This window comes from Urtica dioica, chromosome 4 (genome assembly GCF_054948205.1).
Source record: "Urtica dioica subsp. dioica isolate 48M chromosome 4, U.dioica_male_clone48M_v1_H2, whole genome shotgun sequence".
NCBI classification, from domain to species: Eukaryota; Viridiplantae; Streptophyta; class Magnoliopsida; order Rosales; family Urticaceae; genus Urtica; species Urtica dioica.
In genome coordinates, this window is record NC_142759.1 from 22,377,575 (window position 1) to 22,449,663 (window position 72,089).

The window sequence follows — 72,089 nt, forward strand, 5'->3', positions numbered from 1 at the left end:
CTGTGTATATATTAAACCGAGTTCCAACCAAGGCTGTTTTAAAAACGCCATTTGAGTTATTCAAAGGTTGGAAACCCAGTTTGCGACATATACGCGTTTGGGGATGCCCGTCTGAAGTGAGAATTTATAATCCACAAGAAAAGAAACTAGACCCTAGGACTATAAGTGGGTATTTCATTGGATATGCCGAGAAGTCTAAAGGTTATAGATTCTACTGTCCATCTCACAATACTAGGATTGTGGAATCAAGAAACGCAAAATTTCTTGAGAATGACTTGATTAGTGGGAGTGACCAATTGCATGACTCAGTGTCTGCATTAGATAACAATGAAGCTGAACCTTCTAGTTCAAGTGATAGACTGATTATCGTACACACCCCTCAAACTCAATCGTGTGTAAGACAACCAGTTATTGAGATTCCACAAGTTAATAATGCTGACCCTTTAGATCAAGTTGCTGATCAAGATCATGTTGAACAACCAATCGAACATCCGATTGTACAACAAGATCCTCAAGAGAATAATGAAGCAACATTAAGAAGATCTACTAGAGTTAGAAGATCAGCAATTCCTAGTGATTATGAAGTGTATCTACAAGAGACGGACTACAACATTGGAGCCGAGAATGATCCTGAAACGTTTTCACAAGCTGTAAATTCTAAAGAATCTAACTTATGACACAAAGCAATGATTGAGGAGATGAACTCTATGGCAATTAATCAAGTCTGGGATCTCGTCGAGTTGCGTGATGGTTTAAAAGCCATTGGATGCAAATGGGTCTTCAAAACAAAGAAAGACTTACAAGGCAACATCGAAAGACATAAGGCAAGACTTGTAGCCAAAGGGTTTACTCAAAGAGAATGAATCGATTACACGGATACATTTTCTCCTGTTTCAAAGAAAGATTCCCTTCGCACAATTATGGCATTAGTAGCCCATTTTGATTTTGAGTTACATCAAATGGATGTGAAAACAGCCTTTCTTAACGGAGATCTAGAGGAAGAGGTTTACATGAAACAACCTGAAGGATTCTCTTCTAGTGATGGTGAGCATTTAGTCTGCAAGCTTAATAAATCCATTTACGGTTTGAAACAAGCCTCCCGCCAATGGTATTTAAAGTTTCATGATGTCATCACTTCATTTGGCTTTGAAGAGAACGTCATGGATCAATGTATATACCAAAAGGTTAGTGGGAGTAAGATATGTTTTCTTGTTTTATATGTAGATGATATTCTGCTAGCGACTAATGATAATGGAATGCTGTATGAGGTGAAACAATTATCGTACGTTATAATTATAATGCACATTATAATTTGTATGAATTTTATCGTACATTAAAATTATAACGTATCGTATCTCATCGTATTATACTGTACGGCACATTATAATTATAACGTACGATAATATACGATGTCGTACGATAGTGTACGATATATTACAATGAGATACGATACATTATAATTTTAATGTACGATAAAATTCATACAAATGAAATTGCGTTATAATGTACGATAATATACGATAGTGTACGATAATGTATGATGCTATACGATAAAATTCATACTTTTTTTTTTGCATTTTAAGCGAAAAAGTAAAATTCACGTGAAACTTTGTCATTCCAGGTCATCATAGCTCTTCGGATTCCCTCGTATCTCGTCGAATTTAGTTATATCACGTCAGAATCGAGCGTGAAAGACTGAATGAGAGATTGAGAAGATAGAAACTGAAAGTGAAATGAGTTTATTTGTTCAAAATGGTATTTGTGTCCGAAATTGAGACAAAAGTCCATTTTTGGATATTTTTAAAATCTGAGGTCTAATCTCGATATTTTGTTAACTTTTAGATCCATAAAATGAAACAAAAAATCTACTAGAATAAAGTAAACAAACTAAATTGATAACAATAGTTTAGACTAAAATTAAAATAAACTCAATATAAACAAAATTCAACTCAAACTCATCCGAATCAACTCAAAATCAACCAAAATAGACTATGATCAAGTAGAAATACAGGAGAAAATAAAACTCAAAACCCACAATTTTTTAAGAAATCCTGAATCTGACGAGATATGAAATCCTTACCTCGCAGTAAGCCTGAAAAAGAAGCGCATCGGGGAAGAAAAATACTTGATGGTGACAAAAAGTTCGTTGTAAGTGCAAAATTAGCTATTTTTACGCTGATCCGCGATTAATAAGCAGACCACATCTACCGATTAGGTATAGTCATGCGGTAAGAAAATTTGATCCCTTTGTTTATAGGGAGTTTGAGTATAATAGTCAATTTGAAACATAAAAATTGTCAAAATAGCCAACGTTAGATTTATTTTGTACAATAACCAATAAACCACATAAACCCACTTGAAGAGACAATAATACCCTTCATTTCAAATGAAGGGTTACCAAATATAAATTAGTTAACAAACATAAATAAATAGATGAAAAATATTACAATAAATAACTCTTTCATTAATAAATTAAAAAAAATTTAAGAAGATATTACGAGATCTTCACCGTTGATCTTCCCCTCCGGTCTTCAACGCCAAGTCAACTTGCGCAATTTTCTGCCGATCTTCACCACCAATCCGTCTCGAACCGCCAATTCTCTAACCGGAGACATAGAGTCGCCAATTCTCCTAAAAAATTGAAATTAATACGAATAAACATAATTAACATGCATTAATTCCGAATTAACATGAAATAATTCTGAAGTAACCTGAATTACTTACGAAATAAACATAAATAAACCGAATTAACATGCATTAACACAAATTAACACGGATTAACGCAAATAAATGTTTGATATTCCATTCCTCTTTGTCTCCCGCTTTAGTAATCATCAACACAAATTTACTAACATTAAAGTAGATAAATGTTGTAATGATGGAAATTTTGTTCCTCTTTTTCGCTTTAGGTGGTTTTATTGATCGGGTCTAGGGTCTAGCGATCGATGTAGAAAAATCGAACACCTCGACTTCACCGAAAAAGCAATTCCATGTCACAGAGAGAGAGAGAGAGGGAGACTTACTGTTCTTAATTGGATTTGAATTTGTGTTTGAAGACGAGCGATGACGAGTCATACACAAGCATGAACTCGACAATGGCGGCTCAAATCTGACTTCGTGGTCGATGACGAGCGACGTCGAGTCGTGTATCTGACTTCGCGGTTGAGCACGAGCGACGCCAAGTCATCCATGAGCATGAGCTCAGCGATGGTAGAGGAGTCGGTGAATAGGAAGCCGAGGATGAGGGAAGCGTCGACTCTAGGGAGTCCTCGAGATTCTCGGATGGCGGGAGGTGGATTCACCACCACCGACTCACTCTTCATCTTCTTCTCGTCCGTTGCCGCCGAGACTAGCGATTTGGTTCCGGACACTGGCAGCAAAGGATTATGGATCCTTCTGTCCAACGCTCCACTCTGAATCATTTATTCGATTTATTCTACGAAATTTAAAAAATATATTCTTTACAAATCCCCTCTTTTTTTTATTCATGTTGACAAAAATAATGGCTTGTTTTCATCATTTTCCTTTCCAAAATAATGACATATAATAACTATATCACCTACACCACCAATAACAAATGAAGACAAAAAAAAAGAGATAAATATTTTCAATATATTTGGCTACTTCACAAAATCTGTTGATATTAATCCCTGAAATCATGCAATATATTTGGATAATCATATGTTTATTCATATGATTTTTTCTTCAAATAAAACGTGTTTGCATCAGGGGTATTTCCGACATAAAAATATTGGTTGAAACGTCACGTCAGCGAAATTGGTTATTTATCAAAAATAAATATAAACGTTGGCTAATATGCAATCTCAACGTTTTAACTTGGCTAGTCCATCTAATTATTCTTGTTTATATACTAGGCTGGTACATCAATTTTCAATTCTGAAATTTATTCTTTAGTTGAAAAGTATTTTGTGAAGTGCCCAACAGCAACATGCCTAAAATTAGCTTTTTGTATGCAAAACTTGTAATGCATGGATTTTAAATATTAGACTTGGCAAGTTAAAATTAGCCATTTTGCTTACCCTTTTCTTAGCTTTTGATAAGTACTTTTTTTTGCTCATGCGTGTTAAACAGTGGAGTTATAGGCTGCGTTTGGTTGAGATTAAAAAGCTCTGTTTTTGTTTTAGAATAAACTAAACTGTTTATCTAGTGTTTGGCAAAACTATTTTTACAAAAAACTTTAAAAACGATTTTAGATTTTGTACATGAGTTGGAAAAGCTACGATTCCTAGCTTTTAGAAAAAGTGTTTTTAAGTTTACTATACAAATTACTGTAATATCCTCATAAAGGATACATAAGAGAGTTTTTTTTTTAGAACATGTTTATTTTAGTCTTTTTACTATAATATATTTATTTTACCAAACGCTAAATCAGCTTTTGTTACCAGCAACAACTGTTTTATAAACAGTTTATAAACACCTGTCAGTTAAAAAAACAGTTTTAAAAGCACTTTTTAAAAAAAAAACAAAGCTATGTCAAACGATGTCATAAATTGACTTAACATAAATTAATCGTCTTTCAGGGTCCCGATAAAAGTAGACTATTAGAAGCAAGGTTAGAGTTATCGTTTACCGTTACCATGAGATTTATGGGTATATCATCTACTCTAATAGTTTACCATGGATTTTCCGGGAAAGAAACCGATAGATTTTCATAATATAAAAAATTATTTGATTTTCTCTTGATAATATAAAATAAGAAGCTACTTTTATTTTTAATTTATTTTATTTATAATTTTATTTAGGATTGCAGTAAACCGTAGTTTTCTTTTGATTTTCATGATGTTTTTAATTGGGTCGGACCGTTTTTTGCATCATGGGATTCTTTACAGGTATCAATGTGGTAAACTCCAATTTTTTTGGTATTTCACAGTTTTATATGTTTCTGACTTAGAAGTAATTCTTCAGAGGGTGGTCGGTGGACCACCATTGATTGATTTTTTTCATAATTTATAATAGCATACTACACGAGCAAAATTGAATGTACATTTTTGTCTTCTATGTATAGGAACTAACACATTGTTGATCTATATCCAATTATGGTGATAATAATAATGCTATCTGAAAATTATACATTTTCAAAAGTCATGCGATGTTCGTAATCTCAAATTTCTTAACCCATTTTATAGTAGAAACTCTTCACATCGTTTAATAAAAACCTTTATCCGATTATTGTTATTAAATTGATTCTTAGAGAGTTTTTTTGTAATTGAAATCCGAGAGGGGTTTTTTTTTTTTTTTGTTTAACAATACATACTTAATCATACATGTATAATATGTAATAAACTATGTAATATTCGCACTTCGACGGATCAATCACTGATAATTTCTTTGTTTGATTCACTTGTATATAGAAGAGTTTTCATCATTAAACATTAGATAGGGATGCAATTAAATTGGAATGGTCAATTTTTTCATGTCTATCAATCTGACTTGATAGATAATTTTTTATTTTTAAAATTCAAACCAATCCAATTGTAAAAAAAAAAAAAATACCAATCAAAGAAAGTACCGAGTTAGTTTAGGGATATTTTTTTGAATTATTAAGTCATATTAAACCATGAGCAGTGTAGCAAAATAGCCAAAATGAAACTATGAAATTTGTTTTTAGTTTACGTTTTACAATTTTTAATGATATAGCCAAATGGCTTATGTGACAATAATTAAGGTCTTATTTGCCTTTATTAACAAATTCATCACATTCTCTCTCTTATTTTTTTCAAATAATATTTTTTGCATCAAAACTTAAAAAATTTGTATCTTTCTCATATGAACTCGAAATTGAGTGATTCCAAATCCCACGGATTCGTGACGCCGAGATCTTCAAAAATAGATTCATTGTGTTTAATGAAAAATCATGTTTAATACCATAGATGTAGAAAAATCACGTTACTACCTTAAATATAGAAATAACTGAATTTTATAAAATAAATAAATGGAAACATTATGATGCATTGAACATAATTTTTCATCAAACATAATGGGTCTATTTTTGAAGATCTCGACGCCACGAATTTGTAGGATCTGAAATCACTCAATTTCGAGTTCGTATGAGAAATATACGAATTTTTGATGCAAACAAAATTATTTGAAAAAAATTAGAGAGAGAAAGTGACGAATTTGTTAATAAATCAGGGCAAATCAGACCTTAATTATTGCCACATAAGCCATTTGGCTATATCCCTAAAAATTGTCAAAAGTAACTTAGATAAAAAATAACATATTTAAAGTGGCCTAATTAGTTACAAATCTCTTAAACCATATAATATATAATAAACTATGTAAAACCAAGGAAAAAAATGCTGGCGAATTTCCCGAATTTTCGCCGGGAAATTCGTTTTTGGTGGGTCAACGGCCGACGATTGGCTAAGGTGTCGTTTCGTCGTTTTATGCCGAGCGAATTTTCGGGAAACGGCGTGTCGTTTCGGCGACTTTCGTTTTTAAAATTGGCTTGAGTATTGAAGAAGAAGAAGAAGAAATGAAGATGGTGGTGGTGGCGTGGTTTATGAAGATGACTGAAGAAGAAAGAGAAAACTTGGACTTGGTTTTCTTTACTCTTTTTTTTTTTGTATGTAAAGTGTAAACGTCAATATCAAAACTGACACATTGCATTTAATGAAAACTTGCCAATTACATAATGAATGACATATCAAATATTACCATTTGAAATTGTGTCAACTCAGAAAAAAATTGTGCCAAATATTGCCGATTGCACTGTAATTACCGTATTTAAGAAAAAAATATAAAAATATTAATACTATTAAAGATCATAAGATATTGTGCAAAATAACTTACGACAATACGAAAACATGTTTCCGTTCTTATTGAAATCCAAAATAACTTTACAACAATATGAAAACATGTTTCCGTCACTTTTACAATTAAACCCATGAAAATTATTATAGGTATTAAATCCAAAATATTATTATATATATGATTTTGTATTATCTTTTTAATATATTAGTAAACATTATTTCCGTTCGATTTTCCATCGAAAACGGCATTTGAAAACGACATTTTATTTGTCATTTTCTACATTTTTTCCGTTCGTTTTTTCGTCGACATGTCGATTTTCCATGAGTCAAGAAGCTCGAAACGGCATTTTTTTTTTTCTTGTGTAAAACAGATAATTTATGATGAGTTACTTGGATTGATATATTTATTGTAAAGTTAATATTGAATAAAAAATGTGTGGGCCCGGATGGTTGATCGGGTGTGCGACTAAATGAAGTGCGAGTCCGCTCCAATTGTCATGCCCCCCACCAGCCCACGTCATAACTTCTCACGTTAGTCTTCCTCTCACACGTGCGCCGATTGTCTCTTTCTCTTACTTCAACTATACGTGGATGATAAACGGAACGTGAAAAATAAACGGTTACAAAAAAACTCATTTGCTGATGCGACACGTGTCTCTTAATGTCACGTTTTTGTCACATTGACGGTTATTTTACCAGATCCGTTATCCATAGCGCTCGATGACGTGGTGTTTGTTTTTAGTGGGAATGTTTGCGCGCTACTCTTTTTTTTATTATTATTTTATTATTACTGAAATGGCCTGAATGCCCCTTGATGTTTTCATTTGGATCAAAAGTGGGGTCTCACTTTATGTTTTTTTGGACTTTTAGTCGAATATGTAATAAGGATGTTTTTTAGCTACCAAATAAAATGTTTCACCTTTGGATAAATGAATTACTTATAAGTTATTATTAATACCACTTTAAATTAAAGCTTATTTGCAATTTCAATGAGTTTGAATTGTTGACCATTAATTAAAGGAAAGCTAAACACGAGTTCATACTAAATTAGCAAAGAAAAAAGTGATTATTTTATTGATTAATATTATGATTTATTTTTAGCATTGACTCATCAATTGACATGCCAATTTTTTCCCTCGTATTATAAGGTATTCTTGTTAGCTAAGCTCTCAACATACTACTAATAAATAAAAATGGGCTTAAATGGAATTTGCTTTTAACAAAGGCTTTTATGAAAAGTAATCAAATTAGAATGAGTTATTCCCCACGTAACAGTGGCAGAGTGGTAAATTGAGTAGCGCATGTGGGCAAAGACTATCCACTCCTCTGTCACTTTTTCTTAACCCTTCTAATTTCTATATTAATCCCGAACTTTAGTCTTCCATTTCTCCTCTCTCACACTCTGTTCTTACGGGCGGTTCTCCGGCGAACTCGACCCAGTCCGAACTCACCGATTCACGTACTCGCTAACCCGATCAACAATGGATGTGAATCGCGTTCATACATAAATATCAATACTGATATACTTATATAGTTTCGCGTCTTGCTGGAGAGAGCTAGAGAGATGACGTCAGGGGCTAGGCTTCCGACGTGGAAGGAGAGAGAGAACAACAAGAGGAGAGAGAGGCGACGGAGAGCCATAGCGGCGAAGATCTTCTCCGGCCTGAGAATGTACGGAAACTTCAAGCTCCCGAAGCACTGCGACAACAACGAAGTCCTCAAAGCCCTCTGCAACGACGCCGGTTGGTCCGTCGAACCCGATGGCACTACTTATCGCAAGGTAAATATACAACTAGTCCAATTAAATCAGACTATTATATACATACACATAACACATAACTATTTGGTTTTTTATTAGAAAATTTGTTTTTCTTTTCGTTTATACCGTGTGTGTGTGTGTTTATAAATGCGTTTTGCGAGATTTTATTGATTGCCGGGATCGGCGCATGTTAGCTGAGAGCGGTTGTTTACTGCTAACGTGTGCCGGCGCGGGCAGTGCGCACGTTAGTCTTGTCTGCTTTGTTGGAGCTGTTTTTTGTTTGTTTGTTTTTTTTTTTTTTTTTGCTTTTCGGCTCTCTCTTTAAGTGTAGGCACACTTTAGATCTAGTGAGAGGTGAGATAGAGAATTGAGGACTTGCTCTCGCTCTATGGGATTTTGCTCTATTTTTGGATTCGTTAGCAATGGCTTTTACGCGTGATAGTGAAAAAGCGCCAGATTCTCCTCTATGCGTTTCTTCTTTAACTCAGTCGTAATAACCACGTCGATCTCGAAGGACGAAAATGTCCTTCGAAATAACTAGATTGGGTTCGGGATTTTCGAGGACGGATGAGGGTACTTTGGAAATTCGTGCTCTTCTTGTTGTTCTCTTTTCAGTGCCACAGATTTAGTATTAGCTGGTTGGTGAGGCCTTTTACTTTCTTCGTTCAAAGTGGCAGAGCCTTTCTCGAGATCAATGCCAAGTCGCATTTGTTACAACGTCTTCTTTCGTATAGTTCCTCAATAATATGCCTATAGATTATGCGTCATATGATTCATGAGAGGCCAATCATCCGTTTTGGGCACCTAAAATTGTACTACTTTGTCACCAAATTTTCAGATTTTATAAATTTTATACTCAAAAGTTTTAAACTCGTCCATAAATAACTTTAAATTCTTCTAGTTCATCCATAACATAAGCGAAATAAAAGGAAAGTTTCATAATTGTCACGGAATGAAAGGATCGAAATTAGAAGTTTTTTTTGTTTTAAGTTTTAGAGACTATAGTAAGAAATTAAGTTTTAGTAATAAATTAATAAAATTAGAAGTTAAAATTTTAAATAATAGAAATATAAATTTATAGAAAATTAAATTTAAACTTGTCCCGACAGTATACATACATATATCTCAAATTAGTTAATTTTTAATGAATTTACCGCTTGCTCCTAAAAGTGTAACGAGTTTTTTCTTTACTGAGTTGTTGAATTTTTTAAAAGAACTTGAACGTTATAATGAGTTTGGCCAAAATTTCTATAAAACAACAGTGTAAAGGTGTTTCGGTATCAATTATAATCATTGTTTTATTTTATTTATTAATTTATAATTTCAATGCAATCAATACATAAGTTAATTTGATTAGAGTAACTTTTAGTTCAATCTTAGCTTATTTACTTTGCTTTCACTACGGGTTCATGTTATTTTTATAATTATTCATATTACTTTTGTCTATTTTTTAATTTTGATAATTACTATAAATGAAAAATTTGTTGCAACTAACCATTTTTTTAAATTCTTTTAATATTTTAGCCAAAGTTTCATTTTATTATGAAACTAACTTACCAAACCAAAATAAATTAAATTAACTAAAATACGTAATTTAATTTACTTCGGTCTAATTAGTTATTTTCTTAATAAAATTTATTTTCAAAAAGAGGGTGGACTATTGATCAACTGTCATAATTGTCCCCTATCTAAATAGCCTAGTGAAATTAATAATTTATATAAAAAAAAAGAAGCTTAAGATTGGTTAAAATTAATATAAAAAATAGGGTTCATTAGGTATATAGTTATATTCATAGCTTCACATTGATATATTGCCAACGTTTCGTAAATCTTAGATAAATAGTCACGCCCATGTATTTACACGTGTAAATTGACATGAATATCTCACCCTTTTATTTCAGTAAAATGGAAAATCAGGAATGACACGTTATCTTTATGGTTATTTACTTAAAATTTATGAAACGTTAACTATATAGTAATTTCAAACGTTTTAGTTGACTAATTACCTAATTTTTTTTAAAAAAATATTTATTACGTTGGCAATTTATGTTAGAATTTAATAATTAGATGGAATAATTTGCACGAACTAGTCGAATAGAAGTGAACCGGAAGTTATACACTTTGATCAAGTAGCAACACATATATAGCCTTGGAGGTGGGCATTGTTGATGATGTGTTGATGTACAGGCAGGCACGAAGCAGGTATAACTGAGGGGGGTTATAGCCCCCCTCAATTTTTTTTTTTTTTTGCACTTTTTACCTATTTTTCATTTTATTTTTACAATTTTTTACCCATGAAATTTACAAATTAGCCCCCTTGAATTTTTTTTTTATAAATTAGATCCCCTAAAGTGAAATCCTGACTTCGTCCCTGTGTACAGGGATGCAAGCCTCCGGAGCGAATGGAGTCGGCGGCAACGAGCCCATGCGGGTCGTACAACCCGAGCCCGTGCGGGTCGTACAACCCGAGCCCGTGCGGGTCATACAACCCGAGCCCGGGGTCTTCTTCGTTCCCGAGCCCGGCCTCGTCCTCTCACTGCAACTCCCTCATCCCGTGGCTGAAGAACCTCTCGTCGTCGTCCCACCAACTGGGCGGGTCGATCAGCGCTCCGGTGACGCCTCCGCTGAGCTCCCCCACGGCCCGCACGCCCTGGAACATGCTGTCCACCCCGCCCAGCCCCGGGCGCCAGGCTGTCGACCGCGAGTGGTTCTCCGGGGTCCGCCTCCCCCAGTGCGGGCCCACCTCCCCCACCTTCAGCCTCGTCTCCGCCAACCCCTTTGGCGGGCCCCGCCCCATGACGTGGACCCCGGGGCAGAGCGGGGCGTGCTCCCCCGCGCTCCCCTCCGGCTCCGACGTCCCCATGGCCGAGGCCATCGGGGACGACTTCGCCTTCGGGAGCCACGTGTCGCCTTCGGGGCTCGTCAAGCCCTGGGAAGGCGAGAGGATTCACGAGGAGTGCGGATCCGACGACCTCGAGCTCACTCTCGGCAGTGCCACCTCCAGAAGCAGGTAATCACCACCGTCCATCGCTGTCAAAATAAATCCGGGTTTACATGACTCGGATCATCAACGTGTGATCGCGATTGGTTGAGGTATAGTTAGTTGAGGCAGACCTTTGTTTTGATTGTGTAACTGTACTTGAGAGTCGAATGAAAGGGCTGTTTTGTCACAGCATGTATGGATTTAGTTGCATTTCATTTCTATTTGTATCTGCCAGTAACAAAGACATGACCGAATCCGAATGTGAAGAGAGCCAATGTGGACTATAAGCTTTTGTTGCAAACAAATTGGTTTGGCTTTAACAATGATTTCTTCTTGACTATTTTTTCATTCGATTTTTTTTTTTTACTTTAATGAATGGTGGGCATGAGAATATACTCGAAGAAAATGGAAAAAGGAAAAAGGAAAAAGGAAAAAGGAAAAAGGAAAAAGGAAAAAAAAAAAGGAAATGAAATGAAAGAAGAAGCACTTAGGAGACATACTAAATTGTGGTGGACCCGATTTTTAATATTATTTTCTTTCCATTTTTTTTATCATAGTTTTCTTTCCATCTTTTGACCTACTCTCCTAACCATTTTCGGTGCCCTTATTTGTCTGGTTGAGAGATTGAAACCCGTTTTTGCCCCTCTCTTTTTTGTAGATGTGCTAAAAGTTAAAATTGTTAGTCCGTTATTGCTGGGCTTTTATCATTTGTACTTATCGAATGAGTTGACAGTCACACAAATGTAGAGGATATAGCAAATCTCTAATTCGAATTGCATTAGTGAAATTTGAACAACCACAAGTGTTTTAAAAGAAGCTTTTATTTTTTTTTTATTTTATAACAGATATAGATATATCTTAGTAATAGCACTTGACCACTTGCCCGATCATGCTATTTGAGTAGTAACAATGGATTTGACATAGTACTATTAGTAGTTTAATATTTTTGAATAAAATAAAAATAAACCAAAGTATGGTTTTAGACACTTGTAACCATTTGAACAAATACAAATTTATCATAATAATTACTCTCTCTCTCTCTCTCTCTGATTTTTATCAGAAAAAAAACCCTTCACCTATCAATTTATCGTCATCATTGCCGCCACCAATCCACAACCCTCGTACAGTCATCCTATGTTAGAGCCATGAACAGCTACTCGCCGGAGCCCAAGAAGTCGTCGAGGCTCGGCCGGCGACGGGAGTCCATGTTTCGTTGCCACGACAAGCTTCACCGCTCCCACCGAAAAAGCTCCGCCACCTGTCTCCATCTCCTTCTCCGATCGCTCCAGCGCTTCACGAACGCCGGGCCTCATCCTCAATGTTGTATTATGATCGACCACAATTCATTAAAGAATTATATATTCAAGTCTTTCTTGAGTCTATCATGTCTCTTGGTTGAGAAAACCATATATGCTATAGGGACGGAGCCAGTTTTCCTCTACGAGTTTTCATCCTTTGGAAGTGTTGCATAATAACTTCATTGTCAAGACTATCAAATAATTTTTTTTCAATGTATACAATTAAAACATCATTCAACACCTCGTCTCCAAGTCTGTTGCGTAGCCTGTTCTTCACAAAATTCATCGCAGAAAATCTTCTTTCAACTCCGGCAGTAGCCACGGGTAAAATCAAGGCTCATGTCAAAAGTCGGTAAACCAGAGGATATACACTGATTGTTTGATGTCGGAATCATGGTTAGCAAGAACCTGTAGTAGCTCAATAAAATTACCTCGATTGTTTGAATTCTCAGATTCATCATCACCGCGAAATGGAAGCCCTTGTCTTAACAGAAATTGAACACAATCAACCAAAGCTTCCAATCTCCGTCGATATTCATTGTGAATATTTTCAGTTTGCCTAGCAAACATTCCTTCAAGATGTTGCTTTTCAGTCTTCAAGGCTTCATACTTTATCCACGCTTGATTGTGAGAACTTGATGGACCTCCAACGTGTTCTTGAATTTTTTTCTTTTTTTTCGAAATTTTGAAACCCTTTTCCAACAAATGCATCACCACCCGCTTGGCCTCCAACATTTGGCTTGAATAAGTAGCAACAAAGACAAAATATAGCATTGTTATCTTTACTATATTCTATCCAATTAGAGTATTCATCAAAGCAAGCCACACTGTACCGTCTTGACTGTTTCCCAAAATTCAACAAAGGAAACGAATGGTCTCGAGGCTGACAAGGGCCTATTTTAGTGTATGCTCGACGAACTTGATCACGTATATTAGGATGATACTAAAAAATCAGAGTACGCAATCCGGGATCAGTTTGCAATTCGGCCGGATTGAAATCCACTTTACTAGATTTATTCTCTCTGACATTAGGTATAGAAGAGTCTTCAGCCTTGCGCTTGAAATACTTCAACAAACTTGTCTCAACTACTACATAAAAAAATTATAAAGTATAGCTGAGTAACACAATCAATTAAAAAAAATTAATACAAAAAAATTTCAAAGAAACAATAAATTTGATGTGGAGACATAAATGAATGTCAGCAGAAATGGACAAAAATAAATGATAAATTAATACCCATTTGATACTTTTAAAGAAAATGATACACAATGACTCAAACATATAATAAATTAAGTCCATACCTTTATCTCCAACATTTTTTTGTTGGCTGCTGTCCATTTTTTCTAATGCCTCCAGATGCAGAGAAAGAGAAGAGAAATCCTTCTGAAAACTTGTTAAACTCGTTGTTCATATGTTGTATTGTAATTGGGCTTTATTTGTTTTTTTTTCATTTTATACTTCTAAAAATTAAAGCCCAAATTAAAAAATGAGGTAAATGGGCTTTATTAGTTTTTTTTTTTCAATTTATACTTCTGGAAATTAAAGCCCAACAATCCATATTATGATGGTGGAGAACAATCAGGTGTGACATAAAATCTTGTGTTTTATACTATGCTTTTAAAACTGTTTCTTTTATATTTTTTTGTCTGGGATGTTCATGACAGTCTCCTCCGAAAAGCCGTCTGTGTTAATTGGTTGACCTATAGAGTATTCTGAAACTACAAGCACTCACCAACATAGCCTCTATGATATTAATACGATTGAGTGGGATGACGAATGATCTTAGTAATTAAGATCCATCTTCATAAGGAAATTTTAGGGCTTTTGTAAATGTGATAACAAATTGATTAATTTGTTTGACATCAATATCGTGAATATCAATGTTTGTAGATAATGTTATGAAATTCTATAAACATAGTTATGAAATCGTATTATCTACCCAAAAAGATTGGTTTTAGAAACTTCATTGAATGGTGTACACTCACATTCATATTTATGAAAGAGATCAATTTCATTCAAGTCATTTATTTGGAATGTCACGATATTTTATTTGCCATTTTTGAACTTAAAAGAGTGATGACATATTTGTCTACAATTTCTTTAATTGTACACATGTCTACAATTTCTTTAATTGTACACATGTCTACAATTTATGTAATTGTAGACATGCATGTCTACAATTTCTGTAACTGTAGACATATATATGTCTACAATTTCTGTATTTATAGATATGTATGTCTAGAATATTTGTAATAGTAGACATGTGTGTTTATTGTAGACATGTCTACAATTCTTTAATTGTATACATATATGTCTACAATTTTTGTAATTATAGACATGTATGTGTACAAAATTCTATAAGTGTAGATATGTATGTCTATAAATTTATGAAATTATAGGCATGTATGTCTACAATTTCTTTAGCCTTAATTCGTCATTTTCAAATCCCTCATTTTTTCTTCCTCGAAATTAATCACCGAAAATACAGAGGAAAATTTTCTTTAGCCTTAGATGTTTTTTTTTCTTTAGCGTTAGATTTTTTTAGCTCGTATCAATCGTATGTCTACAATTTCGATAATTATAGACATGTATATCTACAATTTATGCAATTGTAGGCATGTATGTCTACAATTTTGATAATTGTAGGTATGTATGTCTATAAATTATCTGTAATTGTAAACATTTATGTCTTCAATATTTGTAATATACTATGAAGAAAATGTATTTATGGTAACGAGTACATGCTTCATATAAATTTATACACCACAAATCATCAAAATCAACATGATTGAACAAAAAAAGAGGCACCGATATAACACCGCGAGTCAACAAATTTATATACATTTATAAGTTATCATTCAAAATTTCTTACTCAAAATAACACAAATTTCTTACTCAAAATCAAGATGAATACGAAACATTAATCAAACAGATGTGTCTTTTTCACTTTATCTCTAACTCATACCAACCAACATTACGATTGAAAGAAAATCTCTTCTCATGAAACAAAATAATGTCTCTTCTTAACAAAGCTGCAAGGAGCTTAAAGAAAAAAAAAAGTTGATTCACTGCAAATGATAAAGAAGTATTATTATATTTTTAGCGAAAAAAAAGAGTATTATTTATTTTATAAGCATATTGATTGTCCTAGTTATGACTTGAAGTTGGACCAGATGTGGGTAAAAATGCTCAATTAAAGTTAAATTGGTAATTATTTATGGGAAAAAAATTGATATTGCTTAATTTTTTTTATTATTGTTAGGAATATTGTCCACTGGAGATAATAAAATAAACATAAATGAATACTGAATTCGATAAGAAGTTTACTTTATTAGCATTTATGATTTGTAGGTTGTTTTTTAAAGAGAATCAATAAAAACTATCATCCATAGCATCCATATTAAACTAAATTACATGTTGTGCATCTAAGCTCGGGCGGTGAGCTAAAATGTGGTCGATGATTGATACATGCCTGGATAGTTGTATATAAAATCATATATGTGGAACACAAGTGAAGGTTGATCACTTGGTGGGAGCATTCTACACTTTTTGTAAGTGTATGGTCTGGACAGACTTTGATCGTTGATGTGTCATTTAAGTACCGTTATGATACACTAATCAGAGTAACTATGATGGTCACAGTGAAATTTAATCTAAATCCTGAAATGATCACGGACTTCTAGGTTATATTCCTGGGTTCTTTGACTCATTCGTTAATGACTACTATCATGCCAAAATACTTATGTCTTTGGAATTCAGGATATGATCTGAGCGGAAAGTGGTTCACAGATACGAAATCCAGCCTTCTTGAAAGAAGGTCGATGTCCACTCACCTAATGGTTGATTCCAGAACCGATTGATTGTGCACACTTTCGTAGTAAATAAATACGAAAGAATTTTTCGCTGAGGAAGCAATAGTGCGTAGGGCTCATATGTATCAAGAAGGGTATAACATAATAATTGACCTTTCTCGATACGAGTTGTACCTGGAGGATTGAGATCATGTACAGACTATATCAGTGAACACTCTTGCGATGTGTAAAATATAATTCTAGTGATAAGAAGAGTGCAGTCTTGGATTATTTTGTGAAGTATCTCCAAGATTGACGAATCGATTAAATTAGAGAAAAGACTGGTTCGTCTATTTAATCGGATTTGTAGGAGTTTCTATTACTAGGTCCATAGTCTCCAATTCGGCTCTGATACAGATGGATAAGAACTCTCTAGTAATAATGAATATTAATCATTATTACAATCTCACGGCTGTAAAAGGTATTAGCAGCATTCATTCATAAATTAGTCTATTTATTGAATTAAACCATTTATTTTGGAATTAATTATTTATTGTTGGATCAAGTAAATAATTAATTTAATTTTAAGTTGGGCCTTGTGCACACTGTAAAATTCGAAATTCCTAGGCCCATTACCAGTCTAAGTGGGCGCCTACTATGAGTTTAAATACCCAATATTCTCTCTTTAATTAATTGCTAGATTTATGTAAAAGAAATCAGGGAACTAAATAAATAAGAGATATGATAATAATTGTTAAGATATTTTCTCTCCATTAAATAAGGAAATAAGATATTGCCATTTATTCTCTCTCATTAATATATTCATAATATCCAGGAGAATAATAATGGTAGAGATATTCTCTCCATTAAATAAGGAAATAAAATATTTTCCTCATTATTCTCAAATATCTAGATTCCTTAAATATATGAGAAAAATAAGTAAATATAATATCCTAGGTTCTGATATGATAGATGAGAGAAAAAGTAAGATTTGTAATCAAGATCCAATGGTTCATGTTTAACTACAAAATAGGAAATAATATAAGAGAATAAGGAAACTCTAATGGTTTCTTAGAATATATCCATTCTGCCACCATAAATAGGGGTCAAGGAGAACATCACGAAGCAGAATGAATCGTACCTCTTTGAGCTCATTTCTTATTTTAAAAGTGTTGTAATAGTGGAAATTAGAGTTAATTACTCATGTACTTTGACGTTTAATAAGATTAACCATGCTAATAAATATATTAACCATGACAATTGTTGATACATGAAAATTATATACACGATTATGAAATAAATGGATTGATTTTGGTGGAAATCAATCCAATTGAGGGAAATATTTTTAGATTTGGAGTGGAGTTCTTTACTATTCTTATAGCTGTAATTATACAGATCTAGGAAGGACAAAATTGGAACATGCAAATAGTTTTCCTCTATAAATAGAAGGAAAACTCCACCATTTGCAACAACAACAAAAAAACGACAGCAACCAGAGAAAAACAAGAGAGAGGATAAGAACAAGTCTCGATCTTGAAAACATAAACATAGAGTTCCGATAAAACCCTTTCTAGAAAAAATCGGTTTCCTCCCTCTTGTCGACAAATATTATCCTTTTATCTCAGATTAAAAACCAAATTATTGTCTTAGCTTGACCCACTAAGAACAAAAAGGATAATATTTGTAGACAAGAGGGAGGAAACCGATTCTTTCTAGAAATGGTTTTATCGGAACTCTATGTTTATGTATCCAAGATCGAGACTTGTTCTTATCCTCTTTCTTGCTCTGACTACTGTCGTTTTTTCGTTGTTGTTGCAAATGGTGGAGTTTTCCTTCAATTTATCGAGGAAAACTATTTGCGAGTTCCAATTTTGCCCTTCCTAGATCTGTATAATTACAACTATAAGAATGGTAAAGCACTCCACTCCAAATCTAAAAATATTTCCCTCAATTGGATTGATTTCCACCAAAATCAGTCCATTTATTTCATAATCGTGTATATAATTTTCATGTATCAACAATTGTCCCCTTTTGTGTTGAAAAATCAATATTTTATAAATTTAGATTTTAAAACACAAAGTGTTAGTTATTTTATTATTTCTAGACAATTTTTTGTTATTATTTTTCTGTAAGCATTTAATTGGTCATATTTGTACCATTATGTCAAGTCCAAAAATTTAGGTCAAGACTATGTGTTTGACAAATTTTGTAGCGAGATGTCGAGCCTAAAAATTTAGGTCAATATTGTGTGTTTGGTAATGTGTTTTTGGCCAAAGAGAATTATTGAAAATTTGTGGATGATATGAGCCCATGAAAAATTGTGTGCATGACTCTGAATTATGATGTATATTGTCGCTCGTTTTCGGACAACGATTTAGAAGCCTCAAGCGGTTAGACCCAAGGCCGAACCAAGTGGTCTCGCTTTGGCTTGAGCGTGTCGGACTCGATATCTCGAGTCTCCCCTTAGCTATCAATGGTCCTTGAGTTCGCCGGCGTACCTGCAAAGGATAAGAGAACCGTGAACTAGGAAGGGAAAACAGAGGGGGGTGCCTCTGTTTACCTCTCCGACGCTCAACATTAGTGGGATTGAGGTGAAATATATAGGTTTTAGAGGGTGACAGGCCAAAGATGAGCGAAACGAGTGAAGTATGAGTTCGACAGCGTTTCAGTACTCAATTTCGGATTACCTTTCGGGGGAGGACGAACCTCCATATTTATAGGCGACCAAGGGGTGTGTTGGGGACCCCTTGGCCGAGTGAGTTTTTTGGTCGGCCATTGACCGGCTGAAGGTTTGGGCCGGCCATTGGCTGGTTGAACTTGGTCCGGCCATTGGCCGGCCATACTTGGTCCGGCCATTGGCCGGCTTAACTTGGGCCGGCCATTGGCAGCTGAACTTGGGCCGGTCATTGGTCGGCTGAAGGTTTGGGCCGACCATTGGCCGGCTAAACTTGGTCCGGCCATTGGCCGGCTGAACTTCGACCGGCCATTGGCCGGCTGAAGGTTTGGGCCGGCCATCGGCCGGCTGAAGGTTTAGGCCGGCTGAACTTGGTCCGGCCATTGGCCGGCTGAAGGTTTGGGCCAGCCATTGGCCGACTGAACTTGGTCCGGCCATTGGCCGACTGAACTTGGTCCGGCCATTGGCCGGCTGAACTTGGGCCGGCCATTGGCAGCTGAACTTGGGCCGGCCATTGGCAGCTGAACTTGGGCCGGCCATTGGCTGGCTGACGGTTTGGGTCGGCCATCGATCGGCTGAACTTGGGCCGGCCGGGAGGCTGCTGGCGAGGAGTCGTGCTGACGGGACGTGGCCGACTGGGAGTCTTCCGGACTGGACTGGGGTCGGCCGGGAGGCTGCCAGCCAGGAGTCGACCTGACGGGCCTTGGTCGGCCGGGAGTCTGTCGGACGGGACTTGGGCCGGCCGGGAAGCTGCCAGCCAGGAGTCGACCTGACGGTCCTTGGCCGGCCGGGAGTCTGCCGGATGGGACTTGGGCCGGCCGGGAGGCTGCCGGCCATGAGTTGACCTTACGGACCGTGGCCGGCTGGGAGTCTGCCGGACGGGACTTGGGCCGGCCGAGAGGCTGCCAGCCGTGAGTTGGCTGGACGGGCCCTGGCCGGCCGGGAGTCAGCCGGACGGGACTTGCGCCGGCCGGGAGGCTGCCGATCGGGAGTTGGCTGGACGGGCCCTGGCCAGCCGGGAGTCAGCCGGACGGGACTCAACATGCCGGGAGGCATTGCACGGTCCTTGGCCGACCGGGTGCCGGTTGAACGGGCCTTGGCCGGCTAGGAGGCGGCGGTGCGGTTTCGCCCTTGTCGGTCGTCGGCGGGCCGACAACAATGTATATAATTGTAAACATCATATAATATTGTATGTGTGAGGCATTATTGGCCTTTTAAGAAAATTTGATCCCAATGATTAATCAGGTGAATGTTTGTGAATGACCATATATTATCTTCTTGTATGAAGATAATTTTTGTTAGCCACTAATTTGTGTAGTATAGGCCCATGTGTGTATCAACATATGTTTAGTATTGTTGATATAATTGAAAGCTCGTATATGGATTAAACTCAATTGTATACCTATTCCAAAGGCAACAAAACATTTCAAATGTATGTGTATGTGGGTCTCACATGACCTTAGTTGTATATAGGGGTCACATAGGAGATTTCTTGAACGAGAACGTAGTTCCACTGCCTTTGTGAAGTTATTTGTATATGTATATGTATATAGTTGGACATATAACAAAGAGCTTACGTAATGGAGTGGGATCGTTGCAGTAGCTCTCCCACCGTCTTAAGGGCTCTCCAAAATACTCAGGTATTATATGTGTGTATATATATGCACTTGGAATCTTCCTATTCACTCTATTTTCTTTGATCATCAAGAACGTCACAGGTTAGTATACATATGTTGAAGATTACAACATTTAATCCCTGGATTCCTTATTTTTTGGGTTTTATATTTAGCAATCGGGCTGTAAATATTTTTTCCAACTTTTGGAACTCAGCCGTGACCATGCCTCTGTTTTTTTTGGGCATCGCCTATTATGTGTTTGTGTTAATGTTTGATCGTTGTATTCAGTGTACAATCCATAACAATTTAGGTCATGATGGCGTCCCCTATGAGCGGTGATCGTTTGTCCGAGTCTGGGATGCCGTCCACAGAGCATCGCCGACCTGTGTCCGATCTCCCGTCGGATCTGCTAGGGTACATCAATTCCCTGACCGTTGCCCTTGAACGTGTTGAGGCGGATTCCTCGAACTATAACTATTCGCTGATGCCACGAGGACTTGCACGAGCTTCATCATCGTTTGAATGAGTTGATGGTAGCCAACGCAGTTCTACGAGACGAGCTTCCGAAGTCTCATTCCGTTGTAGCTCGTAGGGAAGACGAACTCCGCTGTTTGGAAGAAAAATATATGCGCTCCGTCAAGGCGTTGAAGTCGGAGGTTCAGTATTGGGTCGCTAAATACCTCGATGTGTCGGTTCCTCATGCTTCCATCAGCGCATCAGTGTCCCCGTTTGCCACGATGTTCTCTCCAATTTTGACGTCGGTGGCTCGTCGACGATGGATGCTCCAAAGACCTTAGCCTTGTTGATAGTTTGGCTTAGTTTCCCATGTATTTTGATGATGTATATACTACACCAGCCACATGGTTTTTTTTAAAACTACCAGCCACATGGTGCGTCAAGTGTTAGGATGACCTTTTGATGAGTTAGGATGGGTTGTACTACGGGTTTTCCGAACCCTGTCTTTTGTTTGTTTTTTACGTGCATCCTAGGTTGACGCCTTGTCATCCATTAACTGTTGTAAAACATGGGAAATTGAATATGAAGTGTACTTTTTTTTATCATGAGAAATGGGACTTGTCCTTTTTTTTATATCTGTCAGCTTAGAGCAGGTCGACCTGCGTTATCTAGAAGGAGGGATTTTTTTTAAGACTTGAAAGATTTAATGGCTCGTTGTCATTACACAGCTTCGCAGAAAAAAATGTTATATTGAATCTTGTGCTATGAAAAATCATTTGCGATATTAATGAGTATTGTTTGTATGGAAAATAGGTGGATGAATTCTCAGGGCCGATGGGGGCAGCATCTATGTTTTGTGTGTGTGCCACTCTTTTTCATCTTTTTTTTTGCGAGTGACATTGAAAAGCAAGAGCTGCGTATATTTTTGGAGAAAAAGAAAAAAAACAAAGTAGGTGTTTTCAATCAGTTTTTTAGCTAAAGATGAAAAAAATGGGATCAACATTTGCTTATTCATTCATTTTCGAGCAAAAGATGAGAAAATGGGATCAGCCTTTGCTTGTTCATCCAGAGAAAGCTGTCGAGATTGGCACTCTTTTTTTTTTTTTTTTTTTTTTTTTTTTTCTTTTTTAGGGTGTTTATGGATTATCTTTTTGTACGTTTTTGGGGTGTATATATATATCTGTATATATATATGTATTTGTATATATGTATATTATTATGTTGCAGGCCACGCTCCTCCGTATTTTAGTAACTATATATGTACATACAGCCTGTTGTTTTGAGTCACCAACCAAAATGTCGTCATCGTCGCACGTTAATGCGGGGCCATTGTTGCCTGAGGGTTGTGGTGAAGGACAAGATATGACTGTAGCTGCACCTCTGGCTAAGCGCCTACGAATTCGGGGCAGCTCGAGCGGTACGAAGCCGGGGGAGCAATTGAAATCTTTAGAGGATGAACTGAGCGTGATTAAGCTTAGCTTCATCAGAAAGATCAGCAAGTTAAGCAGAGGGATGCCTTGATTAAGAGACATCAGTCAGAGATAAGGCGACTCATGTCTGCTATTGAAGGTTTGAGAAAAAACGCCGATAATTGGAAGACACTTTCCCTTCACAGTGATGCGTGGCGCGAGAAATACTTATCGTTGGAGATGAGTTTATGTTTGTCTCCTCGCCCGTCTCTAGATTGATGTTCGAAAAATGGTCGCATTGCCTCTCCCTTATATTTTAAATAATTGTCTATGGGAGACAATTTTGTAGGTCAAGACTATGTGTTTGACAAATTTTGTAGCGAGATGTCAAGCCTAAAAATTTAGGTCAAGACTGTGTGTTTGGTAATGTGTTTTTGGCCAAAGAGAATTATTGAAAATTTGTGGTCGATATGAGCCCATGAAAAATTGTGTGCATGACTCCGAATTATGATGTATATAATTGTAAACATCATATAATATTGTATGTGTGAGGCATTATTGGCCTTTTAAGAAAATTTGATCCCAATGATTAATCAGGTGAATGTTTGTGAATGACCATATATTATCTTCTTGTATGAAGATAATTTTTGTTAGTCACTAATTTGTGTAGTATAGGCCCATGTGTGTATCAACAACAGTTAATAAGATTAACCATGATAGTTAATGATATTAACCATAAGCATAAATAACAACGGATATAGATGCAAATATTGAAATGAATCATTGACTCCACTAGTTCTACTGGCCAGATACGAAACGACGACATCGTCACATACAAGTATTCGCGGAACTTTCAACGACGTACGTTGCAATTCGGCAAGAAGTGCATGGCCATCGTTGGATCTTGGTCGCATACAAACCTGATTGATCCTTCAATGAGATTCCTTCAGCTAGATATCTAGGGTTTCCCCCATCAATTGTCAATGGTGAAGTATGCTCATTGTGAACTTGTGTGTCTGAGATTCTAGGTTTTCATCATCTTTTTCTTCTTTGACACATTAACCTCCGCACATACCGAATCTTCAACCTGTGTCTTCACGATGCTCTCGAATTTTTAGATGAAGAAGCATTCTAATCGTGCATAAAAGCATATTTATTAGTATTGTAAGATTTTTTTGGGATAAAGATATTTTGGGGAGTTTAATTTATTTTTTTGTAAAAAATAAATAAATATAGTGGTATTTACTATAGAACATATTTTTAGAGAAAATATATCCAATTTATATTAAACTGATACGAAATATCCAATATTTTTGAAGAAGGTGAAAAATATGTTAATGGCAAAGATCGGAGACGCTTCTCAGGATCGAGAGGGGCTCGACAATGCGATCCTTTATCGCCTTTCCTCTTCATCTTGGTTGCGGATGCTTTGTCAAGACGCATCACGCGCGGAGTAGTGGAAGGAAATTTCCACGCTCTGTCTTTGGGCGCCCTTTCAATCTCCCATCTTCAATTTGCAGACGACACGCTCATCTTCGGGGAGTTTGATGACCGGAATTGGACGAATATGATCGACATCATTTCCAGATTCTGCGACGAATCCGGGCTTAAAATAATTATTGAGAAAAGCAGCCTTATTGGGATCAACAGTGATCCAGCCGATTGTTCGCGCTTGGCTGCCATTCTCGGTTGTCAAAAGGAATCGTGGCCGATATCCTACCTTGGTATGCCTTTAGGCAATAATCCGAGAAGCAAAACTTTTTGGGACCCGTCATTTCGAAGTTCACTAAAAGGTTAGCCGGGTGGAAAATGGGGTTCCTCTCGAAAGGAGGCAAGATGACCTTGATCCAGTCGGTGCTATCTGCTCTCCCAACATATTTTATGTCGGTGTTCAAAATGCCTATAGGGGTGGCAGACGACTTAGAGAAGATTATGAGAAACTTTTTCTGGGAAGGCTTTGAAGGCCGGAAAGGCAGCCCCGGAGGCGCTTGGGAAGTGTGTTGTAGGCCTAAGGAAAAGGGCGGTTTGGGTCTAGGAGGCTTGAGAGAGAAAAACGTGGCGCTACTCGCAAAATGGCTATGGCGTTTTCCTCTTGAGCCTAGGGCTCTTTGGCACAAGGTGATAGTCGCCATTTACGGCTACCACGACAATGGGTGGGACCCTGGGCACGCTACAGGACGCACACTTCGCAGCCTGTGGAAATCAATCATGGCGGTCCAAGAGGATTTTCTCAAGCATTGCAAGTGGATAGTGGGCAACGGATCAAGAATCCGGTTTTGGGAGGATTCATGGTTAGAAGGAACGAGTATGAAAGAGAGGTTCCCCGGACTATACCGACTCTGTCCATCGAAAGGATTCCCTATTGCGAGTTTGGCTTCCCTTTCCTTGCTTTTGTTTGATGCCGTAGTTTGGAACTTCAATTTTCCAAGGAACTTAACAAACCGTGAGGTGTTGGAATTGGCTACATTATTGGACATGCTCGAAGAAGCGCCCTTGTGGGCAGGTTTGGAGGATCGAAGGGCGTGGTTGGACGATTCGGAGGAATTCTCGGTGAAGAGCATGGCCGCAGCCATCTCTCCGGTGGCTACTGCTCCCTCAGCGACGTTTTTCAACGCCATTTGGAGGTCGGCAGCTCCGAAAAAGTGAAGATTTTTGGATGGAGGATTGCTATCAATCGAGTCAACACGGCTGATCGCATCCAAATGCAAAACCCACTGCGGGTTTTGTCTCCCAGCTGCTGTATGGTGTGCAAACGCGCTGCTGAGGACGATCAACATTTATTTGTTGACTGTCCCGCAGCGACGAGTTGGTGGAGTTGGTTCTTCGGTAAAGTCGGTATCCACGCTTCTTCTGTTATTTTGTTGGCTGATTTTTTTCAGGCTCACACAGCGACTAGGAAAACGGCTCGTTGGGTGGCAGCAGTTAAAGTAGGAGTGCTTGCGGGTTTTTGGGCGATTTGGCTTCTACGAAACAAATGCATCTTCGAAGACGAAGGCTGGGACGCAGAAGGTCTTCAAGATGCATCTAACAGACTCATAGCTATGTGGCTTCACAGCTCGGAGAAAGATTTCAAAGGCTACTCTCTGGCAGATTTACAAAGAGATTGGGCAAGCGCCATATGATAGCCGAAAAGAATGAAGTTCCTTCCTTTTGTTCAGTGATTCATCCCGGTTATCAGGGGCGGGAGCTTTTGTCCCCTCAGAGTTTTTGTGTACAAAGACCTAAAGGGTCTCTTTTGGTTGATGTCTCTTTAAGACACACTCTAGATTAGCTTTTGTATCTAAGTTTCACCTTTCCTTTATGTAAAGGCCTATAAGGCTAGCTTTTGGTAGTGGTTTCGGTTTCGTTTTATGGTTTGGCTCAGCCCGAGTTCGCGTGGATCCGGGGACCTAGCTATTAAACGATCCTTCTTTTGTGTAAAGTGGCTTTCGCCCATTCTTAAATATATAATGAAGTTACCGATTCACAAAAAAAAAATAGGTGAAAAATATGCTAATAAATCTTGCATTTCGACACCGATATGCTTTTCATATTTCCCTTAGTATTTTAATAATAGTCAATCTCAATCCACAACATTCTCTTGTCGCTTATAAGGCGTAACAAAATCGCGTGCGAACACGCTCTCCATAGCGTTAGATTCTCTCTCTCCTCTAATCCCCCAACTCGAAACCCTACCATATTTATTTACCCGCATGTCTTTTATTTTGTGTTTTCGTAATTTCGCTTCCCAGCTTTGATTTTTTCGTTTCGTAGAGAAACTTGAGCCACAGAAATAGAAAACGATAACTTCATTATATTTTTGTTTTTTTTCGAGAGGGAGTATAAGAAATATCAAAATCCCCTAAGCACTGGACTCGAAGTTCTCAACTTGTAAAAAATCGTCTCTCAGATCTTCACTGCGAAGCTCGAAAACCCTAATTCCAGCGACTCTTTGCAACTCCGCGAAGCTGAAAGTCAGAACGACTATGTGCTTGTAAGACTGTTTCATCGTTTTTTAATATTATCAATTCAAAGCTCGAATCTGGTGGCTGGTTTGGCTTGATTTAATTTGATTAGCGTCGAAGAGATATGAGGAGCCTCTAATTTGCAATAAAAAGGAGCAGGGAAACCCAACGAAATTCCTTTTCGTTGATTCGTAATTTAACAAGATGTCAATAGAGAGATCGTTCGAGGGTTGGGAAGAGGTTCAACGGCACGGCCTTGACTTTGCGGATCGCGTAGCGCAAGGCTTCACCGGATTGATTCAGTCCACCACCCACATAGCCCCTCCACAGTTTCCATGGCCAAACCCTAACAGCTCGAAGCTTTTCGATATCGAATTCCCACAGAGCTTCAGTAAGAGGGATTTTGCGATCGGAGTGGATATAAACCGCCAAGGAATCGACGGGGTCTCCGCGATTCTGGATATTGGGAATCGGATCGGGCAGGCCGGAGCGGATCTTGGAGCATCTCTGAACGGGATGGTTCATCAGTTCTTCCGGAGGCTTCCGGCGCCGTTCTGGCACGAGGAGAGCGTGATGGAGGCGGTTCGATTGGATGTGGAGAAGAGTAGGCAGAGATCTGACGTGGTGCTGAGTGCTCGGGAGGAGTTTGGACCGTTATCGGATCGGTTGAAAGATTTTGGATTCGTTTCCAATGGAAGTGGCACCGACGGAACGGGTGACGAAGAAATTCCCGGTTTTAACCTAAAATCGGCCGGCCATTTTGCTAAACCCCAGGTAACAAAAAGGAAGTGATTGGATTTCAGGGCTAGTGGATCATAATATAATGAATGCTAGGTATCGAGGATTTCAAAAGTTGGGAACTTTTTGTAGATGAGGAATTCATTAAGATTTTGTATGAACTATTTGTTCTTGAGAGCATAACGTCTTTGCTTCTAGTAGTTATTGAGTTTAAGCAGCAATGAAAAATTCAAAAGGTTATAGGAGAAAGAAACAAGATTAGAACTTCTTTTTTCCGTTTTTCGAACTCGTGATATTTAATATAAGATTTTACTGTTGGATTCAGGGGGTCATCAACATCACGTCGACTTATGATAGTAGAACACACGACGTGGAAAGCTCTTTAATTGCGAGGGGAGACCTGTGGAGAGTAGAGGCTTCTCATAACAGTTCCACTTCAAGGAATGACAACTCTCTCTTTCTTGTCCAGCTTGGGCCGGTCCTTTTTGTCCGCGATTCCACTCTTCTTTTGCCTCTGCATTTGTCAAAGCAACACTTGCTTTGGTATGGTTACGATAGGAAGGTAAGAATCAGACATCAACTTGAAAAGATGATGTGAGGAATTTCAGTTGAGGTGTAGTTGCTTGGAATGATGTAATTCTCTCATTACGGTCATCTAACTTTTTTTTTTCTTTCCCCAGAATGGTATGCATTCTCTATGTCCAGCCGTATGGTCAAAACATAGAAGGTGGCTCATGATGTCAATGCTCTGTCTTAATCCCATAGCTTGTGTAAGTTACTTTATTTTGTCACATATATTTCCTGGGAATTGATATATCTCTTCTTCTCGATACTTGACAACCCACATGCGATGCACGAATGGAGATTTTTGTTTGCTTCAATCATGGATGACCCACTTGTCATGCTTTATCTTTACTCGTGCTTTATTTCTCACTACTGGAGCAAACGAGTCGAATTTTCTTAGTCGGGTCATATTGAGCCCAAGTTTTAAACCGAAAACTTAAGAACTTGATTAAAATAGAAGATTATCTATTTTCCTTCTTATTCTTTTTTGAAAAATCATCACGAGAATGGTTAATTGATTATGCTTCAGATCTGTTCTGATGCTAAGAATAAGGAAGCTTTACTTTGTGTGTGGTGATGAATTAATTGGCTGTACGAAGAAGAATGTTTTTCCTTCTGTTGTAGTTGCATAACCAAGCCTTTTGAATTATTCAGGAATTATAACATAAGGGAAACATTTATCTGTTGGACTACTACAAATTCCATTTCATTTCTTGTGCTAACAAGTTATATTTTTCCCTCTGTTTATGTTTGCATCGGTGCAGTCGTTTGTTGATTTGCAATTTCCAAATGGGCAATTCACTTATGTCTCTGGGGAGGGTCTCAGTACAAGTGCTTTCCTACCTTTTTGTGGAGGCCTTCTACAAGCACAAGGCCAATACCCGGGAGAAATGAAATTCAGCTTCTCTTGCAAGGTTTCAAGCTCTTTACTTTTATTATTTTTCCTTCGAGTCACTAATTCAACTTATGTCTAGAAACTGAGATTATTCAACTAATTTTTTATTTCTTTTTTATATATAATTAGAATAAATGGGGAACAAGGGTCACGCCAACGATACAGTGGCCGGACAAGTCTTTCACGTTTGGGCTTGCACAAGCTTTGGCATGGAAAAGATCTGGTCTCATGGTCAGACCCACTGTTCAAGCCAGGTTCGTTGGTATTCGATTGCGAAAGTTTAGGTATTGAATTACCAAATTTTAATTTGTGTCTGAACGATGTTCAGTTTAAACCCAACTATTGGCGGAAGTAATCCCGGAATACGGGCCGAAATAATTCACTCGGTCCAAGAGAATGTGAACCTTATATGTGGCTGCTCTCTCACCACACACCCTTCAGCATATGCATCGGTTTCGGTACACATTTATTTCGCCTCTCAACCGAGTTTAGATTTCAACTGCATTGTAATTATGGTATTTTTCTTTAATACAGGTTGGGAGGTCCAAGTGGAATGGAAATGTGGGGAACTCCGGGGTAGTATTGAGAGTCGAAACGCCTCTCTCAAACGTTGGTCGGCCTTCCTTTTCCGTTCAGTTAAACAGTGGTGTCGAGTTCTGATCTTTTGCATACAAAAAATGTATATATACGTAGCGACAGTGACGTAGCGCAGTATCAAATCTACTTGGCCGAATACAGTGTGAATATGTTGCCTAGGGCTGAAACTGGATCGGTTCGGTTCGGTTTCTTACAACTTTTATATCCGAATCCGAATATTTGGTTTTTAAAAATTCGGTCCAATATCCGGTCCAGTTTAGTCTAAAATCGAAATTCGGTTATCCAGTTTCTTAAATCCAATATCCGGTCCAATATCCGTTTTTCAAAATTCGGTTATCCGATTCTTTAAATTTCGGATCCAGTTTTATATCCGGTTTAAACAAACTGGATATCCAGTTTTTAAAATACATATCTAGTTCTAAAATTATTACAATGTTTTAAATACGAGTACAAAACGAGTCATATAAAGCTCTAAAATAATAATTCATAGTCTAAAAATAAAAAATAAAAGTTCGGTAAAAAAATGTTGTGAAGTTTTGTTTTTTTTTGTTTTTTGTTTGTTTTTTTTTTCAAGATCATTGATTGTGAAAGGTCTATGTTTAATTATTTTTAATTTAATTTTTTAAATAAAAAAAATTCGATTATATAACCGATATCCAAATTTGTCTAAAATCAAATCCGATATTCGGTCCAGTTTTTGAAACCGGATCGGTTATTCGAATCCGAATTTCGGTTATCTGATGTGGCTTCAGATTTCGGTTTCGGTTCGGTTTGGATATCGGTTTTATCCAATTTTCGGTTCGGTTTTGTACAACCCTAATGTTGGCTGGTGTTTACTACTTCCCAGCTCCTGATTTATCGATCTCCCCTTCCTTTTTCCCCCTTGTAGGAGTAATTTTCTTTATTAAATGAATAAATGAAAAGAGTTGACGAAAATAGCCCCTTTACTATTAAGATGGCCATGAGGCAAATGGTCCAATATGGGACTAGTACACTGATCTTCGTGACTAATATCTGTAGGTATAATTATAAAGCGAAATTGTTTGAAATAAGTCAAAGTTTTAGCTTAGTTATTCAAATATTAAGTATATAGTTGAACTTGAGGTTAACTATTAAAACATTAAACGAAGCTGTTTAGCTTAGAACCAAGCTTAAGCCCAACGAAAGAAAGAAAAAAATATTCCAGACTCATCTTCCAAATGGATATGTATCAGTTCTGCTTCGTCGGTGGATGCACTTGATATCTGGACCCATTAGCTAGAGCTAGAGCCAGAGCCACCTGAAAGAATTTGGGGCCCAAAGATGCCTTTTTATAATACTATAGAGTAAATAGCCGCATAACTACTTAATAATGTTTGCCTTTATATACTTGAATACCTATTTTTTTTAAGCGGCTAAGTTACCAAATGTTAAGTTACAGTTGCACCGTTACACAGTTAAATTTGACAATACACTTGGAGCGTCCAGATTCATTCATTATATTTTTATTAAATTCTCATATATTAAATTAAAGAAACTATCTAATATAGCTAAACGAAATAAAAATCTCCAAAATCTCGAGTTCACCAGACATAAGAAAAAAACCCCAATTCGTAACATTAATAGTTGAGTCCCTTCTTCTTCATCTCCAATCAAGAAATTGAATTCATGGGATAGGAGTACTCGTGTTCATCATACAAGAGCAATTGCAATCGATACTCATCTCGCAACGCAACAAGTCCCCATCAACGACTAGATAAGAAATTTCGAACTCTAGGCATCAAGACTGTTGTTATTGTGGCGTAGCACGGGTTGAGAGGACATCATGGACTGATAACAATCCTGGGAGAAGGTTCGTGAGTCGATACAAGAAGAAAGTAAATTAATTTTGATATCTATTGTTTACGTATTCTGATTTTCAGTTTAATTTTGATATAATTTAGTGTTTTACCTTTTCTGGTATCGTTTTCAAGTTCAATCGGATGATGGATGTAAGTTTTTCCAGTGGGTAGTCCCAGAAATGTGTCTAAGATCGAAACAGGTGAACTTGAATTGCTTAGAAGAAACAATGACACTTGAAATTTGAAATTGGTAGAAGTCGATTGGACGGGATGTGTGGAATCGACAAGAAGAGTTTGAAGTTCGAGCTTAGTAGTGAATATGTTTGTAGTTTTTGTTGTGTTTATGATTTTTGATTGTTTGGTATTATTTGTTCCCTTTATTCTTTATTTTGTTGTTGTACTGTGTTGGTTTCCTAATATCTGAAATTGTGTCAAGCTTATTGTGTAAAGTTTCATCTAATGGTGCAAAAACTTGGTGTCTCCATAGGAGATAATTGTCAATATGGATTGAGAGAGAGAGAGAAGACGAGGCCAAGAAAATTAAATTAACTCTTGAGGAAAATAAGTTTTCAATCCAATATGATCAAAGATGCGACACCATTTTCTGAATCTTGTGGATTGAGAGAAATAAGACGACGAACAGATAGTTGAGTTGAAAATAATAGGGTTTTAAATGGTAGATTTTTGTATTCTATTTTAAATTTGTTATGAAGCAATGTTAAATTATATATAAAAGAATGACATTTTAATGAGAAAAGTATAGAAATGACACAAAAGACTGAGATTTGGACGAAACTATGAGTAAAAAAAAGGTAAATGACTTTTTTTGGACGTTTTTATTAAAATGTCAGCAATAGGACTTCTGAATATTATTTGATTTATGTAATTACCATTATACCCTTATTTATTTTCTAATTTATTTTTTGTAAAGAAAAACTAAAAAAACATACATACTATCTCTCCTTCTTTCTTTCTTCGTTTCTCGGTCTCGTCTCCTCCATTGCTGCCGTCTCATCTCCTTCATTGTCGTCGTCTCCCTCTCTCACTTTGTCGTCCGTCTGCAACTTCGCGGCTGTCCCTCGTCTCTCTCTAACTTCGCGGCCGTCCCTCGTCTCACTTCCACGGCCACACAATTTTTTCGCCGCCGTCTCCCTCTGTCCGTCTTGTGTAGCGTCCCCACCACATATTCTGACGTAGCAAGCTCCCACATTGACACTCTTTCGCTCTTTATTCCGGTAAAATGTTCACACACTTTTTAGGTTTTGATTATTGAAGATTTATTTAGTCATTTCGTTACAGTGTTTGTGACCTACGTTGTCACGAAAGCTTCATTATGACCCCATATTTCGTGACAATATGGGCATGAGTAACCTTTTTCGAGATTACTTTGTCCCATAATCTTGATATAAAATTTGTGACAGTATGATCACAAAACTATATTATGCAATGACAACATAGTCACGAAACTAAATTATGCAGTGACAACATAGTTACATAACTAAAATATGCTGTGACAATATAGTCACGAAATCACCGAATACAATGACAACAATGTCACTAAATCAAGGAATGCCGTGACAACACTATCACGATACAAAGGACTATAGTTACAATATAGTCGCGATAAACTTAATTCTTGACAATAGTTCTACTATACTTTGGTACAAATTTTTTATGTCTGTTTATTTCCACTATTTGCAGTTATGAAAGAAATTCTTACCTTCGTCAAGCAAAGCGGTAGATGGGTGAAACATGAACGATACGACGCTGATCCTGAGATTCCCGACCCAAATCAGAGTCATTCAGGCACACCATGGTAGACCCCTCCACACTCAGGCACTCCAAAACCGTGCCGTACGCCTTGCTCTAGAAGGAATGAATGTCCATATGTTTAAACTACTTGAAATTCTATAAATTTCGAAATGATGACGTGATACAAATGAATGTATTTCAACAACACTTTACAAGACACATTAGTTCCTCATGATCTTCTTGTTGTCAATGGTGCCCACAAGAAGAGTTGTAGTCTTTACTTATGTACATTTGATGTAATAAAGTCTCACGAAGACTCTTGCTTGTAATTGCTTATTTATTAATAAAAGTTGAAACGTTCATTCATTATTCCCTGTCTGAAGCTTTATGATAAAACCTTAGTCTTTAGTCCATAAAAAAACCTAACAAAACATGAAGAGACAAATGTAGATTTGCATGAAAAAACTCTTCATGGTTTGCTTAAAACTATATATTCACAATCTAAGTATCAAAGGGCTATTGATCTCAGTACGATTGTTAGGAGAATCTATGATGTCTGGTTATGGGACATTGAGAGTTGGAGACTCTATAGTTCTTCTAGGTATCTTCTGAATGTACTGAATTGACCAGTGCACTTCTAGAGACAAGATAAGAACAAACCATTTAACCTCTTATGTCTCGAGGTCACTATGTATGAATTGCATCATGCTTACCTTAATCCTGAAATGAGACATGTCATTTCATAGCTTACGTATTCTCATTTGAGAAAGTCAGATTTCGGATTCACTATGTGATTCTTAACAGGACCTACTGGTGAAGTACTAAGTTATGAAGTGTCATGAGTAACTTTGTGAAGATCTCATAGATATGGAATTCATGTACAAGATTGCTGAAATGCAATGTGAATAAATGAACTGGCCAGTGTCCAAATTGAGTCATGACTCTTTTGGATGAATCAATGTGACTTGTTAGCTCCTCGTCAATACATTGTTTCTAACTTATTCACAAGCGACAAAGGAGTTGAGGAAATAACAGCTAGAAGGGTAAAATTGTAATTTTTTAAATCCCGACTAGCTGATGATATTCATGAAGGGTAAACATAGATAATATTCAGTGGATCCACTCATCACAATTAAGTTCAATTCTTGAGTAGAAAATAAATTCATTTGAACCGAGAGATTCTTAGTGTCAACTCTTTAGTGTAGTCAGTTGACATTAAGCTAAACTTGGAAAAAGTTTGTGAACTTTTGAGTCCAAGCATTTTAGCTCAAGATTTGTTCATTTGGATCCACGAGGTCACTATCACAAATCATATCGAGTAGGAATAGTTAAACTAGAAGCTAAGTCAAAACAAGAACGAGACAAGTTTTATGAAAATTGTCTAAAGGGTATTTTTGTCTTTTTGGACATAGGACGAAATGAATGTCAATAATTTTTTTTTGACATTGTCATATGATGGAAAATGATTTAAACCACTCTGCCATATTGATGAATTTGGGTCTTGATGATTAATTTCAATTCATAGAATTTTACTTGAAAATTCTTAATGGGCTTTTCTTATGTTGTCATGAGCAAATGAAGAAAAATCTAGAAACCCCTTCTAGAAGGTGTTGCACGTCCATACCAAAGAAAAATAGAGATTATTTTGTGCATTGATGTATCAAGATACTTGCCAAAAGAAAAAGAGGAAATAAATTTCCTCTACAAGGAAACAAAGTGGGCGGCCAACTAAGGGAAGGAGAGAGCAAAATAAAAGAGGAAACAAATCCAAGGACTTGCTTAGATTGTATATGGCGGTGTGACTCTATAGGGTGAAGATCATATTTTGCTCACGAATATGTGATATTCGATAGAAGAGGAAACTACCTTATTGAAGGTAATCCCTCCACTATAAATAGAGGCATCACTCCTCTCATTTTATTCATTCCACATAAGTTAGAGATTGAGAGCTTCCCTCTCTAGACCTTGTGGCCGCCAACTCCTCTCTCTCTCTCTCTCTCTCTCTCTCTCTCTCTCTCTCTAAGTTCTTTTCGTTTTTGTTTTGGCACCTAGGTCCACATTTGACCTAGTGTTTTAGCTCTTCGACTCTTAGACTCTTAGACTTGTTCTTGAGTTGTCGTGTTTAAAAGTTCCCACACACTAATTCCTTTCTTTCTCGAGTGATTCGTGTGATAGAAACTTTCTTGGTTGCTCGAGTTCCCGAGGAAAGAAGAGAGACGTGCTGCGTGGAGAAACGAACGTTTCAACCTTCCTAAGGCTTCTCAACGTTCAAGCTTCTCAAAGGTTAATAAACAAATAATTCTCATTAATAGTTTTAATTTATATGTACTTGCTCTTTGTCTAGGTTAGTGAAATTGTTATACTTGTTTTAAAGAAAATTTTAAATTCCGGCAGCTTGCTCGAAGCGTTAAATATTTTCTCAACCCTATATCAATTCCAACAAATGGTATCAGAGCTATGGTCAAAGATATGCATGTACATGTAATTAAAACTATGAGCTTGAAAATCGTTTTCGAAAGTTTACTAATTTTGTGACAAGTTAGAATTGTTTTCTTAGATTTTTTTTAATTTATTGGTCTTGCCTTTAAATTAAAAATCATGTTGATTTTTCTATGAGTTTGGGATGATATTAAAACACATTAGAATCAGTTCTAAAAGTTTTTCATTTTTTATAATGAAAAACGTGTTTTTAAGTTTGAGAAAATTTCAAGTAATTTTGTGACTAGTTATATTGTCTTGCTAGTTTCGTTTTATGTTTGTTGTTATTTTCTTTTATACCATGTTAATAAAACACATATAAAATATTTAACAACTTTTTAAAACATTCCGTTACACTCGATTCTTTTTTCGCACTCAAAGTCGAACTTTAATTATTTCCAATTTTCTTCGAGCTCGAGAAAACCCACAGTAAAAGTGGCATAACTCTCAGCTCAGAATTTAAATTTAATGATTCTTGAATCAAATTAAAGGTCTATTTTTCCTCGTTCCAATGCAATTGGTTTTAGGTCAAAAGGACGTCGGAGCCGCCAGTTATGGTGATTTTACTCCGAGGTGCGCGGCTGTTCCAAATGTCCAATTTTTTAGAACGAATGAATTCTGAATTTAGGACCCCACTCCATGAGTTATAGAACTATAATGAGAAAATTTCCTTGAGCAAATTTTTTTTATAAGATAATAAACATAATTTGAAAGATTAAAATGTTTTGATTTTTGAAAGTTCTATTGAAATTGAATATTTACAAAACTAGTTTGAATCATGAAAAACTGTTTTCACTTTCAAACTTGAAAATATTTTGTCATCCAAATCAAATAAGTTTTCAAAATGTTTTCAAAACTATATCTATATCACATATGTTCAAAATCTATATGCTCTTGAAAATTTTGAGTGGGAGGTCTCCTCGTAGACAAGCCGAAAAATAAAAGATGTGTAATCTCAAACTTTCAAGTGTTCGAGTGAGTTGAAGTTCACACTTCCCTCATGCACTTTTCCGAATAGAAAATAGGAAAATGTCCGAGTATGTAACTTGTGCCTTTATGCACTAATACTGCTCTTCCTTGAACATGAAGATCTAGGATTCCTTTCTAGAAGTCCACTCTATCGCTCTGTAACTAGGAAATTTGTTTCCGAACTTATAAGAGACGATGTGCCAACTCCAAAAACTAAGTGGGAGGGTTATACTTATTGTTTGTAACCCACGATCCCCAACACTAATGAAAGAAGCAATTAACGTGAGACTAAAAGTCACTCTTGTGGCCCTCTCTTCAATGGGAGTACTCTATGGCGTTTTTGCTTCGATCATTGCTCAATGAGCTACGTTCGAGAGTAAGACGATGAAGACAAGGCCTCCTCTTGGGGGATTGTTTTTCAAAGTTGGCCTTTTGGACTATGTGGTTGGTTGCACACTTAGACTCAATACCTAGTAATCCTCCCTTGAGGCTCTGCGAAAGGATGTGAGTGATCAAACCAATTTAAAAGGTGGCTAGTCAAAATTGGTGTATTGACATCTTGGCTAAGCATTAATGATGTGTCATTCACTTATAAAAGGAGACTTTTTTGCGGCCTTCTCTTGAGGGAGTAGATTGTCATTTGGTTTATAACACCTTTGGATTTTATCAAGTCTTAAACAAACTTAAACCCTAAACCAAAGACTAATCATAAACTTGTTTCAACTTAATTAAGCAACATGTCTCTCAACCATCCTTTCCTCGAACAAACTCGAAAACGAAAACTACATAGATTCGAAACGTAAACTCGACATCATCCTTACCGTTAACAAGCACAAATGGGTACTCACCACCCCCTGTCCTCTAACGAATGATAATTCGACACAAGAGGAAAAAGACGCCTTTGGCGGCCTGGCTCCGATCCGATGAGATTGTGAGGTGCTATATTTTAGCATCGATGGACAATGTGTTGCAACAAAAACATCGAGTTATCGAGAATGCCGCCGACATGCTCTACAATCTCCATAAGATGTTTGGAAGGCAAGGGCATCCGGCCAGACAACAAGCAGTCAGACAGTTTATGAACAGTCGCATGAAGGCTGGGACTCCTGTTAGAGATCTTATGATACTGATCATTAGTTATATGAATAAAATGGAAATCCTAGGATCTGAGATTGATGGGAAAAATATCATAGAGTCTCTTGATACCTTCAAGCTAAACTACTCCATGAACAAGCTAGAGTACACTGTTACCGAGCTTATGACGGAGCTTCGCATTGCTGAAGGTCTCACTAAGAGAAAGAGGAATCGTGAAGAGGCACATGCTACTGACCACAAAGACTCTACCTCTAGATCTAAGAAGAGACCTCACAAGGCCAAAAAGAAGAATTGTCCTTCCTATCTCAAAGCAAAGGAACATAGTATTGTACTAATTACCGAAGCATGCTTAGTAGCTGATAATGTATCAACGTGGATTCTTTACTCCGCTGCTACTAACCATATTTGTTGTTTCTTGATTGGTTTCAAGAAAACCAAAAAGCTTAGAGGATGGAGACTTTTGTTTCAAATGGGGTGATGGGAGCCTAGTGTCTGCGAGGGCTGTGGGATCTGTGATGCTGTCTTTCGAAGACCGCACTTTAAACTTGAATAATTTTTATTTCGTTGCTTCCTTTGGAAAGAACTTAATATCTGTTGCTCGTCTTTATGAGCAAGATTATTGTTTAAAGTTTATTAAGAATGGAATTAGAATTTCTCTTTCCAATAAATCTTTTGTCACTGACGCATGTATGAAGAATGCTCTCTTCTACATTTATCCCACACAACCTTCGCTTTTAGACACTGAAATAGATAATGATCTAGTTAGGGAGCCAAAGAGGATCAAACTATCTGAATCCTCCGATCTAATAGAATCAACATATCTCTGCCACTTAAGACTTGGTCATATCAGTCTAGAAAGGATTAAGGGACTTGTGATGGACGGTCCACTCCAATCCTCTGCAATAGGTTCACTACCTACTTGTGAATCTTGCATAGAAGGAAAAAATGATCATGTGACCTTTCTTCGATAAGGGTCGAAGAACCACTGAGTTGCTGGAACTAGTACATTCTGATGTGTGTGGTCCGCTCAGTAAACAGGTACGTGGAGGATACGAATACTTTGTTACCTTCACTGATGATTACTCAAGATACGGTTTTTGTCTACTTACTCAAAGACAAATCCGAGACCTTTAACGTATTGAAGGTCTTTAGGGCTTTAGTGGAAAAGCAAACTGGCAAACAGATCAAAACACTTCGATCTGATCGAGGAGGTGAGTATATGTCTGGAGAATTCGATGACTTTCTTAAAGAATAAGGTATCGCTTCTCAGCTTACCGCACCTGGCACACCTCAACAAAACGGAGTGTCAGAGAGAAGAAACCGAACTCTTATGGAGATGGTTAGATCAATGATGAGTTACTCATCACTCCCTCTTTCCCTTTGGGGATATGTCCTTGAAACAGCCGCTCACATTCTGAACCATGTTCTATCTAAAACAGTTTCTGGTACTCCTTATGAACGATGGACTGGCCGTAAAGTAAATCTTGGTAGCATCAAAATTTGGGGTTGCCCCGCACACGTGCTGAGGCAAAAGACTAGCAAGTTGGCTAGTAGGTCAGAATTGTGTCTGTTCGTTGGATATCCAAAGAAAACCAAAGGTTTCACATTCTATAGTCCCGAGGACGATAAGACTTTCATTAGCACAAATGCTCGTTTCCATGAGGAGGACTTTATGAATGATGTAAAACTTAGAAGCAAAATTGTGCTTGTGAAAAGTTGGGTGAGGAAGCTTCTACCTCATCTGTAAGATATGTTCTTACCCTAACTGAAACACAACCTAACTCATCAGAACCTCACCAAGTAGTGCTTCGACGTAGTGGGAGGGCTACTCAAAAGCCTGACAGGTACATGTCTTATGGAGACATTCTCTTAGCCGTCTCTGACATGGATTATCCTGTTTCCTATAGCCAAGCGATTGCTTGTTCTGAATCAAACATTTGGCTTGACGCCATGAAAGTTGAAATGCACTCGATGTATATCAACAAAGTCTGGAAACTTGTAGACCTTCCTGAAAGGATTAAACCCGTAGGGTGTAAGTGGATATACAAGAAGAAAAGGGGTCCGGATGGGAACGTCGAGACGTTCAAAGCACGACTTGTGACTAAGGGTTATCCCCAACAAGAAGGGATTGACTATGAAGAAACCTTCTCGCCAGTCGCGATGCTTAAATCCATCCGCATACTTCTATCCATAGCTGCAGCTCTCGACTATAAGATCTGACAAATGTATGTCAAGACTGCATTCTTGAATGGCAATCTTGACGAGCGCATTTATATGGCTTGACCAGACGGTTTTGTGGAAGAAGGTCAAGAGACCAATGTTTGTGAGTTGCTTAAATCCATTTATGGATTAAAGAAAGCATCTAGGTCATGGAATATTAGATTCGATGAAACTGTGAAGAGCTTCGGCTTTGAGTTGTCAATAGATGAGCCGTGTGTTTACAAGTTAATGCACGAAGACAAATTTGTGTTTCCGGTACTATATGTCGATGATATATTACTCATAGGTAATGATGTGGGTAAGTTATCTGAGGTTAAGGTCTGGCTGGCAAAGCAATTCGATATGAAGGATCTAGGAGAAGCCGCGTACATTTTGGGGGATCCAAATCTTTCGATATTGGAAAAACCGGACTTTGTCGCTCTCTCAAGCATCTTATATTGATAAGGTAATGGATTTCTTCCCGATGCAAGACTCCAAGAAGGGCCAAACACCCTTTAGGCATGGAGTCTCACTCTCTAAGGACCAGTATCCCAAGACTGCACAAGAGATTGAAAACATGAGGAAAATTCCTTACGCCTCAGCCGTAGGAAGCCTCATGTATGCTATGCTTTGCACTAGACCTGATATCTGCTTCGCAGTTGGCGTAGTTAGCCGCTTTCAATCCAACCCTGGACCCGAGCACTGGATTGCTGTTAAGCATGTTCTTAAGTATCTTCGAAGAACTAGGAACTTGATGCTTACATATTCAGGTACTACCTGACTATGACGGGTAATACTGACTCCGATTTTCAAGCGGATAAGGATTCCAGGAAATCCACTTCGGGATTTTTGTTCATCCTTAATGGTGGAGCTGTTGTGTGGACGAGTATTAAGCAATCTTGCATTGCTGACTCCACAATGGAAGCAGAATATGTGGCTGCCTGTGAAGCATCCAAGGAGGCTGTATGGCTTAGAAAATTCCTTAAGTATTTGGAAGTTGTTCCAAACGTCGACGAGCCCATGACCCTTTATTGTGATAATAGTGGGGCTTTCGTTGACTCAAAGGAACCTCGAAGCCATAAGCGCTCTAAACATATTGTGAGGAAATACCATTTGATTCGAGAGATCATGCATCGCGGAGATGTGGAGGTGAAGAAGATCTCAACAGTGGACAACCTAGCAGATTCATTCACCAAGGCCTTAGCGAACAAGGTCTTCGACCAGCATCGGGATGGATTAGGCATGAAAGACTACACACATCTTCTTTGAGTCAAGTGGGAGTTTGTTGTCAATGGTGCCCACAAGAAGAGTTGTAGTCTTTACTTATGTACATTTGATGTAATAAAGTCTCACGAAGACTCTTGCTTGTAATTGCTTATTTATTAATAAAAGTTGAAACGTTCATTCATTCTTCCATGTCTGAAGCTTTATGATAAAACCTTAGTCTTTAGTCCATAAAAAAACCTAACAACACATGAAGAGACAAATGTAGATTTGCATGAAAAAACTCTTCATGGTTTGCTTAAAACTATATTCACAATCTAAGGATCAAAGGACTATTGATCTCAGTACGATTGTTAGAAGAATATATGATGTCTGGTTATGGGACATTGAGAGTTGGAGACTCTATAGTTCTTCTAGGTATCTTCTGAAGGTACTGAATTGACCAGTGCACTTCTAGAGACAAGATAAGAACAAACTATTTAACCTCTTATGTCTCGAGGTCACTATGTATGAATTGCATCATGCTTAACTCAATCATGAAATGAGACATGTCATTTCATAGCTTATGTATTCTCATTTGAGAAAGTCAGAGTTCGGATTCACTATGTGATTCTTAACAAGACCTACTGGTGAAGTACTAAGTTATGAAGATGTCATAAGTAACTTTGTGAAGATCTCATAGATATGGAATTCATGTACAAGATTGCTGAAATGCAATGTGAATAAATGAACTGGCCAGTGTCCAAATTGAGTCATGACTCTTTTGGATGAATCAATGTGACTTGTTAGCTCCTCGTCAATACATTGTTTCTAACTTATTCACAAGCGACAAATGAGTTGAGGAAATAACAGCTAGAAGGGTAAAATGGTTATGTTGTAAATCCCGACTAGCTGATGATATTCATGAAGGGTAAACATATATAATATTCAGTGGATCCACTCATCACAATTAAGTTCAATTCTTGAGTAGAAAATAAATTCATTTAAATCGAGAGATTCTCAGTGTCAACTCTTTAGTGGAGTCAGTTGACATTAAGCTAAACTTGGAAAAGGTTTGTGAACTTTTGAGTCCATGAATTTAAGCTCAAACTTTGTTCATTTGGATCCATGAGGTCACTATCACAAATCATATTGAGTATGAATAGTTAAACTAGAAGCTAAGTCAAAACAAGAACGAGACAAGTTTTACGAAAATTGTCTAAAGGGTATTTTTGTCTTTTTGGACATATGAGGAAATGAATGTCAATAATTTTTTTTGACATTGTCATATGATGACAAATGATTTAAACCACTCTGCCATATTGATGAATTTGGCTCTTGAGGATTAATTTCATTTCATAGAATTTTACTTGAAAATTCTTAATATGCTTTTCTTATGTTGTCATGAACAAATGAAGAAAAATCTAGAAACCCCTTCTAGAAGGTGTTTCACGTCCATACCAAAGAAAAATAGAGATTATTTCGTGCATTGATGTATCAAGATACTTTCCAAAAGAAAAAGAGAAAATAAATTTCCTCTACAAGGAAATAAAGTGGGCGGCCAACTAAGGCAAGGAGAGAGCAAAATAAAAGAGGAAACAAATCCAAGGACTTGCTTGGATTGTATATGGCGGTGTGACTCTATAGGGTGAAGAGCAAAGTTTGCTCATGAATATGTGATATTCTATAGAAGAGGAAACTAGTTTATTGAAGGTAATCCCTCCCCTATAAATAGAGGGCTCATTCCTCTCATTTTATTCATTCCACATAAGTTAGAGATTGAGAGCTTCTCTCTCTAGATCTTGTGGCCGCCAACTCCTCTCTCTCTCTCTGAGTTCTTTTCGTTTTTGTTTTGGCACCTAGGCCCACATTTGACCTAGTGTTTTAGCTCTTCGACTCTTAGACTTGTTCTTGAGTCGTCGTGTTTAAAAGTGCCCACACACTAATTCCTTTCTTTCTCGAGTGATTCATGTGATAGAAACTTTCTTGGTTGCTCGAGTTCCCGATGAAAGAAGAGAGACGTGCTGCGTGGGGAGACGATTGTTTCAACCTTCCTAAGGCTTCTCAACGTTCAAGCTTCTCAAAGGTTAGTAAACAAATAATGCTCATTAATAGTTTTAATTTATATGTACTTGCTCTTTGTCTAGGTTAGTAAAATTGTTTTACTTGTTTTAAAGAAAATTTTTAAATTCCGCAGCTTGCTCGAAGCGTTAAATCTTTTCTCAACCCTAGATCAATTCTAACACTTCTAGGTATGTAGAGGTTGACTAAATATGTATTTTTTCCAATTTTTTTTTTAATTTTTATAACAACCAATGGTCCCGTACAACGTATTTAATGGAATAAACAAGAGATTTCTCAATAAATTCGCTCAAAGTATCCCATTTCGTGACTACTATGTAACGAAAAAGTATTGTTTCGTGACTTAAACAATTTGTTTTCGTGACAGAGAAGTCACGAAATCCCTAGTTTTCGTGACAGAGAAGTCACGAAATCTCCAGTTTTCGTGACTAAGAAGTCACAAAAATCCCATTTTTCGTGACACAGAAGTCGCTAAATCCCCAATTTTCGTGACACAGAGGTCACGAAGTCCCACCCCAATTTTGTGGAACATGCTTTCTTTCGCTCCTTTAATCTCATTTGTTCCTCATAAACTCTCGTCTAGACTATAAATGAGTGGATTTTGGAATACCAACCCTAAAATATGTGTTATCAATAATACATAACATTAAAGAGAAGTTAGACGCACTTTTATCACAGGATAACGGCATGGCATAATATTTATGACGACATTAAGTTAAACCTAAATTGCAATATCCATATGTGTCTTGGTAAAGCCCTCCCATTTTTATGTAGCTAATAGCTATCGCATGACAAGTTCACGGTCTTCTCAGCCGCAAGGAGGACGTTGTACCCAAAGTTTAGGAGAAGTAGGCTCACTCTCCTCTCATCTGACCAATTCTTGCTGTTCTCAATGACTGTTGCAATGTCCCCCCTTTTTCTACCAAGCGCCCCATTGCAGAATGTGTCTTGGTAAAGCCATCTCTCAACCACATTGTTGTATCGTGGCTACTCTCTGTAGTCATCACTAAATCTTAATCCCGTGATCAAAGAAAAATGCTATTTTGTCCCGTGGTCTCATACCAATCTCGATTACCAAGGAAACATTCGACGGACCGACCCCGTCATAAAATCTTGATCATAAAACCATGTGACTGATTATCCTTGATGATTTTGTGATATAAGGCAGTAGGAACTGCCCAAAACAATTTTTAATAGAATAACTCTTTCTGATTCAAGGTCATGCCCGTTTACTTCTCGAAAGCGTCCAAGTTGTCGTGGAAGTTAAATGAATATACCCTTCGTCGATATCTTCTTCTTCTTTGATCTTGCATATGAAACCCTAAAAATTAGATCATTAAACATATAAAAGTTAGAACATTAAACACTTTACACGTATATGATTCAAAATATATCCACTTTCAGTTTAATGATAACACTGTAAAAAAACCCATGTAGTTCGTGACAATTGTGTCACGAAACTTCGTGGGTTTCGTGACAATTGTGTTACGAAATTTCTTGGGTTTCGTGACAATTGTGTCATGAAACTTCATGGGTTTCGTGACATGAGTGTCACTAAACCCATAAAGTTCCATGACACTCGTGTCATAAAACCCACGAAGTTTTGTGACACAATTGCCACGAAACCCATGAAGTTTCGTGACACAATTATCACGAACTCAATGTGTTTCGTGACAATTGTGTCACGAAACTTCATGAATTTCATGACATGAGTGTCACTAAACTTCATGGGTTTCGTGACAGTTTGTTCTCGAATTCACTTGACACCTGAACAATACATGTCACGAAATAACAACCTACATCTACAAACAATGCACAGAACCTACATCTAATATGAGCAAGTCTAAACAAATCTAATTTTCACAAATCACACAAAATCCAAAGAATCCACAATCAAATTCAAACTTACAGTTTCATCACAAAATCCACAATAACATAAAAAGTTTTCATTTTTGTCACAATTTTAAGAACCATTGTCACAAAAAGCATCAATAATACATCAAATATTAATCTAACAGTAAAAATCAAACAAGTAGTTACATCAAAACACAACAGTTTTCATTTTTGTCACGAAATCACAAATCTATCACAAAAAACATCAAGCTAACCAAAATTTAAGAAACATAACAGTTGTTTAAATTTTAAATTCAAATGACGAGTTGCAGAGTAAAAATACTCACCTTGTGAGGTCTCTCTGATTTGCAAGGCGCCAGACGAATTCATTTATGTCGAAATCGGACGAGTCAGACGCCTCAGGTTCTTCAGTTTTCTGGCGTTTCCCAAAACTTTCTTCGACAGCGCGGAAACCTTCCGCTTCTTCGTCGCCACGGCTTTGAGGTTCTTCGTTGGTCGCTCAACATTCTCGACCATGGAGGCGTCAGAACCCAGCACGGACTCTGACGCGGGGATGCATGTGTCACTAGCGGAGTTTTTGTGGGTGTTTGAGGATGAGTCCTCTTTCTAGGGTTAGGGTTAGGATCAAGATTTTTTGGATGACGTTTGGACAGTGGACTAGGCTTAGTCTTCATCTCCAATCGGCGAAGAAATGAGAGTGAAGAAATGAAACACAAGAGTGTTCGGCGACAGAAAATGAATCGGCGAGAGGAAGGGAAAGAAGAAAATGGACGGTTTTTGAGTTTGGTTTCTCTCTCTCTCTCTCTTTCTTCTGTCCAGTGAAATGTGATGACAGTTTAGAAGTGAAAACTGACTCGATGGATCGACGAGAGCTGAAGGGAAGTTTAAAAAGGAGGTTGGATAGTTTTTTACTTGGTTTTTTTTTTCTCTCTCTCTCTCTTTTGGTAAAATGATGTCGGGAGTGAAGAAATGAAGAGGAAGAAAATGACGTGGCAAATGGAGAGGTAGGGGAAAGAAAGAGAGAAAATAGGCTGACGTAAATAAGTAGGATGGATTTTGTGGGCCCGTTTCAACTAAAACATGAGTATTTTTGTGACAAAGAAGAAGTTTTATATTTAAATTTTGGATAAATGACATTTTTGGTCCATCATCTTTGACCACTTTAACAGGTTGCACCCCGAACGAAAAAAACTGCTTTATCAATCCTTTATGATAGTCACTTTTTCACTTTCAGTCCTTCTGTTAGCATTGTTGTTAAAATTGACTGAAAATTCTCACGTGTAGAACAAAAAAAGGAAATTATCAGAATACCCTTAACTATTATACTTTCTAATTATTGTTAATAGATAAATAAATAAATAAATCTTCTCTCTCTCTCCACTACCGCCACCTCGTCATCCCCGAGTCCCTCCAGAGCCACCCCGCCGGAATCCTCACCTTCGAGGCCAAAACACGTTAACGAGTCATAATTTCTAATCATCACTACGAACTCGAGTCAACAAACAATAGCAAAACACTCTCAGATCATAAATCATCAAAACCAGAATCTCAATTTAACACCACACGGCCAAAGACAATTTCAAACGGTCAAAACAAAAACTCACTGCCAAAACTGAAATTCCACATCCAATGTCCAAAGTTCAAACCCAATTCAAACATATTCAATCCAATACTCATCAAACCATCTCAAAATCATCAAATCTCGTTTAATAATTCAAAACCCCCAATTTTTTACAATTAAGAACCCTAATTTCCATGATTTCGGCCAAATATTCAGGAGAAAAACCAAATGACCAATTTCAACACACAATTCGAGTACTAAACATCACCAACAAGTTTAAATAACCTCTCAAGCCAATCAATTTCCCGGAAACAAGCAAGACAAACAAGAATCCCAAATTTTGAATCTCAACCTAGGTTTTCAAAATTCATTCCGGGTAAGAGAGATTCTCACCTATTCTTGTGAGATTCGGCTTCCTTGGTGCTCTCTCTCTCTCTCTCTCTCTCTCTCTCTCTCTCTCTCTCTCTCTCTCTCTCTCTCTCTCTCTCTCTCTCTCTCTCTCTCTCTCTTTCCCGGTGTATTTTTCTCGGCGGCGGTCCTTGGTGGCTCGCGGCGGCCGTTTTCCCTCAGCCACGACACGCGCTCGAGATGGGTTTCGGGTCTCGGTGACTTGCTGTCGGCCGAGCTTCCTCTTCCTCCGCGAGCTCAACTCCATCTCACCCTCTCTCTCCCTCTCACTCGGTCCCTCTCTCGCTCTCTCCCCCGAGTTCTCTTTCTTCTTCTTCTTTCTTTTCTTTCTTTCTTTCTTTCTTTCTTTTTTTCCTGGTTTGCGTTTTGCCTTAGTCGGCCAAGTGATATACATCACTTACAAAAAGGTTCTGATACCGAAGACGCTGAGGATTGACGACCCGGCCAAGGCGGCGAAGAGTTCGATTTGGGCCACGCTCGGGATCAGGAACGCAAATCCCGCGGCCATGTCGACGGAGAAGCAACGCGCGAGAGAGAGAGAGAGAGAGAGAGAGAGAGAGAGAGAGAGAGAGAAGAAGAAGAAGAAGAAGAAGATATTTTTATCTTTTTTAACTATTATTTTTTATTTTATTAATTTTATTTGTAATATGATCTGTTTTTTAATTTATTATTAAATTACGATTTTGTCCTCATTTAAAAAGCACATGATAAGCACATGATCCATTTTTCATCTGTTTTGACGGTTTTTTTAACAGAATGACTGAAAGTGAAAAAATGACTATCATAAAAGATTGATAAATCAGTTTTTTTTCGTTCGGGGTGCAATTTTTAAAGTGGTCAAATATGAGGGACCAAAAATTTCATTTATCCTTAAATTTTAATGTTAGCAGGGATAAAATGGTAACTTCATAATTCAAATTTAATTATGAAGTCTTATTTCTAACTTTTTTTAAAAAAAAAAGTCCAAACCATTTTTTTTTTTTTTTTTGAGGAATCCAAACCATTTTTTTTGTTCCTACCATACAAAGAAACATGAGTTGGTAAAATCATATTATACAGAATCATATAGTTCCAATCTTTTTCTTTTGAAACCAGAACAACAAGAAATTAAACAAGGAAAAGAAACAATTTCCCAAAGACTATCAACTCAGAAGAATAATTGTCTCTCTTGATCGTTATTGCTTACAACATTCTGTTAAGAGTTCGTTGCAAATTTCACACACTATTCGACTAAGCTACAAGCAAGTAGACAGATTCGAAATATAAAACTGGTACACAGCCGTGACACGTCACGTCTTCTCATTGGGTCGAAAGGCCCAATGCCGACAAAAAGCCCAAAAACCAGTCCACTACTTTTTTTGATCAATAGTGTCTCTCTCTCTCTCTCTCACGGATGATTTTGAATCTGCGAAGTCCAACATCACATCCCTCTCAAACGCAATTATTCTGTGTCTCCTTTTCTCTTCACGTGAGACCTTCACTCTTTAGTCTTCATTTACCTTCTCTATCTCGAACCCGTGAATTTTTTTTTCCTTTCCAAATATCCGCCGATTCCTAACACGATCTCTCATAGGCGTACACGTAATCGCGCCAAAAATAGTGGTAAATTCCACTCGGATCTCACTCCATTAATGCGTTACCATTATAAATTGAAAACCATGACCTCCTTCCATAACCATAACCACAACAGACTCTCCACGAAACACACACCACCATTCTTCTCAACCTCCAAATTCCTTCTCATTTCCATGGCTTCGATCCTCTTCCTGTCCCTCGTATCCCTCTCTCTCTTCTTCGCTCTCTCCTCATCCTCCTCTCACCACCATAGCCACCGCCACGCGCCGCCGAAACCCACCCCCGGCGCCGCCGTTACTCCTTCCTCCGCCTGCAAGGCCACGCGCTTCCCTGACGTGTGCCAGACCTCGCTCAATGTCCCGGGATCCGCGTCGGCGCCGGAGGTAATCCTGGCGGCGATCGGCGTCTCGTCGGATAATCTCCACAAGGCGCAGACGATGGTGAAGTCCATACTCGACTCCTCCGTCGGGAACATCAACCGCACCACGGCGGCGAATAACTGCGTGGAGGTCCTCTCCGCGTCGGAATACCGCCTCCGGACGAGCTCCTCAGCCGTGACGCGCGGCGGGATCAAAGACGCGCGCGCGTGGCTCGGAGCGGCCTTGCAGTATCAGTACGACTGCTGGTCCGCCCTAAAGTACGCGAACGACACGAGCCAGGTGAACCAGACGATGTCGTTTCTGGACTCGCTGACGAGGCTCTCCAGCAACGCGCTCTCCATGCTCGCCTCGTACGACGCCTTCGGAAACGACACAGCGTCGTGGAGGCCGCCGAGGACGGAGAGGGACGGCTTCTGGGAGGGAAGCGGCGGAGGGGCTGGACTGGGGTCGCGGGGAGGTTTTCCGGCGAAGGTGGCGGCGGACGTGACGGTGTGCAAGGGCGGGGGTTGCGACTTCGAGACGGTGCAGAAGGGCGTCGACGCGGCGCCGAGGAGCTCGGGAAGGAGGTTCGTGATTCACATCAAGGAAGGGCTTTACGATGAGACCGTACGAGTCGGCCTCGAGAAGAGGAACCTCGTGTTTTTGGGGGACGGCATGGGCAAAACCGTAATTACGGGGTCTTTGCATGTGGGCCAGCCCGGGATATCCACTTATAACACTGCCACCGTCGGTGAGTCTGTTTTCTCAATTCTTTATAATACTTGTCCTTCGAAAATTTTACTGATTGCGGCGGATTGGTTAATTTATTGCATCGTTTACTACACTTTTTTTTTTATTATTTGGCACTCGTGACTCTTTTAATTTTGATTTTTTTTAAAAATTTTATGTGAAAATATATGGCGAAATTAACTGTATTTAAGTTTAACCAATAAAATTCACATCCGGTAAGATTTCGTTAAAAAATTATTTGGTTGTGGCTTTTTGCATAGAAACTGATATTTTACCTACAAAATAAGGTCACGAAAGTCTTGCAGATTCTCTAAAAATAGTGACTAAAAAAAAAGTATAATGGGTGTCCAATTTCTAAAGTTTAAGGACTACGGGTAAGGAAAGAAATAAAAAAAAACTTTAATCGACAAAACCTATGAAGTTGAACGACCACAGCCATATTATTATTATCAACAATAAATTTTGATTAATGAGTGACATATAAGTTGGTTGGTGTTTTGCTTCCAATCAATGCAAGGTTAATTTCATGGGGTTTGATTATGATTTGATAACCGTTTTTCTGGCAGGAGTGGTTGGAGATGGATTCATGGCGAACGGACTAACGATCGAAAACACGGCCGGACCGGACGCTCACCAAGCCGTAGCGTTCCGATCTGACAGCGACCTGTCGGTGATCGAGAACTGCGAGTTCATCGGAAACCAAGACACTCTCTACGCCCGATCTCTTCGACAGTTCTACAAGTCTTGCCGAATCCAAGGCAACGTGGACTTCATCTTCGGAAACTCGGCGTCGGTGTTCCAGGACTGCACGGTCCTGATCGCGCCGCGGCAAGTGAGGCCCGAGAAGGGAGAGAAGAACGCAGTCACGGCCCACGGGCGGACCGACCCGGCCCAGCCCACCGGCTTCGTCTTCCAGGGCTGCCTCGTCAACGGCACCGACGACTACGTCAAGCTCTACAACGCCAACCCGAAAGTCCACCTCAGCTTTTTGGGGCGGCCGTGGAAGGAGTACTCGAGGACGGTGTTCCTTCGATCCCGCCTCGAGCCCCTCGTCACGCCACGTGGCTGGCTCGAGTGGAGCGGAGAGTTTGCCCTCACCACGCTCTTCTACGGCGAGTTCGACAACTCCGGGCCCGGCTCCGATGTCTCCATGCGGGTCCCGTGGAGCTCCAAGATTCCGGAGGAGCACGTGCTTTCGTATTCGGTCCAGAGCTTCATTCAAGGAGATGATTGGATCCCCAACAACGACGCGTAGTGGTTGGAAATTGTTTTTCCCGAGTCTGGTTCTGGTAAGAGAGGTTAATTAGCTTAGCAACTACTTGTATATTTTTGACAAGTGAATGAAATCATGCAGTGAAAAAATTGTCCACAAAAGCATATTAGGTGGTGGATTAGTTGACCGGAATACATATATAAGTCGTCGTTTTCAATGACTTTGCCTGTTAATAAATTGCCTGAAATTTAATGAAAGGCTTCAATTCGATTGAGGGAATTTCTTGAATAGTTAGTAGGTCTCGTGACTTATTGCCATTCGTGGGCTAAGTTTTAGCCACAAAGTTCATCTATTGTTGAGCCTATAACTTTCCATTCTTTTTCGGCCCCAACAAATTTAAGAGCGTTGAAACTTGACGCGGTTTGAGTTGAGAGGTACGTCATTGAATTTCCCTTTGTGGGCCACTACGATTCTTGGTTAAACCTTTGTGCCATACCTTATGATGATAAGTTCAATGGAAATTGCCAAATCACATGTTATAGTAGTGCATCTACTGATGCACAATGTCCACTGACCTATTGTTTGCTAAGAAATGCAATTCGTTATCGCTGACGTGTATGCCCCATTATGTGACCTTTTTCTGAGAAACACATTATGTGACCTTGATAATACATATATGACATACAGGGCAGTTTTATTCATTTTTGGTAATTATAAAGGTATACATGGAAACCTAAGAATACAAGAGAGAAAAAAAGACGAGAGTATATTGTGTTTTTCTCGTGCTGTTGCCTGTTTGAATTGAAATTAATAATAAAAAATAATTTTAGTAGATAAGTTATAAAACTTTATTTTATATGAACAAATTAGTGGAAATTAAAAATGGGTTCTAAACATAGCTAAAGCAACTAGATTGCATGCTGAACCGATGAGCCTAGTAGAGAAGAGAGAGAGAGAGAGAGAGAGAGAGAGAGAGAGAGAGAGAGAGAGAGAGAGAGAGAGAGAGAGAGAGAGAGAGAGAGAGAGAGAGAGAGAGAGAGAGAGAGAGAGAGAGAGAGAGAGAGAGAGAGAGAGAGAGAGAGAGAGATGTTGAACGATCGTTCTAACAGAATTTCATTGAATGAGTAGATGATTACAATCTGTTATAATTATTACACATATATAGTCAGATATCTTTGACTGACGAGTTAGTTACAAACTAAAGTTAGTTAGTTACTCAAGTTGAGTATGAGCTGGCAGTGATGAGTTGGCATAATAGCAGCAGTGACACGTCATTGTTCTTCTATAACTCTGGATCAGTATGGCTATATCTACTTGTATATGTGGATGACATTCTCATCACATGGAATGACAATTCAGAAATCAAGTGAGTGATCAGTGACTTGAATGCCAAATTTGCTTTAAAGTCACTTGGATCTCTTGGTTCTTCAAGTCATTTCTTAGGATTTGAATCAACTTGCATGAAGACTGGACTTAGGCTCACTCAAACCAAGTATGCCTATGAATTGCTGGTCAAGGTAAACCTGGTTGAAGCAAAACCATGTCCTACTCATATTATTTCTTCTAAGTCTCTGACTGCTGATGATGACACGCCATTGCTAGAATCTCCTACAGTCTACAGGTCGCTGGTGGGTGGTCTTCAGTACCTGACACTTACCAGGCCTGATCTAGCGTTTGCCATCAACAAGTTTAGTCAATACCTGCAGTGTCCTCGTGAATCTCACTGGAAGGCTTGGAAAAGGTTGATTCGTTATGTCAAGGGGACACTCCACTATGGTCTCTCCTTTAAACCAGCCCCACGACTTGCCATAGAGGGCTTCTCAGATGCTGATTGGGCATGCTGCTCAGACAATCGTCGATCTACAACTGGATATGTAGTGCTCCTTGGTGGTAACCTGATAACTTGGTCTGCACGCAACAGTCGGAGTACAGGGCACTTGCTCAAACGTCACCTGAGCTGGTTTGGCTTCGCTCCTTGCTAAGTGAGCTGAACGTTTGTCCCTCCCCGTCGATGGCGATCATCTGGTGTGATAACCTAGGCGTTGGCGCTCTTGCCTCGAACCCGGTGTTCCACGCTCGCACCAAGCACATTGAAGTTGATGTACACTTCATTCGTGACTTGGTCGCTGAAAAGTCCATCGAAGTTCGATATGTGCCTCCTGAGGACAATCTTGCTGATATGTTCACCAAAGCTCTTACTGAAGACGGTTTCATGAACTCATCTCTCGCCTGCTTCTAGCCGTCGAGCACAACCGTCCAGCTCATGGGGGCGTGTGAGCAAGAGTAGCCTAGTCAGCATCGCCAACTCATCACTGCCAGCTCATACTCAATTTGCGTAACTAACTTCAGTTTGTAACTAACTCATCAGTCAAAGATAGCTGACTATATATGTGTAATTATAACTTATTGTAATCATTCACTCATTCAATGAAATTATGTTAGAACGATCGTTCAACAGTTCACTCATTCTCTATCTCTCTCTCTCTTTCTCTCTATCTCTCTCAATCTTCGTCTTCCTCATTTCTTCTCTCCAGTGAGTGCTAGAATTCATTATTCTAAAAGCTAACTCTATTTTTACACATCATAACTTTTTTTTTCTCCATCCACATTATTTATTTTAACATTTTACAAAAAAAAAAAAAAATTCAATGGGAGCAGTAACAAAAATTGTTTGAAGCTGATCTCACTCTATCCAAACTAGTGGTGTGTTTTATTAATTAAAAAAATAGTGTGCGGTACTAGAAAGTGACATTATTACCATAATCATTACTATTCATAGCCTAGTTGATAATTTTCCACCACTTTCAAAATGAAGGTCGTTGGTTCAATCTCGACTAGCAGCAAAGTTATCGCTGTCCTTAAAAAAAAGGGGAATTGACACTAATAATACCATCTCAATGTGACTTACCAAATTTAGCCCAAAACTCAAAAATTGACAAAAGTAGTACTACAAGTAGGTGAGAGAATTTATTTTTTCCTCAACTACCTTCAAGACCCATTAATGAAGACCAACTCATTTTGCTTTTTTTTTTCTTCAGAACCCAGCCAGCCTTCAGTTCCTCAAACAAACCGTGTGAAAAAAAACTAACTCCTTCTCCGCTTGTGGGTCGCCGGAGGTTTCTTCACGAGGGTCGCCGGAGTGCTGGTCGCCGGAACCTTGCTCGCCGAAATCCAAAGGATGGTTTTTTTTTCCTGCAAATCTAAGGTTTGAATCCTAAACCCATTTTGCAATAATCTTAAACCCATTTTTTCCTTCCTTCAAATCCAAATGATGGTTTGTTTCCTACAAATCCAAGGTTCTTCTTCTTCTTGTGGTGATGAGAGTTCCTGCAAATCCTAGATCCAAAATTTCTTCACATATTTTGGTAAGTTCTTCCTATTTTTAACATATAAGAAAATGTTTAATTGTTTTGATTCATGTTGAAATATGTTTCATTGTGTTTGGGTGTGATTTGTTTGTCAAAAATGGCGTTTTTTTTGTTGATTTTCCGATTTTTCCAGGGTGTCACGAACTGGATTCACTTCGTGACACATGTGTCACGAACTGGATGTTTTTCGATGTTAATAACTGTTTTCTAATACTCATATCTAATATTACCGAACGTATAGAGCTATGGCGGAAATATGTTTATATGCTAAGCATAGCGGGAAGAGGGTAAAACCGGACGTATATCAAGATGGTGGTACTCTTACGCTTTTACTTCCTACCAATTTGAATTATCCAAGTTTGATGCAAACATTGTATGCTCGGTTGAACGTGACCCCTGCAACGCATTCAATCAACGTCAAACATGAAGTTGACGGGCTCATACCGCCAACCATAGACGACAACGAAAGTTTGCGATGTTATTTGTACTTGAGGAAGAACAAACCGAACCGGACAAAGTTGAATCTTGTACTTGAGATTAGTCAGGAGGCATTTCAGGATAAAAAAAAATGAAGCCTCTTCTCCACGGGTTGGATCCACTCCAACACCAAGCACAAGCGAGAGTGGATTCTCTTGCAATCGAAGCAGGATCATTCCAAACATGCCGAGTCCTATATCCGAGTCACGTGAATGGGACTTACCAAGTCCGGACGCTTTCGTTAATGATACTGTTGGGTTGGATGACATCAATACCTTTAGCCAGGCGACACCGACATCCCAACCCAGATGGTCTCCGCCACCAGTCATTTTGTCGATAGAGGCTCCACCACAGACTCAACACCAGCAAGATCATCCTCTTCCACCACCGCCAACTCGATCTCAAAGAAAAGAGAAGGTATCGAGCCAAGAGAATGGGGGGTGTTTGGTTACGGCTCCCGAATCAGATACATGTGTTGAGAGTAACGATATTGAGGTGTTGGACATTTTATCTCCGGTAAGTGTAAAAAAAAGGATTATATGCAAACAAAGCGACGATGTTGAAGCATTTGCGGATGGATGCAATCAATAATCATTATCGGTTCAAAATGAAGAACTCATCTCCGCTCAAACTTCATGTCATTTGTGCGGGTAAAAATTGTGATTGGGCGGTCCGGGCAGTGAAGCTAAAGAACACGGATTGTTTTGAAATTAGAAGGTAAAATTTCACGACCTAAAAACTGATTTTATTTGAAATTTCCTAACTTCTCTTCATAGACGAATCAGCTCGTGATAGATCTGTCACGAAGTGAATCCAGTCCGTGACACATGTATCACGAAGTGGATGCCGTGACAGATCTGTCACGAAATGGATGCGCTTTTTTTTTTAATGTTTTTGACTGTGTACGTGTTTATGTTTCAAAATATGATCCAAAGCACACTTGTTCTGTGGAGGACAGACAAAAAGGGCAACCGCAAGCTACTGCAAAGTTGGTTGGAGAGAGGGTGAAACACAAATTTATTGATCCAATTGTACATAGTTGTACCTCAAAGGAGATCCAGAGTTACATGCGAACACAGGTTGGAGTCAATATTTCATACAGAACAGCATGCAGGGCAAAAGAATGTGCAATAGAGTCCTTATATGGGACTGAGATCTGTCATACGCCTCTCTTGCAAAATACAAGTACACGTTAAAGCAAAAGAATCCAGGTTCTCTCATCGACCTAAAAACTGATCGTCATAAATATTTCATGTACTTTTTCGTTTCTTTGGCTCCGTTTAGAGAGGGATGGAAGTATTGTCGGCCTATTGTAATTGTTGATGCAACCTTCTTGACAAACTATCACAAGGATAACATGTTTACGGCTTCCGCGATGGACGTGAATGAGCAAATATTCCCGCTTGCCTATGGTATTGGGGAGTCAGAAACTTCCAAGTCTTGGTTTTACTTCTTCAAGAAACTTAAAGAAGCATTGGGGGAGAAAGATAACATGGTCATCGTATCCGACCGAAACACCAGGATCATTAACGTCGCGAAGAAAGTATTTCCAAGAGCAAAACATGGTTTTTGCGCATACCACGTGAAGAATAACGTCAAGGCAAAATTCAAAAAAATTGGCAAGGAATTCAACTGGAAGTTCCACGGTGCAGCAAAAGCGTATACTATATTTGAATATCAAAAGTTTATGCGCATGTTAGACAAGGAAGACCCGTTGATACGGTCGTACCTTATCAACGAAGTAGGAAATGAGAAGTGGGCATGTTGTTTTTTTCAAGAATCAAGGTATACGATCATAACTTCAAACAACGAAGAATTTTTTAATGCGTTAACTGTCAAAGCAAGATCATTTCCAATAGTGAAGTGCCTTGATTGGTTGAGGGAGAGAATGCAAGTTTGGTTTTACCAACGATGAGAAAAGGTGTCATCAACTCAAAGTGTGTTTTCAGTGGAATATCATACCGAAATGTTAAAAAAAACTTAGTGTCTCGGCAAATATGTAGGTTATAGTGTGTTTTTAATTTTGAAAATCTGTCACGAAATGACCGAGTCCGTGACACAAGTGTCACGAAGTGAATTCAATTTTTGACACATGTGTCACGGACTAAATTCACTCTGTGACACATGTGTCACAGACTCGGGTCACTTCGTGACACATGTGTCACGGACTCGGGTCACTTCGTGACACATGTGTCATGGACTGAGGTATTTTCTGCTTATGTTTAAAGTATTTTCTGCTTATGTTTTAGGTCCAACCTTCTGCAGTATACGAATTTGAGGTTTTAGACACGTATGGAACACCATGGGCAGTGAACTTGATTGATAAGACGTGATCATGTCGAGAATTTCAAACTAATCTATTTGTATGTGGGCATGCTATTGCGGCTTGTTGCTTACGCAACCTACCAGATGATTGTGCAGAGTACTACACGACCGGGTATTGGAAATGGCGTATGCAGGGGTTTTCATCCTCAAGGAAGTGAATCGTCATGGACTTTTCCCGACGAAATCAAACAGATCAAAGTAAATCCGCCTAACTTCTTAGGTCGTCCGGCGGGTAGACCTAAGAAGAGAAAGATTCCTCCTCTTGGAGAATCTGATGCCCCGCTTCGTAAATGTTCCCGTTGTGGAGGTGTAGGCCACAATAGAGCTACGTGTCGCAACCTAATTCCACCAGAAATGAGGGCTCTAGGGATGGATCATTGGTTTGGATTGTAATTCGACACGTTTTATCATTGAATGTCTAGAAATTCCTTAGTGTTTTGGTATGTATTACATTTTGAATGTTTTGAACTTTATTGGTATTGGGTTTATTGTTAAGAATGGTTTATAAAACAACCTCATGTGTCACGAAGTGATCTCAGTCCGTGACACACGTATCACGAAGTGATCTCAGTCCGTGATACATCTGTCACGAAATGAGGTCACTTTGTGACACATAAATTGATTTCGAAACAATACATAAAATTCTAAACTAATTAATTGATTTCAAGACAATACATAAAGTTCTAAACACATACGTACAATCAGACACACATATATACAGTTATAAACACATACGTACAATCATAAACATGTGTATACAGTCATAATCACATAATTTAAGTAGCCTCAACGTTGACATTTCCACACGTGTGTAGTTTTAGCGTTCCGTGTCGGTATAATTCGGTTGTCGTCTTCTGTCGGTACGTGCTCATGTCCTCCTATTTCAAATCAGACAAGGAAAGGTCGTGTGCCAAAAACTCGGCAGTCTTGATCATAAACATGCCACAATCATTTCTGAAGGAACAAAAAATGCATGCTTAAATTAAAATGTGTCATTAAGAATGTGAAATTACGAATTAAAATATCTACCCATTGTCTTGTTGTGGCATTTTGATCGTAGTGGACGACCTTTAATATTTCTTCGTTGGAGAGTAGAACGCCGGCGACATGCAGAACATATGGTAAAATGGTGGCCAAATTTCTAACTTCCGTGTCCACAAGCGTTTGGTGTCTACCGGTGGAACTCATGGAGTCATACACCGTTATACACTTTGAATGCATGTTGACAACAAGAAGATAATACCCACCATCTATGACAGGGATGGAGACATCATCGACGCCATGCCATGGGTCCACCAGTTGCTCCGCTCCAGACTCCCCGGTAATGTGGTCGACGACACATTTTTTTTTTCTTTCAGCTTCTTCTTCAAAAATACACTCGGATCTTGGCTAGCATTGAACTGACTGTAAGTATCTCAAAGATACTTACAAACCCGCCTTTTTCTTCTTCCGAAGGTAATACATCGCAACGTCAACATGCAGCACGACAAAAGATAAATTACTTCTTGGAATTTGTAAATTTGGGAAATTTGTGACGAAATAAGTCCACTTCGTGATATCACAGACTCAGTTCACCTCGTGACAGATGTGTCACAGACTCAGTTCATTTCGTGACACATCTGTCACGAAGTAAACTGGGTCCATTACACATCTGTCACGAAGTGAGCTGTAAAACAAGACTCATTTTAAAAATTACTAACACATATTAATACTTGATCAGACTGTTGGAACCGATCTAGGGTTTAAGAAAATAATTAACGCTTCGGTAAGCGGCGGAATTTTAAAAAATTTCTTTTACAAGTAAAAACAGTTTTTACTAACCTAGACAAAGAGCAAGTACATGTAATTAATAACTATTATGAGTTTAGAAGTTTACTAACCTTTCTTGAAGCTTGAACGTTGATGAGCCTTAGGAAGGTTGATAACATTCGTCTCCCCTCGCATCACGTCTCTCTTTCTTTCCTCGGCACCTCGAGCAACCACGAAAGTTTCTATCACTAAATCACTCGAAATAAAGGAATTAGTGAGTGGGCACTTTTAAACACTACGACTTAAGAACGAGTCTTGAAGTCGCAGAGCTAAACACTAGGTCGAATGAGGACCTAGGTGCCAAAACAAAAAATCGAAAATAAACTAGAGAGAGAGAGAGAGAGGAGTTCGGCCAAAGTTCTAGAGAGAGAGAGTCTCTCAAATCTCTTAAACTTGGATGAATGAAAAGTGTGGAATGAGGCTCCTATTTATAGGAGAGGTCTTACCTTCAATAAGGTAGTTTCTTCTTCTATAGAATATCACATATTCATGAGCAAAAATCCCTTATTTCCCATTCCATTTTGGGCGCCCAAGGCAGCCTCCTAGAGGCTTGGATTTGTTTCCTTTTTTGTTCCTTGGCTTGCCTTTTTCTCACTTGGCCGATTACCCTAATGCATACACATGCAAATTTGTTTCCTCTTTTTCTTTTGGCAAGTAACTTGATACATTTATGCACAAAACATTCTCTCTTTCCTCTTGGGTGGTGGGCGCCTATTCTAATACTAGAAAGGCCTTCTAGAAGCTTTTCCACTTGTTCATGACAACATGAAAAAAACCCATTAAGAATTTTCAATAAAATTCTTATGAAATGAAATTAATCCACAAGGCCCAATAAATCTTATTTTGGCCGAGTGATGCATGTCATCAAATGACCTTGTCAAAAAAATTTATTGACATTCATTTCATCATATGTCTCAAAATACAAAAATACCATTTTGACAATTTTCGTTCTTGTTTTGACTTAGCTTCCAGTTTAACTATTCATATCGATGTGATTCGTGACAGTGACCTCATGGACCCAAATGAACAAAGCTTGAGCTAAACACTTGGACTCAAAAGTTCACAAACCTTTTCCAAGTTTAGCTTAATGCCAACTGACTCCACTAAAAAGCTGACACTGAAAATCTCTCGGTTCAAATGAATTTATTTTCTACTCAAGAATTCACCTAATTATAATGAGCGGATCCACTTAATATTATCTATGCTACCCTACATGAATGTCATCAGCTAGTCGGGATTTACTAAATTACCATTTTACCCTTCTAGCTGTTATTTCCTCAACTCCTTTGTCGCTTGTGAATAAGTTAGAAACAATGTATTGACGATGAGCTAACAAGTCACATTGTTTCATCCAAAAGAGTCGGGACTCAATTTGGACACTGGCCAGTTCATTTATTCACACTCCAAGGAACAAAGCATGAGGTGACATACATTGCATTTCAGCAATCTTGTACATGAATTCCATATCTATGAGAACTTCACAAAGTCACTCATGACATTCTCACAACTTAGTACATCACCAATAGGCCCTGTTCGGAATCACATAGTGAGTCCGAACTCTGACTTTCTCAAATGAGAATACTAAGGTGTGAAATGACATGTCTCATTTCAGGATTAAGGTAAGCATGATGCAATTCATACATAGTGACTTCGAGACATAAGAGGTTAAATGGTTTGTTCTTATCTTGTCTCTAGAAGTGCACTGGTCAATTCAGTACCTTCGGAAGATACCTAGAAGAACTATAGAGTCTCCAACTCTCAAGGCCTCATAACCAGACATCATAGATTCTTCTAACAATCGTACTGAGGTCAATAGTCCTTTGACCCTAAGATTGCGAATATATTGTTTTAAGCAAACTACGAAGAGTTTGTTCATGCAAATCTACATTTGTCTCTTCGTAAGTTGTTAAGTTTGTTTATGGACTAAAAGACTAAGGTTTTATCATAAAGCTTCAAACAAACAAAGAAAGAATGAATGAACGTTTCAATTTTATTATTGAATGAATATGCAATTACAAGCAAGAGTCTTCATGAGACTTTATTACATCAAATGTACAAAATAAAGACTACAACTCTTCTTGTGGGCATTATTGACAACAAACTCCCACTTGACTCAAAGAAGATGTGTGTAGTCCTTCATGCCTAATCCCTCACGATGTTGGTCGAAGACCTTGTTTGCTAGGGCCTTGGTGAATGGATCTGCGAGGTTGTCCACCGTTGAGATCTTCTTCACTTCCACGTCTCCGCGCTGCACGATCTCTCGAATCAAATGGTATTTCCTCTCAATATGCTTAGAGCGCTTATGGCTTCTAGGTTCCTTTGAGTTAGCGACAACCCCACTATTATCACAATAAAGGGTCATGGGCTCGTCGACGTTTGGAACAACTTCCAAATACTTAAGGAATTTTCTAAGCCATACAGCCTCTTTGGATGCTTCACAAGCAGCCACATATTCTGCTTCCATTGTGGAGTCAGCAATGCAAGATTGCTTAATACTCCTCCACACGACAGCTCCACCATTAAGGATGAACACAGATCCCGAAGTGGATTTCCTGGAATCCTTAGCCGCTTGAAAATCGAAGTCGGTATATCCCGTCATAGTCAGGTCAGTACCTGAGTATGTAAGCATCAAGTTCCTAGTTCTTCGAAGATACTTAAGAACATGCTTAACAGCAATCCAGTGCTCGGGTCCAGGGTTGAATTGGAAACGGCTAACTACGCCAACGGCGAAACAGATGTCAGGTCTAGTGCAAAGCATAGCATACATGAGGCTTCCTACGCCAGAGGCGTAAGGAATCTTCCTCATGTCTTCAATCTCTTGTGCAGTCTTTGGAGACTGGTCCTTAGAGAGTGAAACTCCATGCCTAAAGGGTGTTTGGCCCTTCTTGGAGACTTGCATCGAGAAGCGATCCATAACCTTATCAATATAAGATGCTTGAGAGAGCGACAGAGTCCGGTTCTTCCTATCTCGAAAGATTTGGATCCCCAGAATGTACACGACTTCTCCTAGATCCTTCATGTCGAATTGCTTTGCTAACCAGACCTTAACCTCAGATAACTTACCCACGTCATTACCAATGAGTAATATATCATCGACATATAGTACGAGAAACACAACTTTGCCTTCGTGTATTAACTTGTAAACACAAGGCTCATCTATTGACTGTTCAAAGCCGAAGCTCTTTACAGTTTCATCGAATATAATATTCCATGACCTAGATGCTTGCTTTAGTCCATAAATGGACTTGAGCAACTCACAAACCTTGGTCTCTTGATCTTTTTCCACGAAACCGTCTGGTTGAGCCATATAAATGCGCTCGTCAAGATTGCCATTCAGGAAGGCTGTCTTGACATCCATTTGCCAGATCTCATAGTCGAGAGCTGCAGCTATGGATAGGAGTATGCGGATGGATTTAAGCATCGCGACTGGCGAGAAGGTTTCTTCATAATCAATCCCTTCTTGTTGGGTATAACCCTTCGCCACAAGTCGTGCTTTGAACGTCTCGACGTTCCCATCAGGACCCCTTTTTTTTCTTGTATATCCACTTACACCCTACGGGTTTAATCCCTTCAAGAAGGTCTACAAGTTTCCAGACATCGTTGATATACATCGAGTGCATTTCAACTTTCATGGCGTCAAGCCAAAGGTTTGATTCAGAACAAGCCATCGCTTGGCTATAGGAAACAGGATCATCCATGTCAGAGACGGCTATGAGAGAGTCTCCATAAGACATGTACCTGTCAGGCTTTTGAGTAGCCCTCCTACTACGTCGAAGTACTACTTGACGAGATTCTGATGAGTTAGGTTGTGTTTCAGTTGGGGTAAGAACAGTTCTTACAGATGAGGTAGAAGCTTCCTCACCCAACTTTTCTTCAAGCACAATTTTGCTTCTAGGTTTCGCATCCTTCATAAAGTATTCCTCAAGGAAATGAGCATTCGTGCTAACGAAAGTCTTATCGTCCTCGGGACTATAGAAAGTAAGACCTTTGGTTTCCTTTGGATATCCCACAAACAGGCACAATTCTGACCTACTAGCCAACTTGCTAGTCTTTTGCCTCAGCACGTGTGCAGGGCAACCCTAAATTCGGATATGGCCAAGATTTAATTTACGGCCAGTCCATCGTTCATAAGGAGTACCAGGAACCGTTTTGGACGGAACTTGGTTCAGAATGTAAGCGGCTGTTTCGAGGGCATATCCCCAAAAGGAAAGAGGGAGTGATGAGTAACTCATCATTGATCTAACCATCTCCATAAGAGTTCGGTTTCTTCTCTCTGACACTCCGTTTTGTTGAGGTGTGCCAGGTGCGGTAAGCTGAGAAGCGACACCTTCTTCTTTAAGAAAGTCATCGAACTCTCCAGACATATACTCACCACCTCGATCGGATCGAAGGGTTTTGATCACTTTGCCAGTTTGCTTTTCCACTAAAGCCCTAAAGACCTTAAATACGTTAAAGGTCTCGGATTTGTGTTTGAGCAAATAGACAAACCCATATCTTGAGTAATCATCAGTGAAGGTAACAAAGTATTCGTATCCTCCACGTGCCTGTTGGTTGAGTGGACCACATACATTAGAATGTACTAGTTCCAGCAACTCAGTGGCTCTTTGACCCTTATCGGAGAAAGGTCGCTTAGTCATTTTTCCTTCTATGCAGGATTCACAAGTAGGTAAAGAACCTATTGCAGAGGCTTGGAGTGGACCATCCCTCACAAGTCTCTTAATCCTATCTAGACTGATATGACCAAGTCTTAAGTGCCAGAGGTATGTTGTTTTTGTTAGATCGGAGGATTCAGAAAGTTTGATCCTCTTTGGCTCCCTAATTAGATCATTATCTACTTCGGTGTCTAAAAGAGAAGGTTGAGTGGGATAGATGTAGAAAAGAGCATTCTTCATACATGCATCAGTGACAAAAGAATTATCAGGAAACGAAATACGAATTCTATTCTTAATGAACTTTAAACAATAATCTTGCTCACGAAGACGAGCAACGGATATTAAGTTCTTCCCAAAGGTAGGAACAAAATAAACATTATTCAAGTTTAAAGTGCGGTCTTCAAAAGACAGCGTCACGGATCCCACAGCCTTCGCGGACACCAGGCTCCCATCACCCCATTTGAAACAGAACTCGCCTTCCTCTAAGCTTTTGGTTTTCTTGAAACCATTCAAGGAACAACAAATATGGTTAGTAGCAGCGGAGTCAAGAATCCACGTTGATACATTATCAGCTACTAAGCATGCTTCAGTAACCAGTACAATACTATGTTCCTTTGCTTTGAGATAGGCATAACAGTTTGTTTTATCGGCCTTGTAAGATCCCTTCTCAGCTCTAGAGGCGGAGGCTTTGTGCTCAGTAGCATGTGCCTCTCCTTGATTCATCTTTCTCTTAGTGAGACCTACAACAGTGTGAAGTTCCTCCATAAGCTTGGTAACATTGTACTTTAGCTTGTTAATGGAGTAGTTCATCTTGGAGGTATCAAGAGATGCGGGGAGAGTTTCTAAGATCACATCTATGACATTCTTCCCATCAATCTCAGATCCTAGGATTTTCATTGTACTCAGATGACTAATGATCAATATCATAAAGTCTCCAACAGGAGTCCTAGCCTTCATGCGACAGTTCATAAATTGTCGGACTGCTTTTTGCCTTGCTTGACGCCTTTGCCCTCCAAACATCTCATGGAGATTGGTGAGCATGTCGGCGGCAGTCTCGATGTCACGATGTTGTTGTTGCAACACATTGTTCATTGATGCTAAGATATAGCACCTCACAATCTCATCAGAGCAGAGCCAGGCCGCCAAGGCGTCTTTGTCCTCTTGAGTTGAATCATTATTCGTCAGAGGAGGACACAGGGTGGTGAGTACCCATTTGTGCTTGGTAAGGATTATGTCGAGGTTACGTTTCGAATCTACGTAGTTTTCGTTTTCGAGTTTGTTCGAGGAAAGGATAAACGAGAGAAGGTTGAGAGACATATTGCCTATATAAGTTGAAACAAGTTTATGATTAGTCTTTGGTTTAGGATTTAAGTTTTATTAAGACTTTTATAAAATCCAAAGGTGTTATAAACCAAACGATAATTTACTCCTTCGAGGGAAGGCCGCAAAAAATCTCCATTTATAAGTAAATGACACATCATTAATGCTTAGCCAAGATGTCAATACACCAATTTTTGACTAGCCACCTTGTAAATTGGTTTGATCACTCGCATCCTTTCGCAGGGCCTCGAGGGAGGATTACTAGGGATTGAGTCTAAGTGTGTAACCAACCACTTAGTCCAAAAGATTGACTTTGAAAAACAATCCGCCGAGGGGAGGTCTTGTCTCATTGTCTCACTTTCGGATTTAGCTCATTGAGCAATGATCAGTGCAAAGCGCCCTTGAGTACTCTCATTTAAGAGAGGGCCACGAGGGTGACTCTTAGTCTGGCGACACTTGCACTTTTCATTAGTGTTGGAGATCGTGGGTTACAAACAACAAGTATAACCCTCCCACTTAGTTTTTGGAGTTGGTTCATCGACTCTTATAAGTTCGGAAACAGATTTCCTAGTTAAAGAGCGACAGAGTGGACAACTAGAAGAGAATCCTAGATCGACATGTTCAGAGCAGTATTAGTGCATAAAGGCACAAGGTACATACTCGATCTTTTCCTATTTTCTATTTCGGGAAAGTGCGTGAGGGAAGTGTGAACTTCAACTCATTCGAACACTTGAAAGTTTGAGATTACACATCTTTTTATTTTTCGGCTTGTCTACAAGGAGACCTCCCACTCATATTTTCAAGAGCATATAGATTTTGAACATATGTGATATAGATATAGTTTTGAAAACATTTTGAAAATTTATTTGATTTGGATGACAAAATATTTTTCAAGTTTGAAAGTGAAAACGGTTTCTCAAAATTCAAACTAGTTTTGTAAAAAACTCAATTTCAATTAAACTTTCAAAAATCAAAACATTTTAATCTTACACATCATGTTTATAATCATATGAAAAACATTTTTGCTCAAGAAGATTTTCTCATTAGAGTTCTATAACTCATGGTAGTGGGGTTTGAAAATCCGGATTTCTAAAAAACTGGAGTTTCAGCACAGCCGCGCACCTCGGAGTAAAATCGCCATATCTGGCGGCTCCGATGTCCTTTTGAGCCGAAAATGGTGGCATTGGAAAGAGGACAGACAGAGATTTTATTTGATTCAAGAATCATTAAATTTTGATTTCGGAGCCGAGAGTTATGCCACTTTTAATGCGGGTTTACTCCAGCTCGAAGAAAAAGAAATAATTAAAGCTTGGTCCTTTTTAGGTGCGAAAAAGAATCGAGTGTAACCGAACGTTTTAGGATGTTGTTTAAAGCTTTTATTTGTGTTTTATTAGCAAGGTAATAACATGATATAAAAGAAAAAACAACATGCATAAAACGATTCAAGTAAATAAAAGAAACTAGCAAGACAATATAACTAGTCACAATATTTACTCGAAAATTCTCAAACCTTTAAAACACGTTTTATTAAAAACTTTTAGAACTGATTCTAATGTGTTTTAATATCATCCCAAACTCATAGAAAAACAACATGATTTTTAATTTAAAGACAAGAGCTATAAATTAAAAAAAAATCTAAGATAACAATTCTAACTTGTCACAAAATTAGTAAACTTTCGAAAACGATTTTCAAGCTTATAATTTTAAAAACATGTACATGCTAATCTTTGACCATAGCTCTGATACCATTTGTTGGAACCGATCTAGGGTTTAAGAAAATAATTAACGCTTCGGTAAGCGGCGGAATTTTAAAAAATTTCTTTTACAAGTAAAAACAGTTTTTACTAACCTAGACAAAGAGCAAGTACATGTAATTAATAACTATTATGAGTTTAGAAGTTTACTAACCTTTCTTGAAGCTTGAACGTTGATGAGCCTTCGGAAGGTTGATAACGTTCGTCTCCCTTCGCAGCACGTCTCTCTTTCTTTCCTCGGCACCTCGAGCAACCACGAAAGTTTCTATCACTAAATCACTCGAAATAAAGGAATTAGTGAGTGGGCACTTTTAAACACTACGACTTAAGAACAAGTCTTGAAGTCGCAGAGCTAAACACTAGGTCGAATGAGGACCTAGGTTCCAAAACAAAAAATCGAAAATAAACTAGAGAGAGAGAGAGGAGTTCGGCCAAAGTTCTAGAGAGAGAGTCTCTCAAATATCTTAAACTTGGATGAATGAAAAGTGTGGAATGAGGCTCCTATTTATAGGAGAGGTCTTACCTTCAATAAGGTAGTTTCTTCTTCTATAGAATATCGCATATTCATGAGCAAAAATCCCTTATTTCCCATTCCATTTTGGGCGCCCAAGGCAGCCTCCTAGAGGCTTGGATTTGTTTCCTTTTTTGTTCCTTGGCTTGCCTTTTTCTCACTTGGCCGATTACCCTAATGCATACACATGCAAATTTGTTTCCTATTTTTCTTTTGGCAAGTATCTTGATACATTTATGCACAAAATATTCTCTCTTTCCTCTTAGGTGGTGGGCGCCTATTCTAATACTAGAAAGGCCTTCTAGAAGCTTTTCCACTTGTTCATGACAACATGAAAAATGCCCATTACGAATTTTCAATAAAATTCTTATGAAATGAAATTAATCCACAAGGCCCAATAAATCTTATTTTGGCCGAGTGATGCATGTCATCAAATGACATTGTCAAAAAAATTTATTGACATTCATTTCATCATATGTCTCAAAAGACAAAAATACCCTTTTGACAATTTTCGTTCTTGTTTTGACTTAGCTTCAAGTTTAACTATTCCTATCGATGTGATTCGTGACAGTGACCTCATGGACCCAAATGAACAAAGCTTGAGCTAAACACTTGGACTCAAAAGTTCACAAACCTTTTCCAAGTTTAGCTTAATGCCAACTGACTCCACTAAAGAGCTGACACTGAAAATCTCTCGGTTCAAATGAATTTATTTTATACTCAAGAATTCACCTAATTATAATGAGCGGATCCACTGAATATTATCTATGCTACCCTTCATGAATGTCATCAGCTAGTCGGGATTTACTAAATTACCATTTTACCCTTCTAGCTGTTATTTCCTCAACTCCTTTGTCGCTTGTGAATAAGTTAGAAACAATGTATTGACGAGGAGCTAACAAGTCACATTGTTTCATCCAAAAGAGTCGGGACTCAATTTGGACACTGGCCAGTTCATTTATTCACACTCCAAGGAACAAAGCATGAGGTGACATACATTGCATTTCAGCAATCTTGTACATGAATTCCATATCTATGAGAACTTCACAAAGTCACTCATGACATTCTCACAACTTAGTACATCACCAATAGGCCCTGTTCGGAATCACATAGTGAGTCCGAACTCTGACTTTCTCAAATGAGAATACTAAGGTGTGAAATGACATGTCTCATTTCAGGATTAAGGTAAGCATGATGCAATTCATACATAGTGACTTCGAGACATAAGAGGTTAAATGGTTTGTTCTTATCTTGTCTCTAGAAGTGCACTGGTCAATTCAGTACCTTCGGAAGATACCTAGAAGAACTATAGAGTCTCCAACTCTCAAGGCCTCATAACCAGACATCATAGATTCTTCTAACAATCGTACTGAGGTCAATAGTCCTTTGACCCTAAGATTGCGAATATATTGTTTTAAGCAAACTACGAAGAGTTTGTTCATGCAAATCTACATTTGTCTCTTCGTAAGTTGTTAAGTTTGTTTATGGACTAAAAGACTAAGGTTTTATCATAAAGCTTCAAACAAACAAAGAAAGAATGAATGAACGTTTCAATTTTATTATTGAATGAATAGGCAATTACAAGCAAGAGTCTTCATGAGACTTTATTACATCAAATGTACAAAATAAAGACTACAACTCTTCTTGTGGGCATTATTGACAACACAGACAACCAACCGTCCGCGTGCCACATGTTGTAGAAGAAGGTCTTCTGGTTTATAGCCATCTGACCAACTTCCATTGAAGGTGCTATGGTTTCTTCCTCCGGCTTATATTTTGGTTTACCCTGAGATATGTTCTTGTGGCCCCTCTTCAAGCCGACTTGGATCCACAACTTCATGACGTCAAATTAATGGAGGTACCTCTTGAACCCTCTATGTCCCTAAAAACTCATACTCTTCAATAGCCTCTGCATTCATTTGGACTTTCAAACTAAGAGGCGAATCTTCATCGCCCCAAGGTTGATGACTTTTGTGTGTTTTTCACATCAATGTCATCCTCATGCCCATTCAAAATCATTCACTTCAACATGAGTGTGATCAAAATAATGGAATTCAGCGACTTCCTGAAAGATGTGTCACGAAATGAATCCAGTCCGTGACACAGTGTCACGAAGTAAATCTAGTCCGTTACCAATATGTCACGAACTAGGATCCAAATGGGTTTGTGACACTCATCTTTCGGGAAATAAAAGTGGTAGGACTTTCCGAGGCCGCCGCAACGCCCGAGGACTCGGCCTTGTTTTTAGTCTATATCAAACACAAAACAAAACAAGGCGTCACATTAAATTACTCTAAATAAGCCACTTAGTTTTTATTCTATACCTTCTTTTTCTTTGGTGGTGTGGCCATGAACGCGTCGTCATCGCCGGAACTCTTGGACGGCGAAATAATTTTTCTTTTCGAAGCCGTCTTATGGCTTTGTCAGACACTTTTTGAGGCCTCCTCTACCTTGGTTTCTTTCGACTTCGTCATTGAAGATAAAACCTAAAACAAATCAAGTCACCAAATTTCAACAACTTCAAGACCAAATACAATCTGGGAACACAAAATACATCAATAATTCAAGACCAAAATACATCAATAATTCAAGGAATAATTCATGCAATAACACACAAATACACACAGACATTGTTCAACCAAATACACACAAATACAAAAGAGCCCGAAACACACACTTGCCCAAACACAAACATTGTTCAACCAAATACACACACGAGCCCGAAACACACACAAATACACAAAAGAGCCCGAAACACCCACTCGCCCAAATACACACAAGAGCCCGAAACACACACAAATACACAAAAGAGCCGGTAACACACACAAACACACACTCGCCCAAACACAAACATTGTTCAACCAATAACTTCAAATATCAACCCAATACAACGAATCTGAGGATAAATACACACAAACACACATTCTCCCTAAACACAAATACACGCAAACACACACTCGCCCAAACAAAAATATACACAAACACACACTCGCCCAAACACAAATACACACAGGAGCCCGAAACACACACAAATACACAAAAGAGCCCGAAACACTCACTCGCCCAAATACACACAAGAGCCCGAAACACACACAAATACATAACGAATCTGAGGATAAATACACACATACACACAAATACACACAAACACACACTCGCCCAAACACAAATACACACAAACACATAAAAATTGAGTCTGAAACCCTAAATCAACGAATCTGAGGTTAAATAGAGTTTTCAATAATCAATTTTGAGAAGTCATTAGAGTTTTCAATAATCAATTTTGAGAAGTAAATAGAGTTTTTGCCTTTACCTCGATATGAAGATGAACACACGGCTCCTGTCTCTTCTTCTCCTTCACCGATTTGCTGCGACAACTTCAAGAAACCAACAAAGAGACCGGCCGAGTTTTTTGAACAAGAAAGAAAGAGAACGTGCGAGAAAGAGTCTGAGATCATGCGAGAGAGAGATAAACATTTATCGGCCGATTTTTTTTAGCGAGAAACAAAGAGGTGCGAACTGGATTCAGAAACAGAGATCGTGCGAAAGAGAGAGAGAGAGAGAGAGAGAGAGAGAGAGAGAGAGAGAGAGAGAGAGAGAGAGAGAGAGAGAGAGAGAGAGAAACATAAGATGATGGGGTATTTTAGGAAAAAGAAGAAGAACCGGAAAAATGGGTTTTCATGTGTTTAAAAGAATTATGAGGGTATAATAGTCTTTACATAATGGTCTAGGTACTACATGTGTCAATTTTTTGGTTTTTGGGCTATATCTGGTAAGTCACATTGAGATGATATTATTAGTGTCAATATAACAAAAAACCATATATATAGATAAAAATTAAATTTGAAAATTTATATCGTTCCATATTGAAGATAAACGGAAAAGAATAATAATTATGAAAATTATGACAAGTTAGGGAGTTCTTGGATCATATGCAGAGATAGGTAGATATAGATTTGGAGGGCACTAATTTTATACATATATTTTAAAAAAGCAAATATAAGTAGGAGCAAAAGTTGGGTTTTATTTTATAGGTCTTGACTTTCACGCGTAAAAAATCCTCATGGTATGGTAATATAAAGTAGATTCTGTTTTCTTTCTTTGTCTATTTAATTCGATCTTCTCTTCGCATAAAGAATGTCCAAAAGAATTGTTCAATGTCACTAGCTAGCCCCAGACTACATCTATTGCAAACTAACCAAAGAGCGTGACGATTATGCTAGATATATTTCAATAAGAATAAATGACATTGTTGCCCCTTCTATTATGACAATTGTGTCATTTCGGTTTCCCAACTCTGAAAGTTGGTTGATTAATGTATTTTATTAAATAGTATTTTTATGTCATATTTTTGAAAAAATTTCCAATGCAAGTATCTCTAAAAATTACCCACTTAAATATTATTTTAATAAATATTATTTTTTATTGTTAATTTTATCTTCATTATATATATATATTTATTTATAAATAAGATATTTATGAGCATTAGTGCCATATTATTACCGATTCTCACCTTATTATTTTAAAATAAATATTCAATAAAATAATAAAATACACTACAATCCAATAAGCAAATACAATAAAGTGATAAAGTGGGACCCATTTGGATAAGTATGAGTGTTATTCACATTGGAGTGTATATTTTATAATTTGCTAAAAAATAATGTGGATAAGAGAAAAATAAAATATAGTATTTTAATGACATGTTTAAATTTGGCACCTCTATGCAGTGAATTTGCTCTAATGATCATGGCACTCTAAGATGCTCACAATGCAACAGCATCTCAAGATACTTTCCACGTAAGCTCCGCCTAAACATCTAAAACCCAAAAGATAGTTGATTGTCTAAAAAAATAAACATACAAAAAAACCCCAAAAGATAAGGCGATGGAATTCTACTATATGAGAATTAGATGAAACAATTACTCTGAGAATTATATATGAAACAATTGAAAACATTGTTATATGGACAATTGAACACGATGCTTCATGACTTATTGCTAAGCACATGTCGATGACATATAGAGGAAGCAGGTGTGTCGACCGTCTCGGGCCTA

General features: G+C 38.3%; 4 protein-coding genes across 4 annotated transcripts; 3 read left to right on the forward strand and 1 right to left on the reverse strand.

The window, feature by feature from the left end:
* The first annotated feature begins 8,129 nt into the window (after positions 1-8,129).
* On the forward strand, positions 8,130-11,855 carry LOC149401247 (BES1/BZR1 homolog protein 4-like). The gene is made up of 2 exons (XM_089612214.1): positions 8,130-8,553; positions 10,914-11,855. The coding sequence occupies exons 1-2, from the start codon at positions 8,338-8,340 to the stop codon at positions 11,544-11,546; spliced, it is 849 nt and encodes a 282-aa protein (XP_089468340.1). The 5' UTR covers positions 8,130-8,337; the 3' UTR covers positions 11,547-11,855.
* Positions 11,856-13,155: 1,300 nt separating this feature from the next.
* LOC149401248 (uncharacterized) lies at positions 13,156-13,587 on the reverse strand. Its single transcript, XM_089610636.1, has one exon. The coding sequence runs from the start codon at positions 13,585-13,587 to the stop codon at positions 13,156-13,158; it is 432 nt and encodes a 143-aa protein (XP_089466762.1).
* A 12,888-nt stretch (positions 13,588-26,475) lies between these two features.
* On the forward strand, positions 26,476-29,731 carry LOC149401249 (uncharacterized). Its single transcript, XM_089613131.1, has 7 exons — positions 26,476-27,478; positions 27,768-28,004; positions 28,123-28,212; positions 28,771-28,920; positions 29,031-29,155; positions 29,230-29,359; positions 29,436-29,731. Exons 1-7 carry the CDS (start codon positions 26,909-26,911, stop codon positions 29,559-29,561), a joined length of 1,428 nt encoding a protein of 475 aa, XP_089469257.1. The 5' UTR covers positions 26,476-26,908; the 3' UTR covers positions 29,562-29,731.
* Positions 29,732-48,357: 18,626 nt separating this feature from the next.
* On the forward strand, positions 48,358-51,106 carry LOC149401250 (Plant invertase/pectin methylesterase inhibitor superfamily). The gene is made up of 2 exons (XM_089612407.1): positions 48,358-49,604; positions 50,170-51,106. The coding sequence occupies exons 1-2, from the start codon at positions 48,551-48,553 to the stop codon at positions 50,856-50,858; spliced, it is 1,743 nt and encodes a 580-aa protein (XP_089468533.1). The 5' UTR covers positions 48,358-48,550; the 3' UTR covers positions 50,859-51,106.
* Positions 51,107-72,089: the final 20,983 nt, after the last annotated feature.

What these genes read in the sequence shown, in the direction of transcription:
- LOC149401247 (XM_089612214.1), top strand. Translation starts at nt 8,338, where the DNA reads ATGACGTCAGGGGCTAGGCTTCCGACGTGGAAGGAGAGAGAGAACAAC. An exon ending in ATGGCACTACTTATCGCAAG is followed by an intron (nt 8,554 to 10,913) that starts GTAAATATACAA and finishes CCCTGTGTACAG; the next exon opens with GGATGCAAGCCTCCGGAGCG.
- LOC149401248 (XM_089610636.1), bottom strand. Translation starts at nt 13,587, where the DNA reads ATGCTATATTTTGTCTTTGTTGCTACTTATTCAAGCCAAATGTTGGAG.
- LOC149401249 (XM_089613131.1), top strand. Translation starts at nt 26,909, where the DNA reads ATGTCAATAGAGAGATCGTTCGAGGGTTGGGAAGAGGTTCAACGGCAC. An exon ending in GCCATTTTGCTAAACCCCAG is followed by an intron (nt 27,479 to 27,767) that starts GTAACAAAAAGG and finishes TGTTGGATTCAG; the next exon opens with GGGGTCATCAACATCACGTC. An exon ending in GGTATGGTTACGATAGGAAG is followed by an intron (nt 28,005 to 28,122) that starts GTAAGAATCAGA and finishes TTCTTTCCCCAG; the next exon opens with AATGGTATGCATTCTCTATG.
- LOC149401250 (XM_089612407.1), top strand. Translation starts at nt 48,551, where the DNA reads ATGCGTTACCATTATAAATTGAAAACCATGACCTCCTTCCATAACCAT. An exon ending in TTATAACACTGCCACCGTCG is followed by an intron (nt 49,605 to 50,169) that starts GTGAGTCTGTTT and finishes TTTTTCTGGCAG; the next exon opens with GAGTGGTTGGAGATGGATTC.